Source organism: Saccostrea echinata, unplaced genomic scaffold (genome assembly GCF_033153115.1).
Source record: "Saccostrea echinata isolate AGI-Se365-2 ecotype Australia unplaced genomic scaffold, CSIRO_AGI_Sech_v1 ptg000028l, whole genome shotgun sequence".
Classification (NCBI taxonomy): Eukaryota; Metazoa; Mollusca; class Bivalvia; order Ostreida; family Ostreidae; genus Saccostrea; species Saccostrea echinata.
The window spans coordinates 13914181-13986269 of record NW_026889777.1 but is presented as its reverse complement, the minus strand read 5'-3'; the positions used below and the strand labels follow the sequence as shown (position 1 = coordinate 13986269).

General features: G+C 33.5%; 3 protein-coding genes and 1 pseudogene across 3 annotated transcripts in view; 3 read left to right on the top strand and 1 right to left on the bottom strand.

Moving 5' to 3' along the window:
* Positions 1-25421: 25421 nt before the first annotated feature.
* LOC133194147 (uncharacterized) lies at positions 25422-30205 on the top strand (annotated as a pseudogene).
* Positions 30206-38598: 8393 nt separating this feature from the next.
* LOC133193538 (mucin-2-like) lies at positions 38599-52791 on the bottom strand. Its single transcript, XM_061329501.1, has 5 exons — positions 52749-52791; positions 51109-51169; positions 50727-50788; positions 44541-44576; positions 38599-40802 (listed from the first exon to the last, which is right to left on the bottom strand). The coding sequence occupies exons 1-5, from the start codon at positions 52789-52791 to the stop codon at positions 38599-38601; spliced, it is 2406 nt and encodes an 801-aa protein (XP_061185485.1).
* Positions 52792-53074: 283 nt separating this feature from the next.
* On the top strand, positions 53075-59941 carry LOC133194146 (pyridoxine-5'-phosphate oxidase-like). Its single transcript, XM_061330128.1, has 7 exons — positions 53075-53207; positions 54005-54161; positions 54612-54711; positions 56296-56349; positions 56823-56951; positions 57309-57385; positions 57750-59941. Exons 1-7 carry the CDS (start codon positions 53126-53128, stop codon positions 57913-57915), a joined length of 765 nt encoding a protein of 254 aa, XP_061186112.1. The 5' UTR covers positions 53075-53125; the 3' UTR covers positions 57916-59941.
* Positions 59942-68337: 8396 nt separating this feature from the next.
* The window catches only part of LOC133194145 (ATP synthase subunit beta, mitochondrial), a 9494-nt gene continuing 5742 nt past the window's right edge, over positions 68338-72089 (top strand). Inside the window, exons 1-4 of the mRNA XM_061330127.1 lie at positions 68338-68492; positions 69234-69413; positions 69713-69887; positions 70062-70183. Of these exons, the coding sequence (XP_061186111.1) occupies positions 68375-68492; positions 69234-69413; positions 69713-69887; positions 70062-70183 (595 nt within the window). The 5' untranslated portion in view covers positions 68338-68374. The remainder of the gene's footprint in view (positions 68493-69233; positions 69414-69712; positions 69888-70061; positions 70184-72089) is intronic.

Below are 72089 nucleotides of genomic sequence, written 5' to 3'. Positions count from 1 at the left end.
ATGTAATCCCGGTAATGTGTTTTAAAAATGCTTTAGTATTACTTATCATATGATTTCTGTTTTGAATCACATCTACAAAATAAGTTTTTCTTTGTTCAAATATTGGTGAAACTAATAGCACAGCCCCCTTATCAGGAAACAAACGTTTAGGTAAAAATTTTAAGAGTAAATAATGCATCATTGTTTTAAACGCACAACGTGCACTTAAAATAAAATGAAACGAGCTGTTTAGTATATTTCAATAAATATTTTCCTTTTCATGTCTTATAATTAATCCTGGACATTTAATTTTGATAGACTTTCAATTGACAAATACATGTAGGCTATATTCTAGACCTAGATTCTGTAACATTTTTCCTAATTTAACCAGAAAAAGGGAGACACATGTTTATGTTAAATTAATGTAAAACAAATTAGGAGAAAAATAGTAACCTTCAAATATCAACAAAGGGGTAGCTTGCACTTTAATAGTAAAACCTAAAATATGTGCCGTTGTAATTCAATTGTTGTCATCAGTTCCGCAGTGCAGTTGTTATCTTTGTCTGTTTGATATTATAAAGCTGTCAACACCTCTTAATAGATTTGTCTGTTATGGATAGGTGAGCAGGGTCATCTGAGATTAGTTTAGATCTTGTTAATGTATTACTTAGTGTTTGCTTTAAAAACATTTCTAGGTGATTCTCTGTTTGATATTTAGAGGTCAATAGATTTCTTTTGTTTCTTCCGAAATGACATTGCAGGGGCGAGATTGTATGCAAGAGAAATTGTTTTGTTTTCAAACTTTCTGTACTGTTATAATACAGACTCCACTCCATGACTCCACAAGACTCCACTCCACTCCACTCCACTCAGCTTTTTACCCCAAGCCTTACACAAAACAACCCCGCGCAGCCAAGTATAGATGGCTATCAGATTTTCAACCCATTAGTTCACGATTAGTAGTAATGTGTGCTCAGCATGTATGCTTTAGGTACTCAAAGGCAATGATATCGCATTGCCCATCCTGCAGAAGTCGCCATGCAATTCAGTCAATTAATTAGAAGAAAAGAAATTCTTTTACACTCAATTGCTTAGCATGGTATTACAAGACATAAAGAATGCATAGTTTTTTAATGTTAAAAAATGACGTACTCATAAATTTATCTTTTTTTAAAGTTCGGAATAAAGTTCTATCAATATTGCCTTCTTAATACCTATTTTTTTAATTTAATTTTTTATCTTTTTATAACTTAAAGGAGTAGCAGTATAGATAGACGAACTTTCATAGGAAAAGAATAACTGTTCATGATTTTTGAAACATCTTGAAAAAACAAACATTTTCAACATTGCATTAATTACCGCCACATGAATGAATTATGCATATGCGATTGCAGTTTAGTACATGCAAAACAAGTAACTAAGTAAAATGATATGAAATTCAATGACATTAAAAAAATCAACAAATTCAAAGAGGGCAGCTTGTGCTTCGCAAGAAATCTCGTCCGATTTAGCTGTGAGCTGAACTCAATAAAAGTGCTATTAACATTGGGAATGTGTAAAACACGAAATGAGAAACAAAAAACGCGAAATGAGCAACAATGGAATGTCAGATTCAGCATAAAAGACCTAATGACCTTAAAATGTCAACAAAGGGGGCAGCTTGTGCTTTTGATTTCGTTTTGTTAGATAACAGATGTAGAGTGAAATGAAATATCTAACTTAGGTCAGGTTTATCATCGACCCGCACAACTATCTCACACACACAGAAAAAAAATAATAAAATGTTGACAGATTTAATTAATACAGTACTATTACCTGAAAGAAATGCTTACTCGGTTTTTGTGTAAAATAATAATGTTTTCATCAAATGATACAATTTCATTGATAAACTAATTTGATGTATTTCCGTTAGGATACTATATGTAATGGTCCAAATTTCTACATCAGAACTCTAACTATACCTCTGTCAAAAAGAATCAACTGTTACTGATCATTAGCTTTTTACTACCACAATGATTTAGTAGTTCTGGTAATACATGTATTATTGGTGAAATTTATTGTCAATGTTTATATAATAGTTTTCTTTACTACATATATAACAAAAATATAAATATATTATTTAACATTTTGTTTAGCATTTAATTTTGTTCAGCTTTATGATAAACGTGATGACTTTAACTTTTCAATCGTCAACTTCCCTTACTTATGCAGCAATATACCTTCATCACCGGCATACGGGGTATATATCTCTCAGTTGATTCGATACGCAAGAGAATGCTCTACGTATGAACAATTTCTAAAACGAGGTAAATTATTGACAAACAAGTTGATGAAACAAGAATATCAGCTGTCTCGTTTAAAGTCATCATTACGTAAGTTCTATGGTCGATACAATGACCTTGTCAGCAAATACAATTTATCATTGAGTCAAATGCTGACTGACGTTTTTCATACTAATTGTTAGGTCATTTTTTACACACTGAATTGTCGACGGATTTTTCCGTTATTTCCCGATCATGACAAGGAGCACACGGCGGGTGTGACCGGTCGGCAGGGGATGCTCACTCCCCCATGGCACCTGATCCCACCTCTGATGTTTAGAGGTCCGTGTTTGCTCTGCTCCTATTTTGTATTGTTTAATGGACTTTTGAGCTTGAATACTGTTCGTTATGTCCATATATTTAATTTTGTTGATTATGTAAAATGCAGAAAATAATTTGAAGGAATCTGTCTCTTACCAATTTTGTACTTTTCAGCTGTTGATATTTAATTAAATCTGTCATGTCTTTATGGGCAATGATGGGTTAGCAGTGCTGGATCACTGATAAATCTGTCCTAAGTTACTCAGCACTTGTTTTCTAACGAAATGAAATCAAAGCAAAAGCTGCCCCTTGGTTGACATTTTTTGGTCACTGTTTTTTTTTATGCTATTATTTCTCGTTTCTCATTTCTCGTTTCTTGTTTCTCGTTTCGTGTTTTACACATACCCACTGATATTCCCCTAAGAGTGATTCGAGACAATTGATAGCAGAATCTTGGTGAGGTGGATCTAAGGGGGGGGGATACTTTAACACTTTTTTTTTCTTCGGATGTCATTGATAATTTTAGCATTTATTTCCTTTGATATGATAATTATTTTGCTACCACGCATTCTTCTAAATTTTTGCATGTGGAATTTATTTCAATTTTATTTTGAATTAATTAAATTTTTCTTGGAATATAGCGGGGTTTTTTCTTTATTATAGCCTTTAAATATTTCTGAATGTAAGGAGAATCCATAGTGTGCAAGTCCCTCTAGGACACAGCGAGTTACATGTACCCCATACAATGCATATTTCACTTACCCCATGCGAAGAAGGTAAACATGACCTTTTTACACCCTTCCTACTAAGCATTCAAAGGCAACATTTCTCAACATTTTAAATTTCAATATTAATTCTTTTCCCAACACACTCTCCTTCCGTTCTATGCCCTAAAATCAGCCCAATCCACCCCGTATACATCATTAGACATATTTAAGGGGGAAAAATGTGTTTTTAATTGGCACTACTTGCGTGGTCAATGAAATGGGATAAGATTAGTAACCTATGACATACTTATACCGTCTACCATCAAATTAAGGGTTACAGATTCGAACATTTATTTTAATTTCCTTTTTGTTTTACTTTGTTTATTGTTAACTCGTTTATTTCCTATAATTATATGTTTCATTTTAAATTCATTGTTGTTACTGAGCGCCTAGGATATTGAAATCATGCCCCCCCCCCCAAAAAAAAAAAGAATAGGACCTCAAATTGTTCTCTGAAAATTAAGTTTTAAAGCTTTAATTTTTAAAATCTGTAAAAGTTTTGGATCCTTCCCTCAACACTGCTGACATCATTTGTCTCTCATAGGTAATATAAAGATTAGCGTTCATTGCACTTTGATTAAATTCAGTCTAAAGCTACCCCGGAGAAAATCCACTGAATTTCTCTAAAATCCCATAGGTTTGATAGATAACAGATTTAGTTGCTGAGCAAATTTAGAAATAACAGCCTAACTAAGGTCAGATTTATGACACAGCCGCAATGCTATCCAATACAAGCCCAGGATGAATAAACAGGACTTCACGCAGCGGGAAAGTAAACAGTAAAATGATGAGGGACAGAACACCTTAATTCAATATGTTTAATAATTTTCTTTAAAGCAATGTGTTTATTTTAATTGTTGTGTTAGTATAGTTGATTTTGTACGTTTCCCTATAATATACCCTACATTCATACTTGATGGATTGTGCGTTTGGAATTTAAATATTATTGGCCTTATTGATATGCGCGGCGTCCGTTTTCCTTGTTCCTTGACTCATCGACGCCAAGGTCACAGAGAACACAAAGCAAATTAAGAAAAACAAACCAGGCTAGATGACCTCTCAGTTTTCTAAACACACGTATTTAAGGAGTGTTTCAAAAGTGCATTCTTATAACGATTCGATACAAAAGTGACTGTTTTGTGCTAAATGGAACAATTACAAATTCAAGACCAGATCTTCAACAATACAAAAGTTCTTGAAGCATTTTTTGTGTATTTCTTTATATCTTGTAATATCATGCTAAGCAATAGAGTGTAAAAGAATTTTTTTTTTCTTCTAATTAATTGACTGAATTGCATGGCGACTTCTGCAGGATGGGCAATGCGATATCATTGCCTTTGAGTACCTAAAGCATACATGCTGAGCACACATTGCTACTAATCGTGAACTAATGGGTTGTAAATCTGATAGCCATCTATACTTGGCTGCGCGGGGTTGTTTGTGTAACGTGGAATAGAGAAAGTCATTGTAAAGGATACGTTTTTTTAACTAAAATAGAATGACCTTGACTATGACAATCGCAATCATCTGGGACATTTCCGGCATAATTGATTGTCGAAAATGTCTGCTAACTAACAATTCTGTTCTTTGAAAATGTTTTAATATTCAATTATTAAAATTAATCACAAAAATGTTATCATAAGAAGTTAGATGAGATTAATACTCGAAAAACACTCGGGGAATTCCTTTTTTCTTCTTTCTACTTATCAAATGTACGATTGTCGATATGAGTCTGTTTGAAATAATGGTACACGGCCTCTACTATGTATACCTGTAGTTTTATTTTTTTTTTAATACATGTACATTTCTCTTAATCTGTACATACACATGTACAAATGTATACAAAATATAACGTGTTATAATTTCGGAAAAAAAGACATGTAAAAGATAAAAATATAAACAAAAGAAGTGGATAGATTTCGTCACTGTAATTATGGTACATGAAAAAAAAAATCTTATGCTTAAATTTTTTGTCTATCATTCTTTCATTAATTTTTGCACTTGACATTTAATACTCCGCAAAGAGTACAACTAGAAAAGGTAAACACCGGCATATAGAAAGTACATGTAATTAAAAGGTGGATATTTTTTTTCTTTAATTTTTAAAATAATGTAAAATATATTCGAGTTTTAAAGTCAATAATACGTTCTATCAATATTGCTTTTCAATAGCTATATTTTTTTTTCTCTCTTTTTCAACCTAAGGTTGTGTAGAAAGATCAACTGAAAAAGGAATAACTGTTTTCACATTTTTGAAACCACATATTTAGTAAAATAATAATATAATAATATATATAATATAATAATAATAATGCCACATGAAAAGATGATGTATATGCAACTGCAGTAGAGTATATGTAAAATGTCACCAAGTTTTAAGGAGGGCAACCTGTGCTTTTTTCTGGATCAAGATATGGATGCTTATAAAATGTAGAAATTATTTTAACTTAGGTCAGATTTATGACATGACCGCAATGCTATCCAATAAAAGGGTTGATTAACATCTGGAATTCACGCAGCGGAAGAGTAAACAGTAAAGTGATGAGAAACAAATCACCTAAATTTCTTTCTCGCAACCACCCATTGATAAATTCATTCATTTTCCTTGAAAGCAATGTGTCCGATTCCCTGTAATATACGCTACATGATGAATAGTGAGTTGGGAATTTAAATATTATTGGCCGTATTGATATGGCCGGCGTTCATTTACCTTGTTCCCTGGTTCATCCACGCCAAAGGTCACAGAGAACACTAAGCAAATTAGGGAAAGGAAACCAAGCTAGATGACCTCTCAGTTTTGTGGACGCAAGTACTTTAAGAATGTTTCAAAAGTGTACATTTATGGACGATTCGATACAAAAGAGACTGCTTTGTGCTGGAACTGAACTACAAATTCAAGTCCAAATCTTGAACAAACAAGGTAAATTTACAATTTTATATATGTCACGATATATGTATTTTTTAGGCAGTATCTGCATTTGAAATCGTTCCTGATCTACAATTCCATTGCGCAGCATAAGGATATCGGAACTTGGTTACTTTCTTTAATTATTACGTGAAATAACTGAAGCTGAAATGTTAAACTTTAATTAACATTTAGGTTGCATTAAAACTATCTGCATATGCTATCAATTACCTCTCTCACTTCCCCTTAAAAAAACGTCCATGATGATGGACCTAGAGGGCATCAGTAATACATGTACAATACAAATACAATACTATAGTAAGTGCATTTAACTTTTTTGATTATCTTACGATGTAGACCCATATCACGAATGAGCATTATTCTCAGAAACATGTATAAATGTATGTGTGTATATGAGTATGTGTTGGGGGGATCTTTAGATGAATGCAGTTTTTCAAAAATTCGGAGCAGGCAGGTGCTTCTTTACTCTAGTGCGCAATATTAAACCATCTGTCATGAAATCATATATAAATGCCTAAGGCTTTGGAAAATTGAAGTTTAATTATGAGACTTAAAATTTTCATCCATAGGTCGACTATGGATTGGTTCAGAATATGGTTGCCAGATTTCCTTTGGAAAATGCACTCTACAATCTGTCTATTATATCAGCCAAGAGAAAAGCATAGTAGTGGAACTTCGGTCAACGAGAGTAAAGGAGGACGCTGTTTAAATAAAGAAAGTGTAACGGGACACAAAGAAATCTTATACCTTTAACAGAGAAAGAAAGATGTCAGAGGTTTTGTTTTATGTTTTTGTATGTTTTTCTATGTTTAGACGGTTTAATATTATGTTAACTTTAATATTTAGCTTTTCCAGCTTGCATGATATTTAGATAAAAGTATCGTTTGTAATATAAAAATAATATATTATTAATATTCTTTATTATGAAATTTACCCCGATTCTTTTTGTCATCAAGATGTAATGTATGCGTTTTCTGTAAACAATATATACAGAATTAGTTTATTTTATGAGAGGAAATTTACCTTGAAAAGTCCTGCTTTTTTCAAAAAGTAATATTTGCTTTATTCTGTGAATTATATAAACTGCATCAGTGATATTCTGTGTGTGTGTGTGTGGGGGGGGGGGGGGGGGGTACCCCGTAAAGTCTTGCTATCATCGAGTTGCAGTGTTTGTTCATGCTTTGAATAATATAAACTGTATTATTGATACTCTTCGGGAGGGAGGGATTTACCCCGTACATACTTGCTATTTTCAAAGTTTAATGTTTGCTTTTTCTAAGTATGATGTAAACTGTATCAGTAATATTTTTTAGAGGAAATTTACCCCGTAAATTTTTACTACCTCCAAGATATTGCAAAGCATAAATTCCGTATCAGTGATTTTCTTTTGGGGAAATTTTACCCCGTAAAGTCTTGCTATCTTAAAGATGGGTGTTTTTGCTTTGAAATACTGTATATAAACTGTATCAATGTCATTTTTAGAGGAAAATTACCTTATAGATTGTTCCCATATTATAGATGTTTGCGAATCAAAAATACTGTATCAGTGATTTTCGTTGGGGGGAAATTTACCCCGTAAAGTCTTGCTATCATCAAGGTTGTTGCTTTTGCTTTTCAAACACTGTATATAAACTGAATCAATATCATTTTTGAGAGGAAATTTACCCTGTAGAGTTCTGCAATTTTCAAAGTGTAATGTTCGCTTTTATAAGAGTAGTGAATACTGCATCAGTGATATTCTTTGGGGGGAAATTTACCCCGTTACATCTTGCTATCTAAAATATAGGTGTTTTTTGCTTTGAAATACCGTGTATAAACTGTATCAGTATCATTTGTGAGAGAAAAATTACTCTGTAGATTGTTGCCTTCTTCACGATGTTTGCGAATAATAAATACTGTATTAGCGATTTTCTTTGGGGGAAATTTACCCCGTCAAGTCGTGCTATCATCAAGATGGTTGCATTTGCTTTCAAACACTGTATATAAATTAAATCAATGTTATTTTTGAGAGGATATTTACCCTGTAGAGTTCTGCGATTTTCAAAGTGTAATGTTCGCTTTTTATAAGAGTAGTGAATACTGTATCAGTGATATTCTTTTGGGGGAAATTTACCCCGTAAAGTCTTGCTATCTACAAGATTGGTGTTTTGCTTAGAAATATTGTGTATAAACTGTATCAAAATCATTTTTGAGAGAAAAATTACTCTGTAGATTGTTGCCATCTTCACAATATTTGCGAATCATAAATACTGTATTAGTGATTTTTTGGGGGGAGGAAATTTACCCCGTAAAGTCTTGCTATCATCAAGATGGTTGCTTTTGCTTTCAAACACTGTATATAAACTGAATCAATGTCATATTTTTGAGAGGAAATTTACCCTGTAGGGTTCTGCGATTTTCAAAGTGTAATGTTCGCTTTTTATAAGAGTAGTGAATACTGTATCAGTGATATTCTTTGGGGGGGGGGGGGGGGGAAATTTACCCCGTAAAGTCTTGCTATCTAAAAGATGGTTGCTTTTGCTTTGAATTACTGTAGGTTCACTGTTTCAATCTCATTTTTGAGAGGAAATTTACCCAGTAGGTTTTGCTATCTTTAAGATGTGAATCAGTGATTTTCTTTCGGGGGAAATTTACCCCGTAAAGTCTTGCTAAATTGTCAACAGTTCCTCCAAATATTTTCATTTCAGTTTATTTGTGACTCTAGATCGTGTTTCCATTAGAAAAACGCTGATTTTTCACAATCTTATGAATAAATATCTTATAAAACTGTGCTTTTTTTGTTAGATTTTGTCAATACCTGAGGGCAAAATGCCTAAAACAGAAAAAAAGATTTTCTGTTTTGATTTTGGAATGCGTTAGTAAATATTATCTTTGAAATCAAATACATTGGATACATCTATTCATTACGATTTTTTAAGATAATTTACGATTCAGAAATTCGTTGTCTAATGGTGATAGCGTAGATTATATATTTTACAAACAGTCTGTAAACAAATAGTAAAAATGACATGAAAAATTAATTAAAATTTCAACGAATATTCCACTATCGCTCGACTAAAGCCTCCGACTATTCGACTAAGCTGTCTGAGTAAACTTGACATCCCTAGTAATAAGAGAGAAGAATAGTTCAATCTTCTTAGTTTTACCTGAATCATTAATGAGACAAAATTATATTCATTGAAATAGTCAGATCATATAATGCTCAAATAACAGTCGGAACTATTCTAATCAGGTTCGCTTATATCACACATTAATGAAGTGTTACAAGAAGATAATAAAACATTTATTCAATAACCTCTATTTTCAAAGTTCATTTGTAGGCCATGATCTCTGTTTACAAATAAATGAAGTAATCTTTCTAAGAGTGACTAATGATTTTTTTTTAATTTTGATTTATATACCAATGGAAAAAGTGATTGCACAAAGTTTACCATAGACACACAGATCATTTTACACTTAAATGTTTTAAATTCCTGTATGTTAAAAAACTCTGCATGTTTTATTTTTAGGTTTTATTGGTGGAGCTTTTAAAATGGCTTTTTGAATGATGTTCAAAATCTTAATAAGTTGGTAACATAGTTCTGTTGACGTCATTAGTGGTTTGGGTGGTTAAATTCATTTCATTCAGAAAATAAATATCAAGCCAGGAAAATAAAAGGCCATAACAAAGAAATTATATGTTCAGTCGTCTGAGAAACTTAGAAACAACATTCCATCTTGTAATGTCTTGTTGCAGTGTTATATGTTGTCTTCAATGCGTTGATGTTTAAGTTGAACAATTTCGACCCTGTGCTAAATTCCTGATAATCACTTTAGCTGTTCTTCCTTGTCCAAATATGTCTCCTTGGTGCTCATTTTTTCTCAAACTTTTCAAAGCACAGTCATTTTTTGCTCTGTTTAGATTTTGTCCTAATATTTGTGTCACAGGGTGAATGAACATAGTAAATTTCATAGTGACAACGGAATTCGCTAGTTACTATAAGATATGATGCCTTAGGAAAGTATATTAAAATGATGTGAAAAATAATTAGTAAAATTAATTAAATAATTAATTAATTAATTTTACTAATTATTTTTCACATCATTTTAATATACTTTCCTAAGGCATCATATCTTATAGTAACTAGCGAATTCCGTTGTCACTATGAAATTTACTATGTTCATTCATTGCCTTATTCATACAGGTGAGTGGTCAGTAAAAGTACGAGTGTGTGAGTGGTCAAACTGGTTTTTTTCTGCCCCTTGCGCATTCGCGTCAATACTAATTCTTGCGCATTTGGGAAGAGAACAAGTTGTCTCTCGCCAGCACAAATTCATCTCATGATAATTTGGGGTATTATAGTCTAGGATTTACGATACGAAAATATATGTTAAACAAACTATTTCTTAGCATTCAATATTTGACCATTTTATTTAAATTAAGTATTTTCTAAATTATCAAAAGAAGATGGGCGAACAAGGCAAGCAAAATGCCTATATTGCGACAAACATGAAGGTGAAAAATTAAATTTCAATTATTACACAATTTTCTTTGATATTTCATCTAACATGAAAGTATACGTTAGGCAAAATCTCCAAAATTTGCAAAGATCTCACAAAGATTAAAAATATTTGCATATGAAAAAGATATACACACTAACGAGGGCAAAAAGGATCATTTTCTCATAATATAACACAAATTTTCGATATAAGTGGGTCTTTGCTCCATTTTTTTTGAAAGTTTATCTTCAAAGTTTGCGTAAAAATATACTTTTTTTGGTTAACAAAAAAATGAAGCAAAGACCCACTATGCTTTAAAAATACACTTTTATGACACAACATTCGCATATTCTGAGAAATACTTGAAGTCCATTTAGTCAATGGTCATATCACAAACATGATTTAAATACCACTTTTTATCAGGAGCTGTATAGCGCAGTGGTTAGCGCGTTAGTCTCAAAGAGAAATTATATTCAGGATTTTTATTGCTAGGGGTTCGAACCCCACAAATACCATATTATTTTTAATAACAGAATAATATTTGTCAAGAAAATTTTTCTCAAAAAACTTATTTTCTTCATAACTTCGTAAATTTCAATAAAGATGGCTATACTCTATTTACTAAATTCACAAAATGAATATGATTTTTACATATCTGAAGCTATAGGCATTCTCCACGCCTTGTTCACCTATCTCCTTTTTAAATTTGAATTATGATCCGCGTTAAAGAGTGAGCGAGGTGAGAATTATTAAATACATGTTATTATATTTCAGGTCACCCCTTTTCTGTATATTTTCCATAAACTAGAATACATTATTTATACATCGAACCCAGCAGCCGTGTTGAGTCTTTTTTTCAACAATATACATGTATTTTATTACTTATAAGGGGCTGTGACATTTGGCTGAAAATGATTTTAACTTCGTTTGCTTTAATTTAAATGAGTTCTTTCTTCAGCAATGAGATAGAACTTAGATATACATGTTTTTTTGACAAGGGACTGCACAACTCTTACAAGTGACAAGAGACTGTACTACACTCTAACACTGTGACAAAGGACTGCACTACACTCTTTCACTGTGACAAGGGACTACACGACACCTAAACACCATGACAAAGGACTGCACTACACTCTAACACCGTGACAAAGGACTGCACTTCACCCTAACACCATGACAAAGGACTGCACTACACTCTAACACCGTGACAAAGGACTGCACTACACTCTAACACCATGACAAAGGACTGCACTTCACTCTATCACCGTAACAAAGAATTGCACTACACTCTAACACCATAACAAAGGACTGCACTACACTCTAACACCGTGACAAAGGACTGCACTACACTCTAACACCATGACAAAGGACTGCACTACACTCTAACACCGTGACAAAGGACTGCACTACACTCTAACACTGTGACAAAGGACTGCACTTCACTCTATCACCGTGACAAGGGACTACACGACACCCAAACACCGTGACAAAGGACTGCACTACACTCTAACACCGTGACAAAGGACTGCACTTCACTCTATCACCAAGACAAAGGACTGCACTTCACTCTTTCACTGTGAAAAGGGACTTCACGACACACAAACACCGTGACAAAGGAATGCACTACACTCTAACACCGTGACAAAGGATTGCACTACACTCTAACACCGTTACAAAGGATTGCACTACACTCTAACACCGTGACAAAGGACTGCACTACACTCTAACACCGTGACAAAGGATTGCACTACACTCTAACACCGTTACAAAGGATTGCACTACACTCTAACACCGTTACAAAGGACTGCACTTCACTCTATCACCGTGACAAGGGACTACTCGACACGCAAACACTGTGACTATTAATATATTTATCAATTTCATAATTTGATTTTCTTATAGCATAATAATAAGATCGGACTGAAATAGTTTTTTAAATACACCTTATATCTTATTTCATTGTTGTCTTTGACATAAATTATTAAAGATAAACTAGTGTTGTACTAGAATGACCATCTAAAGGTCCATTTTATGCCCCCCCCCCCCTTTCAGGTGTCTTTTATGATATACAACCCATTATTAATTACCGCCTAGGATAAAAATTCTTTAGTTTATTTATTTTCCAAATTTGGGACAAGATGTGGTAGAAGTTTTTTTTTTTCTGTATCGATTATACAGCTATATATACTGTTGTAAATTTTGAATTTACCGATGGCAGTAAATACAAAATTGTAACATGACGTAGTTGTCATGTTGGAAATTTTGTGTATTTACTGCCACCCGGTAGATTCAAAATTTACAACATGACACTATCGACAATAGAATAGCAAAATTGTACCAAAAAGCAGTTTTACAATATTTACCTGTATGTATTTGATACCTAAATTTTAATAATTTGATTGCGATATAGATCTGTAAAATCCTTATCCATGCACAACTTTGATTTACCTACATATTTCAAGGACACCTAATTAGCGATCTATCTGCTAGAAGAACTTGTATTTATTTTTTTCTTCCGGAAATCTAACTTAAAGGTTTACTCTCTAAGGTTGGAATTCCTCAAAATCACCTTTCAGTCTTTATAAACGGTCTTTACATACTACTACATGAGAACAAGAAAAATCCTGTTGTGGTCTTTCACACTGACAGTGATATAGCGACGACGTTTTATCAATTTACAATAATTACTTTCATTCATATGTTGACTCGACATATTCCAGTGAACTCGAAATAAAAGACACAACAGAGTCCCCAACATTATATATATATATATATATATATATATATATATATATATATATATATATATATATATATATATATATATATATTTATTTATTTATTTATTTATTTATATGTTTCATATTTAGCTATTTTACCAAGACGATAATGGCCAACTTACAACTAAACTGCATGGCAAACGAGATGACTTCAACTTTTCCATGAAAATTGAAGGCAACGAATACAAAACATGTTGAAGGGTTTAATTAAACAATACAAATTGTGAGCAGAGCAAACTTTTACAACATCAGAGGAGGAATCAGATGCCATGGAGGACTTAGCTTTCCCTGTCGAGAGGTCACACCCGCCACGTGTCCTTTGTCATGACGTGTAAATGGAGAAAACGCAGTCAATTCGGTATGAAAAAAATGGCTCATCAATTAGTATGAAAGACGTTAGTCAACCAACCTAACGACAGATTGGTCTTGTAAACAAAGTCATTTTATCGACCATAGAATATACATAATGTTGACTGTGCATGAGATCATTGATACCCTAATATCATAAGCTTGTATGTTCGTACATATAACATGCTATTGTGTATCGAATCACCAGGGAGACACAAACCCGATAAATGTAAGTTTGTAGATGACAATGAGAAGTAAGGAAAATTTGCCCGCTTCATTCTTATTTTTAAAAAAAGCAGTTGTCTATGTCAAATAGTCTGGGGTTTTTTGGTTTTTTTTTTTTTTTTTTTTTTTTTTTTTTTTTTTTTTTGTTTATCACGGGGATTTGTATAAACTGCTGAAAAATCAACTTTTCTTACTTATTTACTATCATTCCACTATCACCTGCTTATAGCGTTTATGTATCCAAACGTTTTCGATACGCAAAAGCATGCTCTGACAGGAATGGTACTTGCAAATAAGTTGATGTTACAGGAATTTCAACAACCTCGTTTAAAGTCAGCATTTCGAAAATTTTACATGGGCGTTATAATATCATAGCTTGTAAATACAATCTATCATTGAGTTATATTTTTGCTTACATTTTTTCATACCCATTGTTAGGCCATTGTTTAGTACTAAAATACTCCCTCTGCCTAATCAATACATAGAGCTCATGGCGGGTTTGACCGAACGACAGGGAATGCTTTCTGCTCTTAGGCATCTGATTCAATCTCTGGAGTTTCCAAGGGTGCGTGTTTAATGTCTTATTCAGAAATTTGTATTGTTTTTGAGAATTTTGAGATCATTCACTGTTTGTTATTTCCACCTTTTTCATTTTGGTTGAAAGTTACGTATACAAGTATATTTTGTAAAGAAAATTCAGTCAGTTGATCTAACCCGTTTCAACATATAAACTATCGTGGAAAGGGCTACTTCTTTTTCAAATATTTCATTTCATACAGAAAGATTACCAAATTTCAGATCTATAGTATTTTAATTAGACCATATGCCCTTGTCATTTCCCATTTCATTTCATATGTTTTGGCAGTTGTAGGAAGTTAAAATTTTTTGCATAATGTATTAATGAAAAATAAACGAGAAAGGATTGTAATTATTGAATAACGATACCAAAAAATGAAGTGTCATGTTGTTTTAATTCTGGGGTGCATTAGGTATGCAGGGATTTATCATTACCTTCTCAGAGGCCGAAATTCGGCCCCATTCCCAATTGAAAATGAGTTCATTTTTCCCAATTTGGCAGTATTTTTTCCCAATTGGTGAACAAAGCTTTTATATCTAATTATCTTGGAAAAATACAAAGTAAAATTCTCAGATTGTCTGTAATTTTCATCTATTTAACTCATTTAGCAAAACTACAGTCATAACACATGTTAAAAAACACTGTAAAAAATGCTAATATTGCTTATGGCGAATATACATGTAAGCGAAAGGTTCACTATATATAAGTGAAAATTAGTACAATATTGATTGCATATTAAAGCCTTCTTTGTGCAGATTAGAAATGAAATGAAATAATGTGATTTTTGCCATAGATCTTTAGAAAATTTGAGACCTTCCTTTCCAAAAAGCTACATGTTTAGTATAAATTGACCATTTCGAATTGAACATGTATCAGTATTCATGTTAATCTAAAGAATGAAAATACAATGTATATTCAGTGAACAGCTCAAAGAAAAAAAAATACTTTTAGTTTTTTGTTTTTGTTTTAATTGGGGTGGGGTTGGGGTAGGGGCAATTGAACGAAAGTTCATTGCCAAGCAAAAAGACAAAAGATTAAGGTCAACAGAGTGAAGATTTTTAGCTCACCTGAGCCGAAGGCTCAAGTGAGCTTTTCTGATCAAAATTTGTCCGTTGTCTGTCGTTGTCGTCGGCGTCGTTGTAAACTTTTCACAATTTCTTCTTCTTCTCAAGAACTACTGGACCAATTTTAACCTAATTTGCCACAAAGTATCCTTGGGTAAAGGGGATTCAAATTTGTTCAAATGAAGGGCCATGCCCTCTTTCAAGGGGAGATAATAAAGAATTAGTGAAAAATTAATATCATCTTTTAAAAATCTTCTTCTCAAGAACCACAGGGCCAGGAAAGATGAAACTCATGTGGAAGCATCTTCAGATAGTGTAAATGCAAATTTGTTCAAATCATGACCCCCAGGGGTAGGGCCGCGCCACAATGGAGGATCAAATTTTTACATAGAAATATATAGGAAAAATCTTTAAAAATCTTCTCAAGAACAGCAAAGCCATGATGAGTCATATTCATATGGAAACATCCTCAGGTAGTGTAAATTCAAGTTTGTTCAAATCATGACCCCTGGGGGTAGGGCCGGGCCACAATGGAGGATCAAAGTTTTACATAGAAATATATAGAAAATACCTTTAAAAATCTTCGTCTCAGGAACAGCAAAGCCATTGAGTCATATTTATATGGAAGCATACTCAGGTAGTGTAGATTCAAATTTGTTCAAATCATGACCCCAAGGGGTAGGGAAGGGCCACAATGGAGGATCAAAGTTTTACATAGAAATATATAGGCAAAATCTTTAAAAATCTTCTTCTCAAGAACAGTAAAGCCATGATGAGTCATATTTATATGGAAGCATCCTCAGGTAGTGTAGATTCAAATTTATTCAAATCATGACCCCTGGGGGTAGGGTGGGGCCACAATGGAGAATCAAAGTTTTACATTGATATATATGAGAAAAATTTTAAAAATCTTCTTCTCAGAAACAGCAAAGCCCTGATTTATCATATTTATATGGAAGCATCCTCAGGTAGTGTAGATTCTATTTTGCTCAAATCATGACCCCCGGGGGTAGGGTGGGGCCACAATAGAGGATCAAAAATATCTTCTTCTGAAGAACTGCAAAGCCATGATTGATCATTTTGATATGGAAGCATCCTCAGGTAGTGTAGATTCAAGTTTGTTAAAATGATGACCCCCGGGGATAGGGTCGGGCCACAATGAGGGATCAAAAATTTTACATAAGAACATATAAGAAAAAATATTTCTTCTCAAGAACAGAAAAGCTATGTTTAGTTATATTGACATGGAAGCATCCTCAGGTAGTGTAGATTCAAGTTTTTCAAATGATGACCCCTGGGATAGGGAGGAGCCACAATGGGGGATCAAATTTTTACAAAGGAATATATGGGAATTTTTTTTAAAATCTACTCAAGTACAACAAAGCCATTTGTTATATTGACATTGAAGCATCATCCAATGTGAAATGTGAATATATACAAATAGTTTAATGGTCCATCTCTTTGAATGATTTTCATTCCTAATTCTAGGAGGGTACATGGATGTCCCAAATTCATGAATGAAATGTCAAGTAATCTTATCATTGATGCACTTTTATTTAATTTGATGTAGTCATATTATGAACATTTCCAGTTCATTAAGAGAGTGGGGATGACCTCCAGGGGTTCATAACCTTAAACCATTAGATGTACATAACATAATAACACAAGAAACAAAATTATGTATAGTCAAATGGAAAAGTTTTCTACTATTTAGGAGTCACATGATCATTTGTCATTTCAGGGACAGGGAGCGGCTAGGGAGATTGGAACCCCCCCCAACCCCCCAACCCCCCGGAATTTGCAGAGTTATTTAAATAGGACTATATACTGATTTACAGAAGCAAATAAAAAATGACTTTAAATGCCCTCCCCCTTTAAAAACATGGACCCCACCATCATTGTTTTTATTTTGTTTGTTTGTTTGGTTTTTTTTTTTTTTTTTTTGCTCCTCAGGAAATTCTGGGCTGGAATTTTTTTTGACTGAGGTGTGGACACCCCCCCCCCCCGGAAAAAAATTCCCGGATCTGTGCCTGTAACTGAATGTAATGTCGACAACGGGAGATAACTCTTCAGAATGTGAAATTCGTCTATTGTGGCAATTGATGATCCACTCTCTACCATCGACTCATACATTCAGTGTCTGAGAGAGAAACGAACGACAACTCTGCATAGGAGATTGCCGATGATCTTTGATCCTTTTTAAACTTTAACCTAACCATTTGCATTTCGGTTTATTTTACCCCAATCTATACTTAAACTTGTACTTACCGACTGTCATAGGTCCTGTCAACTTCATGAAATATAATCCAATTAAAACACAAAATGAATTAATTTCCACTGATATACATGTAACACTGCACCACACCATGTCACATGGCATGTGCAATCTAAAAATGATAATGGTAAAACTAGTACTAGTACTGGTAGGGTGACTCAAGCCCAATGTGATGTAGAAATTTTCAAAAAGGTGTTCACATACATGTACAGTACAAGAACAAATTTTAAATTATCATAACAAACGATGTTTTAACATAACTTTGCCATCTAGGCCTATTTCCAAAAACAGGCAAATTGTGTGTGTGTGTTGGGGGGTGGGGGGGGGGGGGAGAGAAAATTGATTGGGTATGGCTTTTCAAGGAGGTTTTTGCCTAATGAAATACTAAAAATAGTTTGCACATTTTGATAAATTCATCAAAAACGCTTTGTACTAAAATAATATTTGTTGTTGAGAAAATAAATTTGAAAAGTTCTAATTATGGGCCAAAAATTTATATTCCCCCCCCCCCCTTTTATCAAAACCTAATTTACATCATTAATTAAATTCTGTTATTTCAGACTGGTAATGAATTAAGTATATGAAATGTGTATAAGAGGTTCATGGGTCACATGGTCACCTGAGCATTTTATGCTCGATTTGACGAATACATGTACTATGTAAATTATAGAATTGTTTGGACTTTTTCCTTGGTAAGCCCAATATGAAGGAGTGTGCATTTAGAGGCAAACACCTTAGTGCGGGTATTACTGTCTCATGACAGCATCTAGTTAAAAATGCAAGGAGAATGGATGTTTTCAGATTGATCTGTAGGTTCTCTTAGTTCTTGATTGTAAAACTACGATAAAGCTGTAATCGTAAGGTTAGAAAAGTGGTACATAAAGAGACAACAGCAAAAAAAAAGTTTATCTTGGTAATCTTCAATTTTTTTCATTTGGTCTGTACGATGTCCAGAAAAGACACTAGTTTTTTAATTAGTGCGATCTAAAGATGACAATTAAGTTGTCGACATATTATTATATTCAGGAAAGGGGAACATTAATTTTCCAAAGTTATTTTTCCTCTGTATAGACGAGGGTGAATACTCACAATTATTTCTCCAATGAACCTGTATTTATGCAATCCACGAACATTTGTCCCCTAGAATTTTAATGATACTACATTACTAGTAATAAAGAATTTACGTTCAACATGGATACTATATTCTTGTGCCCCTCAAATAAAAACGTCTGATGACCTTTTTTTTCTTGCTTGTCAGGAAATTTTGGTAGTGCCCCTCAACTGTCAACTGAAAATGTCTGGCTGTGCCCCTCCAAACTGAATTTGCTTCCTACGGGCCTGATTTCATCCACTGGCAAATCTAGCTAAAAGACGGTGAAACGGCTTCTAGAATCTTTTTGAGTATTTATCAAATACATGTAATTAACAATGAAACATAAACTGAAATTAAAATTTTACTATCAATTTTGCGAGCTACCGGTATTTCAAAATTATCTTTCAAAAATTGAAATCAACGTTGGCCGTTTGAATTTGGGGTATACACATACATACATTGCAGCTAATACGTAGTGAAAATAACAGAAAAATTTATAGCCGAAGATATGTTACCAAACGGCAAGAATATGAGTAGGAAGCGACGACGACATGTATGATCTTGTCTGATTCTAACTCTCCAGCGAAATTTCAAGTATGTGAGATGAACTCTGGAATAAGCTCATGATCTACGATTGGTCAGCAAAATACTTCAGGCGGAGAACTTCTCATATGTTTGAGAAAACTGTCTTGCAAAATAACTAGAAAACCAATAAATGTCCTTCAAGACACATAAATAAAGGAAGCACTTGTCTTACGAGTCGTGGATTGAGGACAAAGGCTATTCTATAAAATATTAAAGGTAAGATGTGAAATATATTTGTAAGTAGGGAGTTGATATTTGGAATGGTTTAATGAAATCTGAATGCTTTGTATTTGTGGTAATATGGAATACATTTAAAATATTTAATTTTTTCGTAATTCAATGAGATTCCCACCAAACCGTTGTGTAATTGTATAACTTGACATCGTAACTTAACATAACTTAACTTTACAAACTTTGATACTTTGAGTATTAAAAAGTTTGTCGTCCCTCTCATGTCATTATTTCCGCTTTTTTATTGCTTTTTTTTCTTCTATAAAACTAAACCTGTACAATCTCAGCTAGATCTTGTCTGATCAAATAACTCCCTTTTAAAAAAAAAAGGCATTGTTAACAATGATTTCGTTTTAATCAGTTTATTCAAGTAGATGACAAAATTTTGTCGTGAAAAACAATATGATCTGGTTTACTAACCAAGAAAAATGATTTAAACCTTAATAAATGACAAGTATATAATGCTTCAGGTACAACACCTTCTGTTAGATATTGTCAAAAGTAGCGAAGTCGGCGAGCTAAAACAACTATTCAGTAATGTTTTGCACAAGATATCAATCCTGTACAGATAAAAAAAAATAGAAACCACAGAATAGACAAACACGAGTCTCAGACACTGATTTAAGGTCTAACGACATGATCCATGACAGTCGTTTGTATTTCTTCGTAATAAATCAAAAATTTATTACCGTATAATGTGATTTCTATATAGCTATTTTAAAGAAATGAAACAAAATGGTGATAGCAGCAATTCAAAGTATTTCCTAATTGGAAATATCTTTCTTTGGAATCTCGCTCAAATGCCTTAAATTGAAAGGCAGTTTATTTTTCTGAAATGTAAAAGGTGAGGAAAACAAACAGTGATCGATCTCATAGATCAAGTAAAAAAAAAATGAATCATGAACATGACAAAAACACGAACCCCTGGAAACACCAGAGGTGGGATCAGGTGCCTAGGAGGAGTAAGCAACCCCTGTCGGTCAGTTGCTTCCATCATGAGCCCTATGTACTAATCAGGTATACAAGGAACTCCGTAATCAAATTTAGTATAAAAACAACACAGCACGGTTAAGGCGTGCTATGAAAATAGACGTGCACATTGACAAAATAGATTCCTTTTTAAACTGTGATTATTTTTGTAAAGCTATTCTATTATCGTGATAATCCACATCATGTTTCTCAAATCATTTAATCATTTTGTTTTACATTAAAAAAAATCGCGTTTATATAGCGTGTATATCTTTAAAAACACATTCCAATAAGAGCTGAAATACTTCTTGAAATATAGAATTTCAATAACCAGGAAGTTGCTCTGATTCTGTTTTATTTTCCTTGGCCACATATGTCCTGTTACATCCGAGTGCAAGACTACTGTCCCAAAAAAAAACTTGCTGACGGAAATCTAAGAAAATGAATTTAATTAAGCGTTTAATATTTTATAAATATACAGAAAATTAGACATTAACACGGAAAAATTTATTGAACTACCACTGAGCATAGATTTATTAAGCGTACAACTACTGGGCACTAGAGGGAACATACAATTATTTTAATACCCTATTTGATTTTTTATCATGTTTATTTTCTTCCTTTTTCAATCACCTTTTGTTGTCTTGCTAATATCTTTCTTTAAATCTTAGTAATGCAATATTTCTTAAATTAAACACAGTTATATATATATATATATTTTCAGATTTTTCCCCCTTTCTATTATCGATTAACAGAGAAGAAAACCATGAGAATCAGAAATGACACACATCCTAGTTTGACGTCTGTGCTAGACTTTTACAATGCTACGGCTGACACAAGAGATGAAATTTCTCTGGTCAACACTTTATTGCTTGTAGCTGTAGTGGTGGACATATTTACTAACATGGTTTTCCTCCTTATACAGACTAGACATGAAAGTCAGTCTTCGTATACTTTACTTATATGGCATTTGACAGTATCAAACATTTGCCAATGTACTTTGCACATACTCTGGTATAGTTTGTATTATTTTGGCTTTGTTTCAACTGTTAAGCACTCTATGGAGATTACGATGCAATATAATTTTTGGGAAAGAGTCCTTCACTGTTGTGAAATTTACATTAAAGCTGTTACATGGAATGTGATATTACTGATGTCCATAGAAAGGTCTTGTGCTATCTATTTTCCAGTAGAAGTTAAGATCTGGTTCACAAAATATCGAATGAGGGTGGCTATTTTGATTCTCTCTGTGCTCTACTTGTATCCATTTTGTATATTATTTAACAATAATCCATTAATTGTTATTCCTATGTATTTAGTTACTATGATTTTGCGATGTGTATACTTTGTACTTATTTTAGCATTAGATATTTCTATCATCAGAAAGTTGGTTCGTGTAAACAGGAAACGTGAAAATTTGTCTAACACTATTACAACACCAACTGCTAGAACTGCCAAAATCGTCATATTCTCCTCCTTATTTTACACCTTTTGTATGTTTCTTACTCATAGTCGAAGAATTTTTGCTTTGAATCTTGGAATGGTAGATTTTCGTATGTTAGGAAATACAAGTTTTACACTTATTATTGCATTCTTTTACATTTTTATGGAAAAGAAATATAGAGAAAGTTTTCACAAAATGTTTTGTTTCTTTCGTAATCGAACAACATCCAATGAGCTAAGAGGCAAAGGAGATGCTTAACAGAAGGCGTTTATTGTTTTTACATCTGCACAAATACATGTATAGTTACATGTAATATGCAGGGTCTATATGGGCCTCTTTTACTATTTCTTTAAGGCCATACGCAACGTAATTTTGAATTTTGATTCTTATTTACTCAATGATCACAGGACCTTTGTCTGCATTTTATGGCGCCTTAAGACGCTGTACACCTCTTCTTATATAAGTCTTATGGAAAATTCAAACTATATATAGAATAATTTTTATTTAAATAACGCTAGAATTTTCATAATTTGGTACCTATTTAAAAGCCCTGGTAATATATGCTGAATTTTGTCTAAGGACTCTGATGGTTCATGTACTATGATCTTAAAACAAGAATATCTTTAAATATTATCAATGGGTATTGAATGCTGTGCTGTTGTTGTAAGGTTGTTGTTGTTATAATTGTTTTGTCGTCATATTGTATTAAACATTATCTTTGTTAATCAACATAGTCGTAGAATTTTGTTATTTTTGGGATAAAAAATTCTTCACAGTGTCATTAACTTAATAAGAACAATTGAATATTGGTGCTCTATAAAGAATAGAAAAATATTTTTGTTTAATTCGATCCCACAGAATGAGCACGTTTAGGTTATATTCAATAATCAGTTCATGTTTAAAAATAAATTTCTCTCTATACATGTTATATATTGTGTGGTAATCATAGACCAGTTCCTCTTTGTTTTTCTTCATTTCTCATTTGAAATAAAACTATGAATATCCTTGCTTCCAGTTTTGTGTTTCATCGTCAACTTTATCAGCATACTGATTTAGGTTTGCTACCATGCAGAACGGAATGAAAATGTTGAAGATAGCATATGGTAATCGATCTCAAAATTCCGTCAAACAACTCTAACACATTTGTAAATAGGGCATAAATCACTTAAACTTTGTAGAGGTGTGATCCGATGACTAGAAGGAGTAAGCTTCTTCTTTTGACCAGTCATAAGCGCCGTGAACACTATGCATTGATAAGGTGGGCGGAATAATCCGTTGTAAGATTTAGTATAAAAACAAGGTATGAAACATGGCAGTTAAAATACCCTATGATTTTATTTACAAACAAGGACATTATAACGATATAGAATTCACAAAATTATGACTTTGAAGGGGGTTGTTAAAATTCCTGTAACATCAACTTATTTGTCATTTACAAGAAAAAAAAATTCAAAACATTTAAGGAAATGCAGACTTCGTGTTAGTTTATAATAATTATTATAACGTTTTATGGACAATGTAACGTTATACCCTCAGATATCCCCAACTCATTTATATTTTTTTTACTTTTCAAATCAGAAGTAGACTGTTCTTTTCTGAGTAAAATTTCTTTTTTTTTAATAATTTGGTTTAAAGGCCGGGTTGACAAAACTCCCAAATCATATCAAAAGATATATATTCAGATATTGCCCAAAATATGTAAAACATTCGGAGTTATAATTTAAGCTTGTTTAACATTTATTTTATTTTCAACAGTGAAATACTGTAACTAATACTTATTACATTGACGAAAGCCTTATTTTTGAAAGAATGTGCGAGATTTGTATTGACTTTATGAAGAGTAATATATTATGAGATAACGAAAGTAATTAAATCATCCTGACAAGGAGCATAACTTCCAAAGTTTTTCCAATTCATTGTTAAAATGCTTACAATTTTTAATCTGATATGACGTCTCTCAACTCTGGCGTTACAACTTACGACACGCACATGCTGCATTAGGACAAAAAGAAAACAAGAAAAAATGTATTTAACAGAAAATTTAATGTTTTGTAGTTGGATACTCACAATTTATTTGAATTTATTTCAATCATGAAACAGATTTTTTTTTTTTGAATTTTCACTCGTGTTTCGCACTTGTGAAAATATACTTATAAAAAAAAGAATCCTGTCCTACGGATGGAATAGATATTCCATATTCAACTACAAAACACTCAATATTCTCTCTTCTTTTTAAATGCTTTCATTTCGTTTAAGGACAATAATTGACGTACGTTGTATAAAAAGAAGTTTCTGTAATGGCTTTAAATTAATTATTCATGGATAGCCAAAGTTAATATCTCAAGGAAAAATTAGGAAACAATATTTATTCCTTGTTTGATTACAATGAAACCGACCCTGCATAGCTCCTGAATCTGTACTCTTTTAATGCGTTACCTGATATTTGAACCATAAATCCACCTCCAGTGTTGGTTTTACTTGGACTTTGAGAATTGTTATCATTTTTACCTGACTTCCTCATTTTCCTAATTGAATTCTTGAATGACTTACAAGCAAGAGTTCTGCATTTTCATTCTTGAAAAAATCTCATTATAACATGACTCTTTTGAGGTTAAAATGTAATCCTCGATATTACATTAATATCATCTATTTTATGCATATAAAATCGATGACTTTATTTTACGGGAAAAAGGTATTAATTTTGGTCAGGATCGGCCTGCGGCCCTGGGTATTATATAAGTCGGGAAGTTCGAGATCAACATTCTTTTCAACAACTTGCTGGGCACAGAGTAGGTTAAATATTTTTATGACAAGTTTTTTCATAATATTTGTAAGAATTTTTTGCATCAGTCTTAAATATATTTAAAATCTTATTAATGGATAATACAGTGGTATGTTCTTAACATTATTTTTATCCAACGTATGTATTTTCTCTGGATTGTGTTGGATTTAAAGGTCGGTTTTTAAGTGACGCGCCAGCCATATTTGTGTTTCTAATTTTACGCGTAACAAATTCATTAAAAGAAAAAAAAAAGTTTGTATTTTGTTAATTCAAAGTTAGTAATTTTATGTTTATTATTTACTCTAACGAGCGGATATGCCACCAAAAAATAAGAATAAGAGGAATTACAGAGACCACGTGGGGAAAGCACCAAGGTCAAAACGGTCAAGGCAAGAGCGACCAGCGGCACTCACTGACGATAGTCCTGCAGTACAGGAACGAGGTCTTTCAGGAAACATCGTCACCCAAGACAATATAGTTGTGGCCAGAAAGTCAAACTCTCCACCAGCACCTGTCCCTGCTTTGGCTATTGAATCTCAGTCAGGTACAAGCATTGGTTATGAGAATCAATATATAGATAGCATTCATTCACTATTGGCTAGCAATGTCTCTAACTCGTTTAAGTCAAAAGTCATTAGTTCAACATACATAGAGATTAGCTTATTGCTTGATAACACTTCCCTGACAGATTGAGAATCTTCAGAGAAAAAAATATTTTTTAATGAAAAAGGGGAGTTGGTAACAAGAGAGGTTGTTAAACCTAGCAGTAAGATTCAAAATATCAGTAGATGGACAGATGCATTCTTAGTATATGCTAGCATTTATGCTTCAGCCCACCCAGAATCATATAAGGGTCTGCTGAAATATTTACATGACGAAAGAAAGGGGCATCAAAATGTGGGGAGGGAGATTTGGGATGGAAGAAATATGACGAGCAGTTTCGACTTCGCCGCAGTATCGATCCCACCAAAGATTGGTCTAAAGTAGACTATGAGTTATGGTTGATGTTTATGACATCATCCCCACAATCTAAACTAACAATTAAACCAAACAGCCCAGCCTACAACAAGTGTCATAATTTCAACTTCAAGGGTCATTGTGACAGACCTTCTTGCCAGTACATGCACAAGTGTATTAGATGTTCTGGGGTTCATCCACAATATCTATGCCCCCTTTCTAATCATGTTGGCAAGTCCACAAGTCACCCTAGGGGACCACTGCAGGGGCAACCCCAGGTTAGACCCCCTATGTCAAACCCAACCCAAACCCCAAGACCACAAAGGTATCTGGGCCCTAGGAAATTCCCCTATTAATATTTTAAAACTAAATCAATATTTGCAATCATACTCAGACAAATATGCTGCTAATTATATAAAAAATGGTTTTCCAAAGGGTTTTGAAATAAATTATACAGGCCCAAGGTGTCATGTGTTTTCAAAAAATCTTAATCTGCAACTGAACACCCTGATGAGTTGATGGATAAGATAAATAAGGAAATAAAGCTTGGCCGAATCATGGGTCCTTTTGATCAACTTCCAATTTCTAACCTCCACATTTCGCCAGTTGTCCCTAAATCTGATGGAGGGTGGCGAATGATTACCCATTTATCCTAGCCTAGTTCCCTTGGGATCAACGACTTTATAGACCCAGATTTATGTAGAGTACAGTATGCGTCTTTTGATGGTGTAGTTGATATGATTGCCAGTTTGGGAAGGGGGGCCCTGATAGGTAAGATGGATATAAAAAGTGCTTTTCGTTTAGTTCCTATCAATCCAGGGGATTTTGACTTGTTAGGTTTCTCTGTAGATGGATTGTACTTCATAGATAAATGCCTTCCTATGGGTTGTTCCATTAGTTGCAAAATTTGGGAAACATTTGCAACTTTTCTACACTGGCTTACTCGGTTCAAGTCTGGGCTGAATACATTAGATCATTATTTAGATGATTTCCTTTTTGCAGGTACATGTAGGTCTGAAACTGAAGAATGTGAAATTCTAATGTCTACTTTTAGTAACTTAGCTTGGGAGTTAGGAGTACCACTAGCTCACGAGAAAACTTCAGGTCCAACGACTAAGTAAATATTTCTAGGTTTTGAAATAAATACACTGGAGATGATAATTAAGATCCCAGAAGCAAAGTTAGATATTCTTAAGAGTCTGATTGAAAATTTTTTAGATAGGGAAAAAGTTACACTGCAAGAAATGCAGTCACTGGTTGGGATGCTCAATTTTTTCTCAAAGGCAATCAGATCTAGTAGAGCTTTTATTCGACGAATGTATGATGCATTTAGTGGAGTTTTTAAGCTACATCATCATATAAGATTATCAGTTGGAATTAAGAGTGACCTAAAAATGTGGCTGGTGTTCTTGAACCATTTCAATGGGGTAGCATATTTTCCTGATACTGTATAGGAAGACTCTAGCATTTTACAGTTATTTACAGATAATGCAGGCTCTGGTCATTTAGGTTGTGGGGGTTACTTTAGTGGAAGCTGGTTTTTTCTACAATGGCCAAAACACTGGAACAACCAAGACATTTTGAGAGACATGACTTTTCTTGAGCTCATACCTGTAGTTTTAGCAATAGAGGTATGGGGACCTAGGTTGTTACATAAAAAAGTTCAGTTTCATGTCGATAACCTTTCACTAGTTAGTGTCATCAATACCCAATCTTCCAAATCCAAAAGAGTTATGGAATTGGTAAGACATTTGGTTCTTAGACTTATGATCAACAATGTTATATTTAGGGCAAAACACATTGGTAGCTTGGATAACAAAATTGCAGATTCTATTTCTCGCAAACAGTGGTACCGCTTCAAGACATTGGCACCAGAGGCAAACACCAGTCCAGACCCTCTTCCAGAAGAATTAGTCAACATGATTTACAAATTCAAATGAATAAATTGCTAGATGCTTCAATCTCTTACAACACTAAGACAGCTTACGAAACAGGGCAAAATACATTTTTATAATTTCCGGAAAGAATATGGGTACGAAATTTCATGGTCCCCACCTCTTAGGGATGTTGTTTAATTTGTTGCTTATCTGTCACTTCAGAAGTGTTCTTACGCTACGACTAGATCTTTCTTATCATCTATTAGTTTTCAATCCAAAAATCATAATTGGGTTGATGAAACAAAGAACTTTCTCGTTGTCAAGGTTCTTGAGGGTATGAGAAGAATGGGTAGATCCGCTGATGCAAGGCTACCTATAGCTATAACTTTGCAGTTGCTTACAAAAGTTGTTGAGATTTTACCGGGCATTTGTCGTGATAGTTATGAAACAAAATTGTTCAGAGCTGCCTATTTATTAGCTTTCTTTGGTTTTCTCAGGGTAGGGGAATTCTCATTGTCTACTGGTAATAGTGTTCATGCAATTATACAAGTGACTGACGTTCAATTTCAAGCAGATTACTCCAAAGTATTTGTACACATAAGAATGTCAAAATGCGATCAGGATAGGAAGGGGGCTTCTCTAGCCATTGATAAAAGTGAGGGAATTCTGTGTCCAGTAGCAAGTTTGATAGATTATCTTGCAGTTAGACCAAAAATTAAAGGGCCATTATTTATCCACTTTGAAAAAAAATCCCCTTACTAGGTATCAGTTCTCATCAGTTTTGAAAAAATCACTTCATGTTCTTGGGGTCCAGGGACATTATAGGGCCCATTCATCTCGTATTGGGGCAGCCACTGCAGCATTTGAAACTGGTTGCTCACAAAATGTCATAATGGAAGCAGGGTGTTGGAAGTCTAGGGCATATAAATCATACATAAGATGTCCTATTGGGCAAATGTTGGGGGCAAATAAGTTGTAATTTTGTAAATATAACAAGATCAATCCAAATTCTAGCATAAATTTTTAGAGGTCCCTGAAGTTACAGTGTGGTGTGTGGGCTCATCTATTATTAAGAATGCAATGGTGGCATCAGTATGCAGACCGGGGGGAACAAATCTTGGATTGGATAGATTGAATATGAATATCTGGTGGCAAGGATATTCAGGTTTGAAGTTTTTGGAGCTTAAAAGAAAGCTCTTTTTTTCTGACCGAATATGAAGAATCCCCAGATTTTTTGGTTATTCACTGTGGGGTGAAGGATATTGGGGCACTTGATCTGTATACTCTCACTGAGAAAATCAAATCCCATCTGAAGGTTATTAAGGCTCGCTTTCCACAATCCACACTTGTCTGGTCACAGATGCTTCCACGAAATAAATGGAGATACTCTCGGGACAACAAAGCGATGGAGCGATCCCGTCTCAAGGCCAATAGGGTAGCTGCTTCATCAGTTTTAAAGTTGGGGGGTTGTTACATAAAGTACCCTGATTTGTTGAAAAACATGTCGCAATTTTTGTTGTCAGATGGCGTACATCTCAACGAGCTAGGAAACAAGCTCTTTCTTAATAATATCCAAGGGAGGTTAGAATTCTTCCGGACAAAACAAGGGAATGTGTATCCTTAAGCAATTCTTAAAGAACATTGGTCTGTGGGGGCCTTTTTGTTAGTGCTTGGGTGCTCCCCCATGTGTGGGATGACTGCGAACTCTCCTTAGATTGTTCGCGGTCATGTGGCGTTTGCGCACACCAAAGCAACTGAGACCTACGTAAACTTTGTATTGTTGTGAAGTTGTCACCATTGAACTGTGAAGGGGGTTGAAGTGTTGAACCTTTTTGTATGTAAAATATTTGCTTATATGTTGATCTACTTTGTCTTGTGCTTAAATTGTGCATATAACTACTTACACTTAAATAAGTAACCACCCGCGGTTTACCCGGGGTGGTCATTTTTGAACATATGTTGCGTGTGTTGATGAATTTTGTTGAATTTGTGTGGGTTTGCCCAAAAGTTGTGTGTATTGGCATCCCAAAAAATACTATTCCACGACCAATGTTCACCAAATAAAAGTTAAAGCAAACATCTTGTTGTCATTTCCCTCTATAAATAATATCATCTATTTTATGCATATAAAATCGATGACTTTATTTTACGGGAAAAAGGTATTAATTTTGGTCGGGATCGGCCTGCGGCTCTGGGTATTATATAAGTCGGGAAGTTCGAGATCAACATTCTTTTCAACAACTTGCTGGGCACAGAGTAGGTTAAATATTTTCATAATATTTGTAAGAATTTTTTGCATCAGTCTTAAATATCCCACCCACCCATTCCCATAATTTTAAGTTAAAGTGATTGTATATATGGTTCTTGTTGCTGGCTTTTCCTTTGTATTTGCAGAATATAGCATTGGAAGTCCTATTAATGAAATGTCGTGGCATACACTGAACAGGAGTGGTGTTTGCGCACACCAAAGCAACTGAGGCCTACATAAACTTTGTATTGTTGTGAAGTTGTCACCATTGAACTGTGAAGGGGGTTGAAGTGTTGAACCTTTTTGTATGTAAAATATTTGCTTATATGTTGATCTACTTTGTTTTGTGCTTAAATTGTGCATATAACTACTTACACTTAAATAAGTAAACTTAAATAAGTAACCACCCGCGGTTTACCCGGGGTGGTCATTTTTGAACATATGTTGTGTGTGTTGATGAATTTTGTTGAATTTGTGTGGGTTTGCCCAAAAGTTGTGTGTATTGGCATCCCACAAAATACTATTCCACGACCAATGTTCGCCAAATAAAAGTTAAAGCAAACATCTTGTTGCCATTTCCCTGTATAAATAATCGCCTCTCAAGTTTCTGAAAAGAGGTATGTATCTCACTTATACTCGAGTCGTCGAGAGATAAGAGAGAATCCTTTGAATTAACAATTTCCATTAGCCGTTCCTGTAACCATCATATTCACATTTTAGTTCAACATCGACTGTTTAATTTTTGTCATTGTTGTTGATCCAAAAACTGCGTTCTTCCCTATACAAGTCTAGCCATTCTTAAACCCTCTCTACCAAGTTAATGTCTCGATGATTATTAATAATATTTCCGAATAATATGTGATTGAAGTATACTGCTACTTAAACAAATTTCCTCACAAGGTCAAGTAAGTGTACAACCAAGCCAATATCCTTTTTTCTCACCAAAATATTAACTGCTGTAAAGGAGAAACCTCAGACAATGTGCTACAACGTATTCAAAAATGGCGAAAATAAATGTGCATTCTAAAAATTCTCTTAAACACTTTTGGAAAATTTAAAAAAAAAAATCTCAATTTTTTCAAACATCAATAGCATCAAAGCAAAAGACCTTTCTATGCTTTATACAACCATTCCTAAGCAAAATTAAATAGCAGGCCTTTTCACATCATAGACAACTATGATATTTAATTCTCAATAAAAATGAAACTCCGGATTTTTCAGAACATTTAAGGGAGCCGACTGGGGTTTTATTGTGTGAAAACTACCATAGAGAAACTCTTTAATTTTATACAATATGTACTTTACATCGACTTCAGTATACATGCCAAGTTTATTGAAAATCTACCGTCTGGTTATTTTTTAGGGACCATCTCAAAATACAGGTATATTTACTAAAGGATTATATAGGAAAATACCATTTTTTCGCACTTCGGAACAAATTATACAAATGCTACTATAGACTTTTTGCTCAAATTATATTATTTGATGGGTAATACTATATTGTACATTTTGTGCAAGAAACACAAAATTCTACCGTCTGGTTTCCAGAGGGGGCATCTCAAAATATCAAAATTCATGATATTTTCCTGTTTTTGTGGAGTACAACAGAACATGACAGATACCACAGATTTACATAAAAAATAATAAAAATGATTGTTAGATTCTCAATTTCCTATGTTTAAAATTTCAAGAGCATGTATTTTATACTTTTTATTTTATGGCATAATCAATGACACCTCTTAAAGAACTTCGGTTATTCATAACGTCAAAAACACACTATTACGACGTCTATCTACCCATCGTATGAAAAATCTTTTAAAAAATCATTTATTTTAAAACGTAATTAGATTTTTTAACCTGAGATTTCCTAAATTTGCTAATTTTTGTAAATTATGTAAAAATAGTTGCTTTAAAAGAGAAAATACGCTTTATTTTACTATGCTGCGCGAAGTATTGCGCAATGAAAACCCCAGTCGATCCCCTTAATTCTCAATAAAAATGAAACTCGATTTTACAAGTTTAAACAAGTTAAAATTAGCTTGTGATTGGTCATCTTCAAACGTACTTTGTAAGTATCATTCTGGTTCTACATACAAGTTGATATGGAATGCTGGAGCTCTTTATTGACAATATCTATGAAGTCTTTAGAGATCGGTTCTTCCAACAATCTTTTGGAATTCCATTGGGTACTAGATGTGCTTCTATATTAAAGACCAGAGTCAAGCTACTGACAGATCAGTTTATTTTACAAGGATTTAATTTTGTCTGACATGTTTCGTAACATTTGCTAGGTCATTGTTTTTCTACTAAATTTGACTACGGAAAACTCCGTATACCTGATCAATATTAAACCTGATCAAACCTCTGGAATTTCCAGGGGCCCGGGTTTTATGCCATCTTCACATATTTATATTGCTTATGGATTTTTTTTTAAGATTGATCACTGTTCGTATCTTTACCTTTTACATTTATGAAGGCGTTAATCTTTTTTTTTTTTTTTTTTTTTTTTTTTTTTTGATGGATTAGAAAACCAGATCATATCCTTGGAATCAGTTTGAAATTTTGTCACGTAACGGTATAAAACGATAAACTGATGTTAACCAAATCATCGCTAACAATGCCATTTTAAATGGGGAATAGCTCTTCTAAATCTAATTGGATATTCAATCAGAAAGGATCTATTTAAGATAATATAGGCTTAGCTTTATAGAAAAAAAAGTTATAAAAGTTATAAAATTGCAGGACTGCAATAAAAGAGGCTTGATGCTTTTCAATCTGTGAATGTTTCTTGCTGTTGTATATTTCTTAGTAACCAATGAGCAAAACAGATTACCAGTGTGGGTCTTATCACAGGTATTATAGCCTTAAGTACAGACCTTCATTAAAACAGGTTTAGTGCTTCTTAGAAGGAGTTTAAACAATGGATGCATAATACCAAAATTATTATCCAATGTCGTCGAAGAGTCTTTAGCTAAAGAATAACTTCACTATGTTGTCAATATATGACATCTATATTAATAGTGAGCGCAGCTCGCACTGCGCCCTCCAACCACAACGCCTATGCGCGGAGAAAATTCGGACTTTTGCACATTGATCTAACGGTCGCACTGTCAACATATAAATTCTGATTCATCAATTTCAAAATTTTATACAAAAAGTGTAGATTTGCCGAACAATGATCTTGTTGTTGCCTCAGCATACCTGCTCATCTGTGTAAAAAACAATTGTGACTGTAGTGAAGAAAAGACAATGATATAAACATTAGTTGTCTGATAGGATAATACAGCATATGAACCAATTCCTTGCCCCGGGGCCATAAAACTTAGACGAGCCCACTTTTGATCTTAGTCTCACTTTTACCGAAGGAATCAATAGTGGAAAAGTGAGACTGAGATCAAAAGTGAGCTCGTCTAAGTTTTATGGCCCCGGGGCCTGATGTCTCTTAAATCATTTTGATCTGTTTCTGAGAATACTATACCAATATAAGTCTACAGATGCGCACGATATACGATTCATGTTCAATCATATCTCTTTACGTGAATTTTTCTATTTCGAGATCAATAAAACCCTTTGGAGCCACATATCTGTCAAAACATTGATATTTATCAGATTTGAAGAGGATACTAGAAATCAGTATCTAAAGTAAAATAACTGCATTGCTCTTGATTTCAAATATTATGTAATTCAGTAGTATGCACTAGTGCGATATTTATTATGGTTGTAAAACTTCCCATACATATGTATGTGGGAAACAACAGAATTAATAGAGGATATTCAATGTTTTGTAGATGAATATGGAATTTATTTCACGAGTGGGACAGGATTTTTTGATATTTTCACGAGTGCGAAGCACGAGTGAAAATATCAAAAAATCCTGTTTCACGAGTGAAATAAATTCCATATTCAAAAAAACATTGAATTTCTGTATATTACATTTTCTTAGATTTTCCCTTTGCCGCTGTCTTTTCGTAACACAGTGTCATAGGCTGTGACGTCATAGTTGAGAGGTTGAGACGCTTAGCTAAGCAATTGCGAGATTGAAAAACGTTGTAAACATGAATTTTTAACAACATATTTAGAAAAACTTTAGCAGTTTAATTATTAGTCTCTGTCGGGATTGCTCATTAACTCCATCTTAAAACAGGCCAAGGATTATTTTAAAAACGGGAAGGAAAATCGCAAGTTTTGCCGCACTTCTGATATTCTCACACTGTGAGAATACCATTTTTGATATCCTTTAACACTGTGTCAGAATTTCACTTTTATTCAGTAAATAAATTACAGTATTTCACTGTTGAAAATGTAATAAAAAGAAGATCTTTCATAGAAAATAATTAACTTGTGCAAAAATTTTAACTCACATTCTACTTATTTCTCAGTATCTCATAATTTGAATTCCAAGTGTAAAACAACAATAAATCTTTCTTTTTTAAACTGAAAATCTCAATTTAGAAGATTGGTAAAGAATTACATTGCAGCTACCAAAATAATAAATATCTACTGTCCAACTGTTTAACAAGTTTTCCCTGGCACTTTAGGCATCTGAAATTGTGTTCCTTTTGTTGAAATTATATGATTGAATAAAACAAAATTTAGTCTGTAGCATTTTGATAACACATGCAATGTCTGTTGAAGAATATTTTTCCTCAAATTTAATTACTTTATAAAAGAAAAATGTACGTCATTTGTGAGTACTTCATAATCCTATATGGAAATTTACTTGACTCCAAAACATATTGACACATCTGAAATTCTATCTCAGAATCTTTTTGAAAAATTGAAAGGAATGATCTAAAACCCATAGCTTGTCTAATTACATTTATCACCCTTTAAAACAATCAATATTTTCAATATTATTTACCGTTTTATTATGCTTCTCAAACAGTTCCTTAAAGTAGGCAAAATTCAAAATTACTGTAAAATTACAAGAAAAACTTTTGTTTCTCGTTATATATTCATTTGATATTCTAGCTTTCAATGATAGCCATCTATAATTTAATTAAAAATGTTACTGTAGGTGCTATTGATTTCAACTCATTCGAGTGTCTTAAGATAAATTGAGGTTTAATTCTGAAACTATAGATGATGAATTTCTCAAAACCGATAAAAAGATCAATAAACTTCTTAAACAAATGTATTTAATTTTCTACCCTTGTTACATACACAGTTGAATCATAAACAGCAATAATAATGACTGAAAAAAGAAGACTAATTTCTAATAAATAAAATTACTTGTGTATTTCTTAAAACAGATTAGAATTTATAAAACTTTTAGCATTTCATAAACAAATGCATCATTATTTTGCAATAACCATGCCTGAAGAAAGAAGACTAGTTTCTAATAAAATTTACCTGTCGATTTCTGAAAACATGTCAAATAACTTTATTTTTTTTCTACAGTAAAGTAAACATATTAATTCTTACAACAAGTATACAAGCAAATCGTTACTAGTATTAGAAAATTTGAATATGTTTATTGTAACATAAATTGTGGGATTTCAATCTTTTTTAATTTTTTTTAATTTTGTTCTTTACTTCTTCTATGCAATTATGTGTATTTTTTATTGAATTATTTATCAATTTTCTTCAATTGTTTGTCTCTGTAGTCAATAACGTGCCATGCACCTGCTAGAGGGGTGGCGTTCAGAGGGACATTTTTCTTGTGACACCATGTTATTGATTTTCTCTAGTAGAAAATCTAATTCAGGTATTGGTGCAGTAGAAAATCTTTTTCAAGTTTTTCCTGTATATCAAATTATCATTAACTTCATCTTTCAATATTGCTCACTTTATCAGTGAAGTAAATCACTTTTTTCATTAAAATTTCAGAATATCAGACTGAACTTTTTTCAAAGATATTTTATTTGTCGTATTTCTCTCACAAAATAAGTTAATTTTTATATTAATGATGAGAAACTTATGTGAATCACTGAATACAATTTATATTAAAAACTATTGAAAATATACATACCCATTTAGGTATTTTTATGTTTTAAAAATTTCAATTTCGTGTAGGGACAACATAATATTGAAATCATGAGGGATCAATGTTCAATATCAATACTCAAGGGATTAATATTTGTCTAGCATATCTTCCCATTATAATCTGATGAAAGGTCTGCATTAAGATAGGAATTATATACCATATCAATGATGAAAATACTAAAAATAGATAATAGCATTCCAACTAATCAATTAAAAGAAAATGAACTCTGTGTCTCTCAGTCGTAAAACAATGTTATCTGGAATGTATTCCTTTCATCTTAAACAGATCTTGGAAGTAGAAACTAGGTATCAGCGTGAAAAATGAAAACATTGCTTTCGTGACGGTTTTTCAAATTTAGTTTTTAAAACTTTTCATAAAATCAGTAAAAGTATATAAAGAGTATGTGTAAAGAGCTTTATTTCATTGACTTCTGGCAATAGCAAAGGTCTGTCCCCATGAAGGTAAACTGTCTTACTTCTCCCTTTCCTCTTTTTCTACTCCTTGAACATTTGAATTGTTCGTAACGAAATATATTAATAAGCAGGAACTAAAATATATCGTATAATTAAAATCATTTTATTCAACTATACTAGTTAAACATACCATTACTAGCTTTGACATTAATTTCTTTACTACTTATTTCAAATTCACAAAAGCAAATTTAATTTTTCATTAAGTTTGGATTTTAGTCTGGTTTCTGACTAAATGTGATATTAAAATATATTTGCTTATAAATTTAGATGCAAGGAATTTAAAAGATCAATTTTTTTCCTTATTTTAATTGTACAACTTTAAATAGGAATGGTAAACCGAGTTTGAAATCTAGCGTAAGCAATATTTTTGGCGTAAAGGCGGCGTTTAAAAATATCTTTTTATACTTCTCAAAATTACTTCAAAACAATGAATTATGTTGAATTTTATAACAATCAAAGACTTAAAGATATTTTCTGAAGTAACTAAATGGACTAAGGTTTTAATACATAACAATTAAGTATGATTTTCCAAACAAACTACAATCTTGTTGCCTTTGAAAGCTGCCAATCTTAAAACAGAATTGAGCAAAAAATTAGTAATCTCTCTCTCTCTCTCTCTCTCTCTCTCTCTCTTTAGGAAAGGTCAAAACTTTTTGGGTTTTTTTTTTTTTATAATTTAGTATCTTTATAAAACTACTTTACACTTTTTGAAAATAAGAAAATTTTAAATATAACTAATGTTCCCTAAGATATTTTTCTGTAAAAAGAAAAGACATAAATCTTTTGAAATATAAGTGATTGGAAACAGTAATTTTTTTATTCTTAATGCCAAGAAAAACGATATTGACCTGACTTTGCTTCTAAAATAAAAAAAAAAATTGTCAAGTTTAATCTTATTGTTACCATCGCTTGGTGCTCTTGTTTCCTTGAATTTAAAAAAATCATTTTACAGTAAAATAAATATGAGAAGAATCCATCTTAAAAATTATTTGAAGTTTGTATGGTTGTTTGCAACTTGTCTAAACTCCTTTTCAATGGACAAAAATATTTTTATAGATTATACAAGCATGCACTTTAGGGTAATATAATTTTGAAAAAAGACCCTCTCAGTAGACTAAAACTGCTGATTATCTCCAATATTCATTGGTTGATTACATTTGAGTAAACATACGACATTGAGAAACATTTACAAACTTTTATACTTTGGATAGTAAAATAATTTTGCTGTTTCTCTCATGTGGCATATTTCGCTTTTTAATTTTGTTTTTATATGTCTCAACTTATTCTTCCCTTAAAAGATACTTTGTAATTAAAAATTTCCAGATTTAAAATCGCAATTTCTTTTTATTTTGCATTATTAGCGATGTTTTGGTATTACCAGTTATGTTCTGTAACAAAATTTATATCGATAAAAACGATAGGATCTTCATTATGAATCCATGGAAAATTATTTAAGCCTTCATAAATGGTAAGTATATAACATCATAGGTACAGTCACCTTTGATTAGATTTTCTCAGAAGTAGCAATGCCGACCAGTAATACGGAGCACCGTCCAAATTATCATCCAGTAATATTATACATTTATTGTTTGAATTCGAGGACAATGTGCGTTTTTTGCGGACCCAAGAACCAAACTGTTTGCCTGAGGCCGTTGGGCCGAAGGTAAACATTTTTTTCCGAGGGGTCGACAAAACGCATTATGCCCAAGAATACACAGTCAATAAATGTTTTATAATACCTTTAACCAATGACATGAAAAATGTGTACATGCACTAGGTGACTTTCTTTGCTTAAAGGTTGATTTAAAAAATTTATTTGATGAGACATAATGTAATATGATTCAGGACTACTGAGGATCCCTTTAATCAGAATTGACTACTCTTTTGTACCAAGAAGAAAGTAGTAATGTCAAGGACACAGCTTTCATGTACAGTCATAATTAATATTATATCAGTTAGGATGTCTAGATGGAGTTCCAGTTGGAGGTGTACTAGGTGGAGTTCCCTTTGGAGTTGCTGGAGGACGTCCAGATGGAGTTTCAATTGGAGGTGTTCTCGGGGGAGTTCCTTTTGGAGTTGTTGGAGGAGATCCAGTTGTTCGAGTTGGAGGTGTTCTAGTTGAAGCTCTTTTTGGAGTTTTTGGAGTAATAGGTGGTCTTCCTATCGGAGTTGTTGGAGGAGATCCAGATGAAGTCCCAGTTGGAGGTTTACTAGATGGAGTACCTTTTGGAGTTGTTGGTGGAGGTCCAGATGGAGTTCCAGTTGGAGGTGTAGTAGGAGGAGTTCCTTTTGGAGTTGTTTGAGGAAGACCAGATGGAGTTCCAGTTGAAGGCGTACTCCGAGATGTTGCTTTTGGAGTTGTTGAAGGAAGTCCTGATGGAGTTCCAGTTGGAGGTGTACTTGTTGGAGTTCCTTTCGGAGTTGTGGGAGTTGGTTTAGATGGAGTTCCAGTTAGAGGTGTTCTAGGTGGAGTTCCCTTTGGAGTTGATAGAGAAGGTCCAGATGTAGATCTAGTTGAAGGCATACTCAGACGAGTACCTTTTGGAAATGTTAAAGGAAAGCCATCTGGAGTTCCAGTTGTAGTTGTACTCGGAAAATTTCTTTTTGGAGTTGTGGAAGGAGATTGCGAAGGAGTTCCACTTGGTAGTGTTCTAGTTGAAGTTCCTTTTGGAGTTTTTGGAGTACTAGTTGGAATTCCTTTTAGAGTTGTTGAAGGAGATCCAGATGGAGTTCCAGTTGAAGGTGTACTCGGAGGAGTTCCCTTTGGAGTAATGGGAGTTGGTACATATGGAGTTCCAGTTGGTGGTATACTAGATGGACTTCCTTTTGGATTTGTAGGACGAGGTCCTGATGGAGTTCCAGTTGAAGATTTACTAGTTGAAGTTCCTTTGGGAGTTATTGGAGTACTAGGTGGAGTTCCTTTCGGAGTTGCTGGAGGAGGCCGAGACGAAGTTCCAGATGGAGATGTGCCAGGTTGAGTTCCTTTTTGAGTTGTTAGTCGAGGACCAGATGAAGTTCCAGTTTGAGGTGTTCTAGTTGAAGCTCCTTTTGGAATTGTTGAAGGAGGTCCAGATGGGGTTCTAGTTCGAGGTGTTCTAGTTGAAGTTCCTTTTGGAGTTTGTGGAGAACTCGGTGGAGTTCTTTTTAGAGTTGTTTGAGGAGGTCCAAATGGAGTTCCAGTTGAAGGTGTACTCGGAGGAGTTCCTTTTAGAGTTGTTGAAGGAGGTCCTGATGGAGTTCCTTTTGGAAGTGTACTTGGTAGAGTTCCTTTCGGATTTGTGGGAGTTGGTCCAGTTGGAGTTCCAGTTGGAGGTGAACTAGTTTGAGTTCCTTTTGGAGTTGGTGGAGGTCCTGATGGAGTCCCAGTTGGAGGTGTACTAGGTCGAGTTACTTTCAGAGTTGTGGGAGTTGGTCCAGATGGAGTTCCAGTTGCAGATGTACTAGCTGGAGTTCCTTTTATAGTTGTTGAAGGAGGTCCAGATGGAGTTCCAGTTGTAGGTGTACTAAGTGGAGTTCCATTTGGAGTTGTTGAAGGAGATTCTGAAGGAGTCCCAGTTGGAGGTGTACTAGGTGGAGTTCCTTTTGGAGTTGTTTGAGGAGGTCCAGATGGAGTTCCAGTTGAAGGTGTATTCGGAGGAGTTTCTTTTAGTGTTGTTGAATGAGGTCCTGATGGAGTTCCTTTTGGAGGTGTACTAGTTGGAGTTCCTTTCGGAGTTGTGGGAGTTGGTTTAGATGGAGTTCCAGTTGGAGGTGAACTAGTTTGAGTTCCTTTTGGGGTTGGTGGAGGTCCTGATGGAGTCCCAGTTGGAGGTGTACTAGGTCGAGTTCCTCTTGGAGTTGTTGGTGGAGGTCCAGATGGAGTTCCAGTTGGAGGTGTACTAGGTGGAATTCCTGTTGGAGTTATTGAAGGAGGTTCAGATGGAGCCCCAGTTGCAGGTGTAATAGGCAGAGTTCCTTTCGGAGTTGTGGGAGTTGGTCCAGATGGAGTTCCAGTGTGAGGTGTACTAGGTGGGGTTCCTTTTGGAGTTGTTAGTTGAGGTCGAGATGAAGTTCCAGTTGGAGGTGTACTATGTGGAGTTCCTTTTGGAGTTGTTTGAGGAGGTCCTGATGGAGTTGTTTTTAGAGTTGTACTAGGTGGAATTCCTGTTGTAGTTGCTGGAAGAGGATCAGATTAAGTTCCAGGTGAAGATGTACCAAGTGGAGTACCTGTTTGAGTTGTTGGACGAGTTGTTGCAGGTTTAGTTGTTCGGGGACTTTCTTGTGTAGTTGTTCCAGACGGATTGCAAAGCTTGTACTCTCTGCAAGTGCAGCACTGAGGGAGATGCAATCGTACCCGTTGAAAGCGTTCGTCATTTAGACAGAAAATCCAGGCCTCAAAGGTGCGGTATCGATCCGGCAAGCAAGCACTTTTTTCATCTAAGCCATTTGTCCAGCCAGAACAGTCTCTATTGTGTATCTATACTACTTTATTAAAATAATAGACTCGAATTTTTGGCCTTTAATACCGATAAATCGGAAGAGTACCGTCTTTTATTTGATATATTTTAAACATCATTGGTACTTGAAGATTACCAATTTGTTTTTATTTTTTCTCAATTAAGCTTCGCTAATTAATAATCAACGAAAATTCCTCAAAAAATTCCGGAAATCATCTGGATTTTTGGATTTTACAATCTTGCGCTTGCGCATTACATTCACGCTAAATCACGGTGTTCAAATCAAGTTGTCGTTCGTTTCCCTCTTGAGCCGTTGGTCGAGAGTGTGTTCAAATCAGAGAAGACAAAAGTATATACTACATGTAAGTAGATATATATTTGTTATTGTATAATTTCTCTAATAAGAAATTATTAATGTATATGAACAGAATATATAGCAAATTTCCAATGAAAATTTACACGTATTTGTCATAGGCGTCGGAACCGGGGGGGGGGGGGGGGGGGCTTAGACCTCCCCCTCACTTTTTTTGCAAAGATAGGCATAATATAGGCATTGAAAACTGGGGCTTACCTTTTTTCTTTGGTTTGGTCCCCCCCCCCCACACTTTCAAATAGCCACCCCACTTTCAATTTGCTTCTGACGTCTATATGTTTGTATTATCGTAATCGTTTCTGAGTTTATATCCATACAAATGTGATATTGTGGCCACGTGGGTAATCATTCGCCATCTCGGAGACACATTTATTATATGTTATTTATATCTCTGGTCATCTCAACGGAGGCAAAAAGCTCATGATCGTAGGAGCAACATTAATGTAACTACCCGATTTATTTTATCCCTCCTTTCTTTTATGCTTTTTTGAGGGGAACTGAAGGGGGGGTTACAACTCCAGTTAGAATCACATCTTAGTGAAGTAGGCATTCTTTTTCCGCCAAAAATTACAATAACTACTATATAAAAATTATAGACTCGAATTTTTGGCCTTTAATACCGATAAATCGGAAGAATACTGTCTTTTGTTTTATGTATTTTAAACATCATTGGTACTTGAAGATTACCAATTTGTTTTTATTTTTTCTCAATTAAGCTTCTATTTTTATTACTTTTTCTATGTACCAATTCAAGGATATTACATTAATTTTTATCAAAACAGACAGTCTTTTACAGATTATATACCTGTCTATTACCTGTGTATATATAAAGTATACGTATTAGCAGTGCTTAACTCTTTTATTGTTGAGGTCATATTTTGAAAAAGTTGAGACCTGCAGTGTTAAAATTGTTACAAAAATTTTTACACCTTTACTTAAATAACTGATTGTGTAAAAATACCAGCTTAGCACAATTCTTCATTTTCATTACTTTGCTTGATATGTATCAGCAGTGTGCTCAACTCTTTGCTGTTGTCATATTTTCAACGAACATCGATCCATAATTTCTTTTATTAAATTTGTTTGGAAAGGTGAAATTTATGTAAGCTCCGGCGTGATTCGAACTCAGGACTTGATTTATAGCTAACTGGTGGTCAAACCCATTCTGCGCTACGCCGTTACGCAACAATTTTAAAAAAACAAAAACAAAACAAAACAAACACACAAAAAAAAAACAGAATTATATTAACATTCATTGTATATTTCAAAAATACCTTACAATATGAATGTGTCGATGTATCTATTTTGTAAATGTCCGATATGCACATGGATGCATTCATAACAATGTCAACCCGTGCACGCACGGGTCAAAATCTAGTATATTTAATTATAAAGAATTATAACAAAAATCAATCTCATACAATGGTCAAGTTAAATGGTAGCCTTATTAATAAGATCATTTTATTATGTTCTAACAATGCGAAGTATATCTAACCTACTTACTTCTTTATCTCACAGTTTGCATAAGTAATACATTGCCATTCTGGTTTCACAATCCAACACTGTTTATTTCTTATCCTTTTCGCATATAAGAACGTATTTGGACACGTGTTTTCTAGTCCAATGTTTGATGTTTTGCTGAAAGATATTTTTCTTCTCAGATTAACATAGAATAAGGTTGAAGAGAAGCACTACATACAATGAATAAATCTACAGACATTTTTCGAGACATAATTATAACAGTTTGTGATTAGAAAATAATACACTACCTTTGGTCACAGTTATTGGATCTTCTTATCAATCCCTCTATTTTCGGGTACCATTTTAAAGCATGATTAATTTTCTTCCTAAAATTATACTATTCCAAATAGTAGTTTTGACTATGATGTGATCAAACAGAGACATATATAGCACAGATTTGCAACTCTGTTAAATAACAGGTTTATTTTTGAAAATTTGTGACTGTCAGCATTATTTTTAAACGTACTCCTTACTGGTTTTATATCTTGATGTAAAGCTTAATTAATATTAATATTATTATACATGAGCGTACAATTTTGAAAGTATTAAAAGAATACATTGAGTTAAAAACGTCAATTATGCAAATTAAAGAGGTCAATAATCGAAAGGTGGGGAAATCTCGGAGATATGACCACCGACCACAGGTCATCTTCAGCTTTTTTTTCAAATTCTTGCTTCGTTATTGTATTATAATGAATAAAACTGTAAATGTAACATTCTAATTAATTTGTATTAAAAGGTTTTACTTCGTTATACGGTACGTGATGATCATTTTTTTTTTTTTTTAGATTTTGGTAATTTAAACAGTGCGATATTTGAAAAAAAAAAAATAAACAATAGGGCACCCTAGATTTTGCGTAGGTTTCAACTTCTTGCTGTACCAAATTTTGTTCATACACTACTACAAAACCCTTATTTTGTCGCCCGCGTGGCGCAGTGGTTAGAGCGTCTACTCTAGAGTCGCGAAGTAAGGAGTTGATCCTTACGTCGCGGGTTCAATCCCACTGTGGGACGTGGAGATCGGTCCTTCGGATGAGACCGTATAAACCGAGGTCCCGTGTCGCAGTACGTGCTGGCACGAAAAAGATCCCTCACTGCTCAGTGGCCGTAAGTGCCGAATATAGGACAAAATTTGATTCTAGAGCAGACGCAGGCGACTAATAAAGATTTAAAATGCAATAAAGGTTTAAAATGCAATGACACCACAGTACTACCTGACGTATTGAGGTGGACACTGGTTAGTGACAGAGAGGTGTGGAGCAGTTATTTCTTTGTCCCAGCATTTCTTTGTTTTGTCATATTTGGCACTACCGTATCTTATGTCATCCTTTTTGCTAATTTTAGAGGCAATGATGCCCAGAAATAATGTTGTAATGAAGAAACACACGTACTGGAATAGACGTTAAATCTTGTGAAAACAAATAACATGTACATATTATAAAATATTGTAGACAAGTTGATAAGTCTTACCTGCATTATTTTTTCTCGTCCCCCGATGGTATACGCCTCTGAATTTTAACATAGTTTAAGCTGGGTATATATAGGTTTGAAATTGTCACGTGCCGGAGTAAAAGTTATATTTTAATTTTGAAATGTTTTAATCAATATTGCACATCGTTCGATTGAGAAGCAGTGAGACATGCTCCAAGATTTTATTTTATCTGTTAAGTGGAGTGACACTTGAGAAACATTCACCGTAGTTTATCTGACCATCTTGTTTTATTCAAGTTCGCCATTTCGAACCCTGTATTATTCAAAATACAAGTGTGTGATGGATGTCCTGGAGTCTTTAAAACGTACACGGTATATTCACTGACTCTTTAATGAACCTTCAAACGATTGCAAAACATTGTTCATCTGATATATACAGTTTTCGATTTTTAAACTTTGGTTTAAAACTCTAACTATAGTTAATGAATGTTAATTATAATTTACGGTTGTAAACTATAGTTTACAGGTATTTTAGGTGCCAAATCCACAATTTTTATAACTGTAGTTTTACATTGAAGAAACACAGTTTAACATTAGAATCTCTGATTTTGTATCGGAGGTACACAATTTTCTGTGAAACTATATTGCACGACTCTAAGCTATAGTTTACGATCAGAACTTAAGTTAAAAATCGTTTTTGTTCGTTAATCATAGATACGGTTAATCCTAGTTTCAACATCATAAGATTTTGCTATACAACGATTATTGTCATTCGTTGTTATAAATATAGTATTGTTGGCATTAAAAGTAAATTATCTATCATATTTTAGCAAATCTAATTGGAAAATTTAAAAATGCCGATCAATTATTGATTAAAATTTATTTCTATTTTAAAGAGATAGAAAAAGATAGAAGAAATTTAATCAGATTTGGGGTAAATCACCGACATTTATCCTGCCACCTTTCCAACCCAGACAAAGCTGGTATCAAACGATTCACTGAAAGCTGGACTTATCAAAGATCATCAAGAAGAGAAACTCATTCTGATTATGAAATATGGAGATAACGAACAGTATTCCAGCTCAAAGTCCATTAAAACAATTAAAATTGGGAGCAGAGCAAACACGGACCTCCAATAACATCAGAGGTGGGATCAGGTGTCATTAAGGAGTGCATCTGAAGATGATTGGCAAGCAAAATGCCTATTGTGCAACATTTGACAAAGTGAAAAAAAAAATCTCAATTATTTCAAAATTTTCTATATTCCATTTAACATTATTAAGGTTTACATTATATTAAATCTCTACAAATGGCAAAAATCTCACAAAGATTGAAATTATTCGTCAATGAAAAAGCTTACATGATGCAGGATTTTTTAATACAGTATAGAACTTACGGCAAAGACACGCATTTTGTATTGCTTCTTGCGATTGGTTCCGCAAGATTTTGAATTGAAAACTGATAACAGATAACCTGTGTTTCGATTCATCAACGATATTTGACTACTCTTGACAATATTTACGAGTTTATATCATAGTTTATGGTGATAAACTATGATTGACAAATGTGAATCATAGTTTATGATGATAAACTATGATTGACAAATGTCAATTATAGTTTATCTCTTAATAATATAGTTTACGATCATGAATTATAGTCTACGGCTGTTAAATATAGTTTATGAGTATACATGACAATTTACTATAGTTTACGATCGAAAAAATTTGACGAATGTGAAACATACATATATAGTTTATCTGATAAATGCAGTTTCGTGAAACTATGATTAGCATCTCTTAACTATGATTAACGAAATAAATTAAAGATTAATTAGAATCTACATTTATCAGCATATTAATCTATTGTTAACGTTTATTTAAAGACAGATAAACGTAGATTAGAATTCGTACACTATAGCTTACAACCGATAAATATAGTTTTACAAAACTAAAGTTAATGAATCGCTACTTATAATTTAAGGTTCGTAAACTATAGTTTACAATCGACAGACCTAGTTTATCAACTGTTAAACTATGTTTTTTTTTTCTCCAATTTTTGTAAATTGGGCGTGTCAAAGTGATCTAGACCTTCAGGAAAATAAAATATTGGGGAAAAACTAAATTAAAAGACATCAGGATACATACTTCTGTAAAATAAAGAAACAAAAATAAATGAAATAATGATAAAAAGGGTTTTTATAAATGCATATACACGGAAAGGCTGGTTGTGAAGTATAAACATGACGATCTTAAATTCTTGTTCAAAAAAAGGTTTTTCTGACTTTATTATCCGAATCAGAGCATAAGTTCACGAGCAAATCTTAAAAGTATATATTTAGTTCCGCATATTCATTTCATTAAGTTGGTTTCTTTACACAAAATTGATGATTTTCAAATTTTGACCAATCCTAATTGAAATTAAGCTGATCCCAACCACAATTATATGAAATGCAAATACATGTATATACAATAACAATTTCACAATAATAGAAAGTTGACTGTTATATGGTTTACAGATTATTTGAAATTTTCAATAAAATGGATTTCTCAGTGGCAACTGCACGAGATGGGCAGTCATTTCACTTTTGTGTTGGTCTTGATTGGGATCGGTTTTATTTCAATCGCGATTGAAATTTGAAAATTGGCCAGTTTTCCTAGACTGCAAAATTTCATTTCATTTCATTTTTTTTTTTTTTTTTTTTTTTTTTTTTTTGAAAATATGATTGTTTTAAAAAAATAATCTAGCTATTCTGGGTGTGACTTGTTTTATATTTTTAAGATTTTATCAATGAAATATATGGAGATAACGAACAGTATTCAAGCTCAAAAGTCCATTATACAATACAAAATAGGAGCAGAGCAAACACGGACCTCCAAACATCAGAGGTGGGATCAGGTGCCATGGAGGAGTGAGCATCCCCCGCCGACCGGTCACACCCGTCGTGTGCTCCTTGTCATGATCGGGAAATAACGGAAAAATCCGTCGACAATTCAGTGTGTAAACAAATATTAACAAATTATGTGCTTTATTTTATAAATATTTTTTATTGAAGAAAAAAATCAAATTGCCTATCCGACTTTCTTGTTGGGACCATGCATTTAAAAGATGTCTTAAAATTCATGAAATAAAATTTTGGTGTAGTATTCCTCCTCAAAATGAGGATGGCCACTGAGGAATAGGTTGATGTTGATGAAGAGATATAATTAATAGTTTGGTCTAAAGTAAGCATTTTGCAAATTTTATCAAATTTTGAAACTGCACAACAAATGGAATTTCTACATGGCCAAGTCGATCTTAAAAAATTTTAAGATCCCAATCTAGTGTCAAACTGTCGAAGTACTGGTAAAGTTTAGTTATCAAAACAGTCAAATCTAAAAGAGAAATATAAGTTTAATGGTGATATAAATGAAATTATGTTAATGTAACCTTCTTCTTTAAGTACATGTACTTTTCTTCCCATTGCAAATTGCACTGAATAACGTCGTCTGTCATGAATGGTTTCAAGATTTATCTTAATTGTTTTATAACATTAAGGGGGATTATTTTGAATTAATAAGTATCTATTATCGCTGTATTTAAAAGTGTGTACTAAGTTCTGTCTGAAGATCATGGGTCAATGTTATTTCAAAAAAGTAGAAAAATTTTTTTTTTTTGTTTGAACAACATTTCCGCTACATATTTATCTGAAACAGTGTAAAAAATGTTTGTAGTTTTAGGCTTTACATTGACCTTGACTGGTCGGCAGGAAATGCTCACTCATCCATGTCACCTGATCCCACCTCTGATGTTTTAGAGGTCCATGTTTGTTCGATCTGTTCCTGATTCGTATTGTTGAAATAGACTTTTGAGCTTGAATACTGTTCGTTATCTCCATATATTTCATTGATGTAAAAATACTGCTGTGCTTGCATAACTGAAAATCTGGTAATTGGCAGGTAACTATCAGAGTATTTTAAATGAGTAAATATATATTTAAAAAACGTAAAGTTAAATCTGCCCAAAGAAAAATACTGTCCTTAACTTTTCAAAAATTTTATGTGCAAAAAAGTAAACTTTGTATGGAATTACATATACGACAGCCAACTGCTCACTTCTTACTGCTCACTGCTTAATGCCAACTGCCACTGCTTATAGATGATATTGCCTGTTTTGTTACCTTTACTATCTTTAATACGCATGCTTGAATAAACCCTATGCAAGAATATTACAATAATAACAAAAATTGGATTCAGGAATTCTTAAACTGCGAGGGCGAGGAAGGAATAACTAGGGGGAAGGAGTATTTTTTTTTTCTTATACCAAAACATCTAACTCCCACATTTCCGTGCAGACAAATGATTCAATAGTTTTTTTTTTTTTTGACGGGGGAAAGATTAAAGACTTATATAACGTCAGAAAAGGGGGGAACTTTTAGTAGGATCCTAGGCAACATTTGTTAGTATATGCATTTATACCAGAAATACCAATGAAAAATCCTAATACAAGGATTAATCTTACTATATGTAAAACAGTTGATCTTAGACAAGGAAGCAGTTTCCGTGCGTTGAAAGGGGGGGGGGCATTCTATCAGAAATCCCCTGGCAAGTAATAATAAAGGTCACTAGGCGTCATTATTGAGGGAGAACTACTGTATAGTAAATATGTTGGCAAATTTTTGGGGACCCCCCCCCCCCCCCAACCACCACTACCAATGTTTATACTCTAACTTTAGACATTTAATTTAAACTATTTAAATAGGACACATAAAAAAATTTGCAAATACGTGTACCATCAATGGGTAAAAATAAACACTAAAAGATTTACCCCATATAGGCAAATGTTATGTTATCATCTATCTAATTTTTTGCCTGCAAGGAAATGTGGAAATTAAATGTATTGTTTTTAAGAGGAAATGCTCTCTTTCTCAGATTTAATCCTTCCTCGCCTTCACAGTTTAAATATTCCTAAATCCGCCAATTGTTGTTATTGTAAGATTTACGCACGCTAACTCTCGATTCCCACTTACATTTTACATCCATTTAATTCAATATAAATGGCAATTTGTTCCTTAAAACTCGTTTGATTGCAAAGAAATATTCATAAGTAATGGATTAATGATTTTAAAAACCAATGTCAAAAAGTTAATTGTTCTTATTTACAACCCTTTCATAAGGGGGTAGAAAATTTTATCAATTGAAATCAGGCTTTAAAACATCACCAGATTTTCAAATACACATGGAAATGGATTCGTGACTCATAAATATCTCCATATGTTTAACTTATGTAAAATTCAAAATATCAGAAAGATAAATTGCATTTCTTAAATTTATTTTCTCATTTGAAATTGGTAATAAAATGACTATTTTCCTGTTTTTAGTCTGTAAACATATCCCCCCCCCCCCCGTGAAACAACAAAACCTTCGGTATGAAATTGTGAAATAATAATTCATAATATCCGTAAAAAGAAATTATTGTTTCACGGTGGAGGGGAGGAGATGTTTTGAAAATAATTTTCCGTTGATTTCTGTAGTGAAAAACACAAGTTTTACCAAAGTGTTAACATATGAAAATTGACTGGGAGGTATATGTAGTTGGCAGAACAATACTGTCGTTCGCCATTCATCTCTTTGCTATCATAGGATTTATAAGATTTATTCAAGCATGCGAATTTAAGATATTAAGATAAAAAAAAAAATAGGCAATAGATATCATGTATAAACAGTTGGAATTGGCAGTAAGCAGTGAGCAGTTGGATGTAAGCAGTGAGCAGTTGGCAGTAAGCAGTGTGCAGTGAGCAGTTGGCAGTAAGCAGTTGGCTGTCGTATATGGAATTCCATAACTTTGTCTATCAAAGTGGGTTTTTTTTTCTTGTACATGTGAGATTTATTTTAGGTCTAATTTTTGTATATATGCGTATTGCACATTGTACTAATATCGCAAATTTTTATCATCTCTAGAGGCGAGGATACATCGAATATGACTTATGAGGGGCACTTAACGATATATTTAGCTAGATCAATACATTCCTGCTATTCAAAATATGGTGAAATATTATAGACGTGAAACTTGGAAAATATTTACACAATTGTAAACAAACAATTTCTTCAAACTTTACATATTTCAAATTCATTTTATTCTTTAGTTATAAATTCAATGAATTGATGCATTTCTGTCTTCATCCTTTCATATCTTCCACTTTTTGACCTTATTTTTTATACGAAAAAGTGTAACCAAGCTTAAATAGAATAAATGAATAGACAAAATCTATAAACTGAAAATGTAACTTAATTCATTTCTAAGATGCTCTTAAAAACCGTCGTCATTGAATGGTTACATGATGCTGTTGTAGATATGACTTACTTTCAAAAGGTAATTGCGTTGAATCAATAAGACTTAGTATCCTTTATTACAATCACACAGATATGTACGTAATTCTACCTAAAGTTTGTTTGTCACTGATATATAAAGACATCATGCATTTAGAAAAAAAAATTAAAATTTTACGCCTGTATGAAAATATGCCCTCTACATATTCATCTGAAATGTACACAGATAAAAAAAAAAGGAACTCAGCCTCTCGGTAATTTGAAATCCTATCTATAACATAGAAAAATTGAGTGGTTTCTTGATATCATTTATATAACAACAAGAAATAATGAAGTACTAGCTGTGAACATTTCGACATGTGGCGACTAAAGGAACTATGAATTTTCATATTTACTCTAGGGGCCAATTGGTGGTTGAAAATGATGCACAAAATCCTGTGCTCAGTGCATTTTGTTCTGTGCAACATGAATATACTAGTATTATGGAATCTCAACCATTTTTATTCCCGCACTTTCTAAAGAAATTTCGAGTATATTGTTTTCCTGGTTCGTCCGTCCGTCTGTCGGGACTTACTTTGTCCTCAAACTAGTCTTGCATTTTTAGCAATATTTATTCATAATCATCTTTTAAAGTATGATTGGTGGTGCTCCTAGCATGTGCAAAAGCATTTTGAAAATTTCAATTTCATTCTGGGGGGAGAAATGGGGGTCAAAATCGACACTTTTCTACAAAAACCTGCTTCCATGAACTCTTCGTACATTTTTTGCAGTAGCCCATTCATATTTTAATATCATTAGGAGTGTCAGGTAGATGTGCAATAAGAGATTTTAAATTTTGATTTTCACCTTGGGGGCAATTAGGGGTCAAAAAAGACTCTTTTTTTCCTAAATAAACCTGGTTCCCTGAACTACCCTTACATTTTATACAGTAGCCAAATCATCAATTGAAATATGATTGTGGTGTCTTGAAGATGTGCAATAACGTTTCGGAATTTTCTTTTTCACCCTGGAGACCAAATGGGAGTCAAAAAATGACTTTAAAAACAAACAAAAGAACTGTTCCCTGAACCCCTTCGCAGTAGCCCATTCATATTTTGAAATTAGTATTGATGACAGAATTTGGTATAAATATTTACTGTAAATTTTATTCTTATTGTGGCTTTTTCCCTGATTACCCAGATATGTAAGAGAGTATAGTTAGAGTATGTTGGTCAATAGATTTACCTATCTATCTACATATATATCTAAAAGTCGGTCTAAAAAATTCGGCTAAATGATTCAATTGGATAAAATTGTTTAACTTTAAAATATTTTGCTCGCATAGTTTTCAGTAAAAAATCATCATTATGTTTTTAAGAGCTATCATAAAATTTTTGATACATTAAGGTATTCTATCTCTGATTAATAGTCTCAGATTCAATGAAGTTAAATACAGGCACATAACATGCAGATATAAACTTGTTGAATACTCGGTACATTTAGACAATGTTCCCAATTATCACTTTGCCTTAGTATGTATATAAGAGTTGGATGTGTCCTAATTTGTGACCATGGCCTGTCCTTGAAGATATATCTCGCTCTGTTTTCAATTTAATATTTTTTTTTAATCTACCTGGTAGAATAATTTCTTTTTCAATTGTAATTCTATTCCTAATGTTTTCCGCCACAGCATTTATCGAGATACTTATAGTATTTGAATGCTCGTTTGTTTTTAAATCGCATTTTCCCATAGACCTCAAGGAATACTCTTTTTGCTGTAGATTCAGAATAATTCATACGTCGCAACGATGCCCCCCCCCCCCTTTGTGTAGGGTCTACTGGTTCTTGGGAAGAAGATTTTTATGACCTTGAGCACAAAATTTTCACTTCATGTTTATCTTTAAATTCTCCCCTTGAAAGAGACTTTTACCGTCGCCCAGGCCTGAATGCCTTATTGCAAGTCTGGTTGAATATTTGACATCAGAAGTTATTATTGAGGGGGCACAAGCATATATAGCCCTGTTTTCTATAGTATTCTATACATCGGCAAAATTACTATCCACTCCCACCCCCAGCCCGCGGTTCCTACGTCGATCCATGTTTGACATGCTTTTTTTTTCATTACGTTGTATAAATTAATTTTTCACAAGAATCTTAGAACATGTAGAGATATTTTAAGCAGTGTGATCTAAAAGAAGTGATACAGACTTAATGATGCATTCGATATAATATATATTTGCCGTCAGTCTGATTAAAACCAGCCCCCTTCTCCTTTCACTCGTCCTCACGAGTGAAAGGAGAAGGGGGGCTGGTTTTAATCAGACTGATTTGCCGTGAAAAAAATGTCAACAAACACACGTGGGAATCATTACTCGGAACACCTCGAGTCACAGGTCGACTGATAACCGAAGGGAAAAAAGGATTGTCCAGTAAATGTTGAGATTTGCTGTACGCTGTGTAGTTTTACGGTGTCCATCAGTCGTGATGTCGTCAGCAAAATACTCCGATGTTGCAGGTAAGCCACCAGCTGACCAATATGGTAAACAAACCATTTCGAATTTCCTCTGTTGAGAGAAATTAATTACGTAAACATGTCCATCTTGACATTTGTTTGACAGGGAAGCTTGAACATGTCTTGAATTTTGAATTTTGATTATACATCCTCACTGAAATTTCGTTATATTGAATTTATATAAAAACTTAAACATTAAATGGAAGTTTGATAAAGGGTCGTTATCATAACTTAATGCTTTCAAATTGCGCATTACAATATTGCTTGCTCTCGATGTTAAGAGAGAGAGAGAGATGAAAATAATTATAGACAAACTGAAACCCAAATCCTTAGATTTATTTTCAAAGTGAAGAAGGTGGGTCTATCTTACCAAAATAAAAATTGTATGAATTTGCATTACCAGATGTAGAACATATATTGTGAGACTTTATAAATTTATAACATTCGCCCAGGTGAGCTTTGTATTCTTTGGTTACCTATGCCTGGAACTGGGAAAGGGGCCTTTTAGCAATCCCCAACTACAGACAATCAGGAACAATGCAATTTATCTCTTTATGTCATATGGTATACAGTGAAATTTTTGTCCCGTTTTATTTTCACCCCTTTTGCCCTACACACAAGTGGGCAAATTTAAAACAGGGCAAATTCAAAAATCACAGTAGGCCCTATAATTTGTTAAACAGAATTGTGACTGGGCACATTAAAACAGAGCAAAATTGTTTGCAAGTATGAAAGGACGAAAATAGCACGGGGCGTAAATAACCCTGTATACAGTATATAATATTCATTTGATTTTCTAGAAATGAGGACACCGTACAGGAGCAGCAATGATATTTTTGATGTCAACAATCTCGTATCCAAAAACCCAATTAAGCAATTTGAAGCCTGGTTCAACGAAGCCAAAGATGTTCCACATGTAGGAGAGGCTAATGCAATGGCACTTGCAACAGCCACCAAGTAGGTTAAAGTTTATTATCCAACCCTAAACATTCAGGTCATTTCGTTAATGCTGTAAATAAATTTATGTCAAACCTCGTTATCTCGAACTCGATGGTACTGAGAAAAAACTTCAAGATGTCCGAGGATTCGAGATATCAGGGGTAAAATACCTAAAAATAAGTGGTTGGTACTTCCAAATCAATTCAACATATCCATGGTATTTGAGATATCAGTGTTCGAAATACCAAAGTTCAACTGTAATTATAAACATATAACTGTGGAATCAAAATTATAGCTTTTATTATTCATGAAAAAAATTACCTTGATCTTTGTAATGTTCATTGAGATGCATACAATAGGGAATTGGCTAACTGATGCAGCATTTTGTTGAACCTTTCATATGGTGCCATTGATTTAAACATTAATTATGTTTAATTGATGTACTTTAAATCTTTATATATTCTACAGAAGTGGGATCCCATCGGTAAGGATGGTATTGATGAAAGGCTACAGTGAAGAAGGTTTTACATTCTACACAAACTATGAAAGTCGTAAAGCTGGAGAACTGGTGAGTCTCCTTTCAATAAAATCCTAATTTCTGTTTTTGATGGACCTTAGTCTCACTGCTTTCCTGATCCACTGTATTATACATACTATATATATATATTATTATACACCTGCTCCAAAGGAGAGGGGGGTATACTTCTTTTACCATTGTGTGTCTGTCAGTTGGTCTGTCTGTCCATAACTGTACAAATTTTCTTCAGTTTTCTCAGCAACTACTCTTTGTAGATGCTTGAAATTTTAGCACACTGTTTGTTTTCGCATGCCATATAGTGGGATTCATTTTTGTACGAATCCCATATTGACTTCCTGTTTATCCCTGTGTCTCTCCATACCAAATTTTCATCACAGATTTCTCAGAAACTACTCACCACAGATGCTTGAAATTTTAGCACACTCTTTGTTTTGGCATGTCATATGGTGGGCTTCAACTTTCTGTTTATCCATCTGTCTCTCCAGAGCTGCCTGTCTGTAACAAATTTTTGTTGCAGTTTATATCTCAGCAACTACTCATCACAGATGCTTGAAATTTTAGCGCACTCTTTGTTTTAGCATTTCATATGGTGGGCTTCATTTTTGTACAAATCCAATGTCAACTTCCTGTTTATCAGTGCATCTGTCTGTAACAAATTTTTCTGGCAGTTTTCTCAGTAACTACTTATCACAGACGCTTGAAATTTTAGCACACTCCTTGTTTTAGCATGTCATATAGTTGGATTCATTTTTGTATGAATTTGATGTCAACTTCCTGTTTATCCATGCTTTATCTGTCCATACCAAAGAGCAAGAGCCACTTAAGGCCTTTTTTGGCCCTGAGAATTTCTGAAAAATCGAAACTGCTCAGTTTTAGTTGAAAATGCAGTATTTATCACTTGGACCCTTGGTGACCGTGTATCTATTCAACATGATGTAATTTTCTCTCTAATAAATGCATTATGACGTCATAAAATGCACCATTTTTCCCATATCCTGTAAATTCCTTTAAAAATGGCTAAAACGAGAAGTATTTTTTCAATATTTCATATAGAGCACAACCTCAGAGGGTGATAGTCAATTAATTGATATAAGGGCCATTTTATGCGTAAAGTGAACCTAGCTCTTTATGTCACAGTTTTTTCAGCAACTCCTCATCGCAGATGCTTGAAATTTTAGCACAGTTTTTGTTTTGGCATGCCATACGGTGGGATTCATTTTGTACAAATCCAATGTCATATTTCTGTTTATCTGTGTGTCTATCTGTACCAAATTTCCATCCCAGTTTTCTTAATAACTACTCATTGATGTTCACATGAGAGTGTATATTCACATCAGAGCGGGGGGTATTACTAGTGAGAATTGGCTCACAGACTCTTGTACCACATACATGGTTTCGAGTAAATAAACTGAACTGACCTGATCATTTGTTGAAGAATAACATGCATAATAAGTCAATGATTTTGTTTTTGAATATTATGTAAAAAAAATTATCTGATTGCTTTAATTTATAAAAGTTAAATTTTCTTTAAAAAATACAGACACTCTTTCTTGTAATCAATCTATAATATGTAATTGTGCAATGCCATATTGATGGACTTTTTAAAATTTTTAGGAAGAAAATCCAGTTTGCTCTCTCATGTTCTACTGGGATCCATTGAAAAGATCAGTAAGTTTATGTTGAAAGATTTAACTAGTAAACCAATTTCCCATGTACAGAAAAATGCAGTTTAAAGAAATACAAAAGGATAGCCAGAATTTCTTCATTACATGTTATATCCTATACTAATATTGATTACTCGGGTAGTTTTATTCAAAATAGTAAATGTCAGTGAGTTTGGTTGTATCATGATTACAAATTCCTTCTTCTTTAAAAAAGGTTAGAGGCAGTCTTTTGAATTGATTACACTATGTGAAATTGTCTATACAAATATTATTAAACTATAGTTTCAGGTTTTTAGTTCATGTATTCCTTTAATTGTTTTAATCAAGAGAACTAGATAAACTCCTAAATTGTTATTGTAGATCTTTGATATAATATAGTTTAGAAATGATTTGACAAAGACAACAATTTTGATTTTGAAAAAAGAAAAAAAAAATGTGTAGCATCAGTTTATATGTTACAATTTTATTTCAACTTAGGTGCGGGTCGAGGGAACAGTAGAAAAAGTATCGGAAGAAGAATCGTTAAATTATTTTGAACAGCGACCAAGACAAAGTCGACTTGGTGCCATAGTTAGTCACCAGGGCACAATACTGGAGAATAGAGAAGTAATTAATAGTTAGTTACTCTTTATTAGTGTAAACATAGCTGAAAAAATGTAGCCCTCTCCCACCCCTTCCTTTTTTTGGGGGGTGGGGGGGGAGGCTCTCAAGAAAATATCAGATTAAAAAAAAAAATCAGAGAGGGCTACATTATTGTAGCTAGTTTAAACAGTGTACAGTACAATGGAGAGATTATAATAGTTAGTTATCAGTGCATGGTACTGGACAATAGAGAGATTATGATATAGTTACTCATGAATTGTAATTTTTGTAAATTTCAAGGCTTAACTTATCAAAATGTTTTGTGTAGATAGAATATAACTCTCCTGTAGTACATCCTATTCTATCATTTTTTATTGTCAGGTTATCAACAAAAAGTATGAGGAACTTCTGGAAGAATATAAAGATCAAGAGAAAAACATTCCAAAACCAAGTTACTGGTAGGTGTTTTATTATTATACAGAAATCATATGATGAGTTATAGAAAGCAACCATCAGACAAGATGTGAATATAACTTCATTTCTTATTGGTACAGAACAAAAAATATGGTCTATAATTATGATTGGGTACCAGGTTTTCACGTGAAAGAGCACCTGCTAAGTATTACTTGCGGCATCAGACTTTTAGACCACATCCTTGGTGGTCTAAAGTCCACATCTTCAGTCTCAAAATGTTGTTTGAAATATATAAGCCTTGGCTAATGCCTCTGCTTTTATTTTTCAAACATTTCTCGACCTCAGAGGTTATCCTGCAACATTCACAAAAATGTGGACTTTATTTCTTTAAAAAATTTATCATTGTAGGGGAGGGTATATAGTTCGACCAACTATCATGGAGTTCTGGCAGGGACAGACAAACCGTCTCCACGACAGGATCCGATTCCGAAAGCTCAAAAACAATGAGACAATAGACTCTAAGTATACTCATCAGGGCGAAGACGATTGGGTCTTCGAAAGGCTGGCACCTTAATGGGTTCAAGTTTTATAGCCATAGTGCCATGTCTATTTTATGTACCAAGCTTCTGTACAAAACCCCATTTTGCATTAATTTAGTTGGCTGTGGAAAAAATACATTGTACTCTTATTTGAGATATTATTGCTTAATTACCATAAACTGATTTTAAATGCTAGATGACTCAGTAATTTACTGCTAGGGATCATGTATGGAATAGTAGAGATTGCTTAATGGTTAGTATGTGAGGAGTCACTCTTGATTCAGTAGGTCAGAAGTCACTCAATGGTCAGGATGCCATAGGGATTACTCAGTAATCTAATGTGGGGGATTTTTTAATCATCACACATTGGACATTAATTCTGCCTATATTATAGATGAAATTTAACAATATTCCCAATGGCAAGTCATGCCCCCCCCCCCCCCCCCCCCAATTTTTATTTTTAAATCCCATCTTAAACAAGTTATGTATGAGTAACATGAATGTTCCTTTAAAGCATGCCCCCAATCATAAGCTATCTTTGTATCAAGGTTTCCTTATTGAATAGTTTAGCTGCAGATCTGTAGCTGGCATGTATGAAAAAACTGGGAGGGATGACCAGAGAGCTACAGTGCCACTCATAGAAAAAACTGTATATTTATTGCACACAGAAAGTTGCGCTCTGTTCTGGATTAATTTCTCCAAATTCTTACCTCAACTACACAAAAGTTCGATTTCAAGAAATTCCTTAGACATCTATCAGATACTCTTGTTGTTGACATCTGCACAAATGCGTTCGACCGAATTATCTTGCCATCCAAAATGGCAGTATAAATAGGCAAAATCTTTGATGATCTCAATTTCAGCCCCAGGAGGGCTATTAACGATTGTTATAGGAAATGTTTTGTTGTTGAAATAGTAAAACATATGTTAGAAATACACAGTAATATTTTTAGATGATCATGACAGTTTGAAAACATGGAGAATTAAATAAACAAACAGCACACTTTTCTGTGCGCTATTAATATACACTTTTTTTCAATGGATGGCACTGTAGATCTCTAGTCTGTCAATATAATTTTTTTGGAGGGCTACAGTTCTGCAGCTATACAAAGTTATGAACTAAACTTCAATTTATTCTCCATATCCCTATGCCTTGAAGTAATTAAATCCCAAATAGCAAGAAAATGTCATAAAATTTCCCAGTGTCATGGTCATTGGCTATCTTTCCAAAACAGTTTTTTAAATGTCATATTAATACCCTGTTTAGGGATCTCTTAGGCATGGTTAGGATGTAAGGGATCAGTAAGTGACCGGTATGTTTGGGATCACTCGGTGGTCAGTTTGTAGGATCACTCTGTGGACAGTGTTATTGATATCACTCAGTAGTCAGTTTGTTTTGGGAACACTAAGTGTTCAGTGTGTTTGAGATCACTCTGTGGTCATTGTGAATGATGTCACTCAGAGTTCATTATGTTTGGGATCATTTACTGATCTGTGTGTGTTTTAGATCACTCTGTGGTTAGTATGATTGGGATCCCTCTGTAGTCAGTGTGTTTGGGATCACTCAGTGGTCAGTTTGTTTGAGATCACTTAGTGGCCAGTCTTTTTGGGATCACCCTTAGGTCAGTGTGTTAGGGGTCACTTTGTGGTCATTGCATTAAAGATTACTCTAAAGTTACTGGTATTTTGTTAAGTTTATGGAAAATGTTCACTCAAAACTGGAATGTCCAGAGTCACTTATTGTGAAGATGGTTGAACCAAGTGTTTGGAATCATTTGATGATTTGGTCAGTGTAGTAGGAGTTGATGATAAGATTTTGTTTAATTACAAATGATCACACAATGTTCAGACATGTCTTTTATCCAAGTTATAATAGTGCTCATGTATATTTTTTTATTTTAGGAATGATACTGTAAATGCTGTATTGCTTTGTATATCATTATCATATACTCAGTAAATCTGAAAATTCTCCAAACTAAATGCACAGTCTTTATGTTTAAGTATTTGCATATTGCAGTGCAATGGAATGTAAAAATAAATGTGTGTTGATTTTAAAAGCTATGATCTTGTTTTGAGTTTTGTTTATTAAGTTTTAAGAGAAGTGTTCTTAAAAAATTACTATTTCAAGTTTTTTTTCCTAATTTAAATAATCAGAAGTGGACGGCAGTATACATGTAAAAGATTTTTTTTTTCAAACAACAATAATGATAGTAATTGAATTAGATATTAGGATGGGGCTCTATTGATTATTTAGTGAAAATACATTTCTTCTTTGAAAATCTTCTCAGCATTTGGGCATTTAGCAGATAAACTAAGTGTATGTTTATGAGGGGCAAGGGTGCATAATCCAAAGTTATGAGTTTCTTGGCCCCAGGTTAAGGGGTTCTGGTGTTAGGGTGTGACTCTATTATGGATCAGATGATGAAATGCATTAATTCTTTATATATCTTCTTCTCTGCCCTTAGATATTTAGCAGACAAATAATTACAGACAAACTAATTGCATGGGTATGATGAGCAAGGATGCTTCTTCCAAGATCATGAAATCCATAGCCCCTGGGTTGGGGATTTCGGTGTTAGGGCGGGGATCTGTTTTGTCTATTGTAAAAATGCATTATTTCTTTGAAAATCTTCTCTGCCCCTGGGTATTTAGCAAACATATTAAATGCATAGTTTTCATGTGGAAGGGTGCCTCTTCCAAAATTGTGAGTATATCAGCCCCTGGGTCAGAGGCTCTGGTGTAAGGGTGGGGCTCTGTTCGTTATATATTGAAAAGCATTTATTCTTTGATTGATTGTGTGCTGTTTTACGTCCCATTTGAGAATTTTTCACTCATATAAAGATGTCACCATATACTGGTGAAGGGCTTCAAATTTAGACCTTTACTTGACACTCAGGGCCATTAAGCAGTGAGGGTTCTTTATCATGCCAACTCCTACCATGACACGGGACCTCAGTTTTTCAGGTCTCATCTGAAGGACCTGCAACTTTCACTTCAAAGTGCCGAGCGCTTTGCGAAGGAACAGTTGCTACCTATTTTTTTTATCAACTTAGGTCAGTCACGGCTGTGATTATAATGAGCAAGTGTGTCATTTCCAAAATTGAGAATGTCATGGCCCCTGGGTCAGGGATTTTGGTGTTAGGGTAAGACTGTGTTGAGTCTATAGTGAAAATGCATTATTTTTTTCCAAAATCTTCTGCTCTGCTCCTTGGCAAACAGAGTACAAAGTTAATATATAATAAACAAACAAGGGTATTTTACTATATTCTGGACCACTTGGTCATTTGTTCTGCTGCTGGGCAGGGTTCAGCTAATTTATATTCTTGAGAGAAGTTATTCCCTTTTGTTTTTCACCTATGACAACTAATTACTATAAATAATATCTTTGAAAGGTCAATTGAATAAGAGTATTGTACAAGATTTTTTTTTATAATATTTAATACAAAAAGTACTTTCTTTGTTTTTGAATGGTTATGTAGATTTGTAAATACATGTATAGATAAATAAAATGAGACAAAAATACCTTATCTTGGTGTATATTAAAATTTACATTTAATGTTCTTTAAAGACCAAGAGAATCCATTGTGCGAGGGGATGAGATGGGTTCAATAATTAAGTTTGCATAGTGATATTGACAAACGGGGGCAAGTACACACAAGTAGAAAGATCATCTTAAATTAAGATTTGTTACTGAGTACTAGACTTATTTTCTTGATCTCTGATCATCCTCTTTCTCTTAAGCAACATAGCTTCATCTATTAGTTTTTTTTTTAATTTTTTAGTTATACTTCTATGGATCTTTTATAGTTTTCTATCATACTCAGGTGACCGTTAAGGCCCTTGGGCCTCTTGTTTGCTTTTATGATGTGATCAATCTTTTTTTCGTGTGATAATTTGCACAAACGCCGTTAAGGCGTTCATGTTTAAAATTATCACGCTAGCAAACTGATTGATGATCATCATAAAATATATATATATTCTTTATATATAATAACATTTTTACCTGATCCACGATTCAAAAAACTATTCCATAATAAAAAAAAAAGAAAAGAAATATACATTAAAGTTTATAAATATCCGTGTCATTGTATTTGAAAAATACTTTCAACATTGCTTGGTAATATGGCCGACGTTCAGTTTATCTTATTAACCTATGTCACGTGATGTCACTTCACTCCTTTACAAATTTCAAGAGGAACTTTTCGGTTGCATAAGCGTTTCGCATTAATTTCTGCCCATTGTTAGCAGACCTATTTTTGTATTCATGTGAAGCAGAATTTATACAAAATCTTATACAATAGAAAAATAAATCTCTTGCTGTGACCTTCAACTCACATTTTGATATATCGACGACGTATTATCAATTAACAATAGTTATTTCCATTCATATGTCGACTCGATATATCCCAGTGAGCTTGAAATAAAAGATACAACAGAGTCAGACACATCTGCTTCAAGTTTGGCTATTTTACTAGAAAAAGACGTTAATGGTAATCTAAGAACAATACAAAGCTTTCTGATAAACGTGATGACTTTAACTTTTCAATCGTCAATTTCCCTTACTTATGCAGCAATTAATATATCGTTATCACCTGCATATGGGGTGTATATCTCTCAGTTGATTTGATGCACAAGAACATGTTCTACGTATGAACAATTTCTAAACGAGGTAAGTTATTGACAAACAAGCAAGTTGATGAAACAAGAATATCAACAGTCTCGTTTAAAGACATCATTTCGTAAGTTCTATGGTCGATACAATGACCTTGTCAGCAAATACAATCTACCATTATTTATACACACTGAATTGTCGACGGATTTTTCTGTTCCCGATCATGACAGGGAACGCACGGCGGGTGTGACCGGTCGGCAAGGGATGCTCACTCCTCCATGGCACCTGATCCCACCTAGCTCTGATGCTTTTGGAGGTCCGTGTTTGCTCTGCTCCCGATTTGTATTGTTTTAATGGGCTTTGAGCTTGAATACTTTTCGTTATCTCCATATTTCTTTGCATAGAATTTTAAAGATTTTTTTCCCTATATACATGTATAAAGAAAACAAACCTCTTTTTTATGGAAATACATGAACCTTGTTTATAATACGAAATCATAGGATTTGGAAATAAATTCTTTTCCACAACCTTTTTTTTTTTTTTTTTTTTTTTTTTTTTTTTTTTTTTTTTTTTTTTTAAATTGCACACAAACTTGGCAGATCTGAAAATGAACTGAAATTTACCTGAAATGACCATGGAACCTTATATTACCGATTCTAGTTTCTAGTCGGATAATTAGGACCATTATATTTTCAACCTACACATAAGAAAGTTTATTGGACAAAAATAGTTGACGATGTCTAGATTTTGTATTAACTTCCATAACGCCGGTGATCCAGGAATGCTTTTACATTTAGAATCAAAATACTTAAAATTTTTGATTAACAGGTGAAAACAAACATTAATAGTGATTCTCTGTAACCACTTAAACTTCTTTGCCACGCATGGTCACCGATTTTGATGAAACTTTGCCCATTATTACAACTTGACACCAGAAACATATATCAAATAAAATTTCGTTGCTATGTGTCTTGGTTGCCGTGGTAACAGCCATAAAAGTTGAAAAAATTGAGATTTTCAGCTACTTTAAATCATTATTAAGCCTTAATAAAGACTAAGAAAAACAAACACACTATTCTCCCAAAAACATGACACCTTGTTGCCACTTATGCTATAAAGAAACTATTTAGAATTTATCTCTAAGTAAGTGGTATTCATGGGTACATTTGGAATACATTTTAGATGCTGAAAAATGCTGAAAAACGCTCAATATTCACAAATGAGATGTTACATGATCAAACTCAATCAAAAACCTAAGAAAAGCAATGAAAAATATTTACCTTATGTAATTAGGTATTGCCAGTATTATTCTAAAAATAACTTTCATGGTTGCCATGGTAACACAGTGTCACCATGCAAAATCTGTTGCTATGATTGGATTAATGCTACTATCTTGAAGAAAAACAATAAAATTCATGACTGGCACATATACATCCTTAGGACCTTGCAACACCGACAACATAAAAAAATTTGAGATTAATTGTTACTTTGCAGTGTAACCATGGAAACAAAGTACCAGTTGTTTAAAGTGATATTTTTTTGCTGCCTTAGGAATTTACTAACCTTTTAATCAAGCAACATATTATTTGAATCACCTTGAATAGTACTTATCTCATAGAACTAAAGTTGAATATCATATATTGATGAAGGTTGTTGAAAAATACAATGCTGTTGCTATGGTTACCAAGAAGAGAAAATGTTCGATTTTGTTAATTTTATGTCAATATTCGACCCTACGTGCCAGCTTTTTGCATCCAGTTAGAGATTGGGTGGTAGTCAAAATTGAAAGTCAGGTTAGTTGTTCACATATATCAATCATAAAAGTTTTGGGAATCTACATACAAGGGTACGTATCCAAGGAAACAGAGTATTTTTCAGATTTTTATGCACATTTTTTTGCCTTATTTCCATAGCAACGCACTATTTAAAGAATTGAAATTGAATTTTTTGAAATGTGAAAATTAGGGTCACACTAAGGCCTTTAAAAATTGATTATCAGTTATATAGAAATATGCTTTTTAAAAAGATAGGATAAGATTAAAACACTAAGAGAGTAAATTTAAAATCCCTTCATGGTATTAAAACCATGGCAACCATTGCCAACCTATAAGAAATATCATATTTTGTCCTTGGTATATGTTACAAGGATCTCTTGTCTATTATTTGCTTGCATTTCAACCTATAATTGTTTTTATTCTTAAGTGTATGACTTTATAAAATTAAATGAACAAAATTATTACTTTTGAATACTTTGTTTCCATAGTAACGTATGTTATAGTTGATTTACCAAACATGTTTATCATGCATTTAAGACATCAGACCTTCAACTTTCAGAAACAGTCATTGCCACTTGTTTGCTTTGCTGCAAACGTTAACTGTGGGACTCTGAACATGTTGAAAAATGCCATTTTTCAAACTTTACAACATGTTGCTATGGTAACGATGACACGTAGCAACCAATTTTTGCCTGATTTGAATTTACGGTATCAAAGACTTTTATCATAGAGAGTTTGGAGAAATTCTGAGACTATGCGTGCCACTGCTCCTATATAAAAGTTCAAGTCATTACAGAGAATGGCTCTTAATACATGTACATGTAAAATCTATTTTCGAAAATTTCAATTTGTAAACCTAAAGGGTTCAGAACGGACATTTTATTTGAACATTTTAAACTTGGATTATATTCATATCATAATCATTTTAGTTATTAATAGTGAACTTAGTAGTGACAGTAAAATAAAATAAAAGTTTATTAAACAAGGATGTGCATTATTAGTGTACCACATACAGTGGCTTTATAATTGGAAAAGGGACTTTATGTTCATGGACTATAATTATCTTGTTAGAACAAATTGGATTTTGTTGTTGGTACAATGAGCTATAATTTTGTAAATCATTTTGTAATGGAATTGATCAGAATAGACAAATCAAGCCCATCGATACTAAGTAATAAAATTTGAACGGAAATTTAAGTAACTATTAAGATTCTTGATTAAGAGTAATAAAATTGGGAACTTTGAAGCAGATAAGTAAAAGAGCCTAGGGCTAGAACTCCTGTGGTGCAGAAATGGAGACTGAGTCCATAAATATTATTAATGAAGGTATACCTGGATGGAGAGTGGTGCCATGTTGGGGTTCATAGGTCAACGGAGAGACCTACGGACTAGGCGTAGGTGGTGTGGCAGTGTTAAGACAGCCAATGAAAAATCTTATATATCCGGGACCATGAATATTACCCTCTGAGCACAATATACCTTATTTTGAAGGAAAACGTCTCTCTCTATTCTTTGACTCTTTTGTAATACTTTTTGGACTCTAATTTTTTGGACTCACCTTAATTATTACTTTTGGAGTTTTAGTTCTTCTGAAATATTTGGGAAGGATCTTTGAAACTTTTGCTACAACCAGCGTATTGGTCTATTCTGGTGAAATTTGAGAATCTAGCATTGAAAACTCTATACGATAACGGTTGTTCAATAAACTTTTCAAAAAACTTACAAATTTGGTTATTGGCTTACAAATTTTAAATTGCTGACTTAATTAAAAATGTAGTCGCTGTTAAAAATTTTTACATGGGCTTTTCTGTGATATTTCAAGGATCTGCGCTCTTTTTTCACACAGAAACGCCACGCTTTCATGAAGAACGAAAGATTTCCTGGGATCACTTACTGTGTGGGACTTAATTTCTAGAAAATGTGTTGGATAAAACATCTATTTAGCCAATACTTAACTATATAAAGATCAGTAACAATGATACTAATTAATATACTTGTACAAATCTTAGGTGTGCTTGGTATTTTTAATGTATACTTGATGTATAGTTAATCTGATATGTCAGTTTGGAAGAAATCTGATCTCGGTACCGCGCAAATCATGAAGTTTTAAATTTTGAATGCACAAAATGTACCGAATATTTAGATGAGTAGTACGATGTAGATTTCAATTTACTTTATTTTATATCTAAGGGCAGATCACTCACTATATCTGTATAAAAATACCACGAGAATTAAAACTGCAGTTAGCGGTGCATAGAGGAAGCTTAAACTCTGCACACTGAATTAAGAGTTCTGTGTTTATTTTATGCACTTAAGGTGACCTGCCCTTAGAAGTACTATATAGATTAAATAGAAATCTAGAATGAATGACACAATGTCTAACAGAATGAAGTATATCCATTTGAATTAGACCAAACTGAGTGTGCACAAGTAACTGAAATTATTTATTTAAATAAAAATAAACATGTTTTAATTTTATGGTACGATTTAACTACACCCTGTATAACTATAACAGACATTTTTTTTAAGTCTTCATCTAGACTTTTTTAAAATCGAAGATTCGGAGCACATGTAGTTTTTGCTCTGTCCGTCCGTCTGTCTGTCGATTCTGTCCAAAAAAAAAAAAAAAAAAAAAAAACTTGCCCATAACTTTTGATTGGTTGGAACTTATAATGGCTTTCATATTTCACATGTGTATTCCTTGTGACAAAACCTTTCTTTTGGGTACCAACGTATTTGACCTCTTGACCTTAACCTTGGAGTTTGGCCCGTTTTTTACAAAATTTTACCAAACTTTAACCTTGATCATATCTTCTAAATGGTTGGTGCTAGTGCTTTCATACTTCACATGTATGTGTATACATGTATATTCTTTGTGATAAGACCTTCTTTTGGATCAAATATTTTTTACCTTAAATTGAGCTTGGAGTTTGACGAGTTTAAAAAAGATGCCTTGGCCATGTACGTTTTGAATGATTTGAGCTAGGACTTTCATATTATACAGGTGTATTCCTTTCCTTGAGTATCAACAATTTTTACCCTTTGACCTTGGAGTTTGACCCACTTTTGAAAAACTTTAAACTTAATTGCCAATAATTGGCTTTTATTTTTGAACGACTTCTTGTGACGAGACCTTCCATCGGATACCAACAATTTTGACCCTTTGAAAAACTTTAACTTTGGCTCGTAACTTTTGAACAGTTCGTGCTAGTGCTTTCATTTTTCACATGTATATTCCTAATGACATTTCTTTAGGTACCAATAATTTTGACACTTTGATTTGACTCTGCATGGAGTTTGGCCTAATTTTGAAAACCTTTAACTTTGGTCATAGGCTTTTGAACGGACGGTGCCAGGGCTTTCATATTTCACTTGTGTATTTCTTGTGATAAGTCCTTCCCTCGGGGTTTGGCCTACTTTAAAAAAAAAATTGCCAACACTTTTGAAACTGAGGTTGGTGCTATATAGTGCATTCATATTTCACAGGTGTATTCCTTGTTATAAGACTATTCTTTGGGTACCAATATACTTGATATCTTGACCCTGGAGTTTGATTTGCATTTGAGAAACGTTAACCTTTATTTCCATTTTTAAATGGAGTTCTCCTTCCTGAATGATTTCCAAGAAGAAAAAAATTGACGATCAGTCATTTACATGCCAGTGCATTTTCTCAATTGTCCTGTTCCCGTCTTTAGGGGACGATCATTTGATTCGGGGGGGGGGGGGGCAAAATTTTCCGAGTCAGATTATCAGATTATTTATTTTTATGTCGGTGAAGGATAGATTATTTATTTCCAAGATGATCAAGGGGGCAGGTTATTTATTTTATTCACTCAAAAAAAAGTCTGACAAGGAAAAAAAACTTTACTTTTGCCATTTTCGAGGACAGCTAGATTATTTTATTTCCAAAATCTGCCAGCCCCCTCCCTCTCCCCGAATCAAATGGTCGTCCCATTATATATATTTCCTTGCATGTACCCTATGTTGAAAATAAATTAAAGTAACACGTCTCTACCTTACCATACTTTCAGTACTTTGATTTTAAATTTCCCATCGTGCACTTATGTTCACGTGACAAGTCTCCTCCGGTCTCCTTGTACTGTCGCCATGATGCATGCAGCGAGAAGAGCGTGGACCGGGGTGTTTAATGCCTCGAAAAGCGCCGTTTCAGTGTCATCTTCATTAAACCAGGCAAACAAAGCTGTTCCATCATGTTTCATTAATCGTATGTATGTTTTATTTTAGGAGGCGATTTATATTGCGTAAGTTACAGCACAATAACAAAGCCGGTATAGTAGGGTATTTGACCCCCGGGCTCCAACAGTTGCTCCCCCAGTCTGAATACATTGATATCTCTTCACACTCTAATTCATTATAAAGATGTTTTTAGACGTTCTAATTCCATACTTCTCATTTTCTGTCGATGATATGATATACGTTTGGAACAAATACTTCTGAACTCGATCGACCTGCAGAGGTCACCGGTAAAAATGTCTCATTTTGTATATTTTTTGGTTTATAAATTAAAAAGTCTTTATTTAGCAAGAAGTAGTGAATTGACATAGCCTATTTTTGCAATTGGAATGAATGTTTTAAGTGTTGTATTTCATTTAACTTTCTCGTCTGTTAGTGACAGTAAATCGAGGAAATTCGAACTGTTATTGAAATTGTTCTTGCCCTTGAACACTTTTAGACCATAAGTTTTAAAAAGAAATAACTTCGGAATCGTAATTGCAAAGATCAAATAAAAATACTGTAATAATAATTTGAGTTTTATTGTCAAATGTTATCTGAATAATCTGAAGGTCATTCAAAGTATGAATAGCGGATCTTGGACTTAAGAGTTTATTCATTATTGATTTTTGTCAGTTTGATTTATCATGGTTATGAGTTATAATTCTGTGCAATTAATTTTTTAATTGGTAGGTGGTCATCAGAATATTATTAACAAATTTATGTATTGCAGGTCGACGCTATGCAGCCACAGCAGAAGCAGCAGCTGCATCAACATCCAAAGGCCGCGTTGTGGCTGTCATTGGTGCTGTGGTAGACGTACAGTTTGATGATACCTTACCTCAAATTCTGAATGCTTTAGAGGTCAAAGACAGACAGCCCAGACTAGTATTAGAAGTTGCACAACATTTAGGTATACTTTTTTTAATGAGAAAAAGTAAACATAATATATGCCACTTCAAGGCTTTCTAAAAGATCAGGAGGTACCTGTACAAAAAATAGGAGGTACCTTGTGGAAGTGATTTTATTAAAATATGTTAAGTGATTTTATTAAGATGTGTTAAAACATTTTTCTCCATAAAATATTTTAGCCTGTGCAGTCATGATTTCAGCCGGGTAAAGGTACTGGGTACTGGCAGATTTTAAAAGGCTTGCCACTTAACACTGATTTGGAAAAAATGTAAAGGTGCTAATTTCTTTGAATTTTGATAGGTGAAAATGTTGTACGAACTATTGCTATGGACGGTACAGAGGGTTTGGTGCGTGGAGCACAGTGTATTGACACAGGGTTCCCCATCAGAATCCCAGTGGGCAGAGGAACTCTGGGAAGAATTATCAACGTCATTGGAGAACCCATTGATGAGAGGGGCCCAGTAAAAACTGACACGTAGGTTTATTTAATCTCTTGCATCGTATTTTGTGTGGTTTATTCATACAACAAATTTATTATGTGAAGTTGTAAATTTTTTATTTATGTTAAATTTTAGTGTACAATTCCTTTGTTTAGACTGTAAATTTGACAAATTTAGTTTAATATAGCCCTGCGGTGTCTTTCTTCCAGTGTTTTGCCCATCCACGCAGAAGCTCCTGCCTTCACTGAAATGAGCGTCGAACAAGAAGTGTTGGAAACAGGAATCAAGGTCGTAGATCTGCTCGCTCCCTACTCCAAAGGAGGAAAGATTGGTAAGGGATATAAAACATTTGTCTTATAATCAGGTGTGATAATAGGGCTGTGTATTGAGCAAAAAAATTGATGCGATACGATACAATATTTTATAATGCCATATCTGATAAATTGGATTCTTTAACATATCTATCAAAAAAGGTCTTATAAATCATTCAATGTATGAATTTTATAAAAACTTATTGTTTTATTACCCATTTCGAAGGTCTTGTCTCACTATCTCTACAAATAACATTTCAAATTCAAACTTTTAATGACTGTAAAAACAGCATGTTAAAATAAAGTTGTCTATGTAATTTATAATATTTATCTAAGATGTGGTATATTCTTAATGATTGTATCATTATTGATCAATTTTAATTTAAAACAGTGAAAATATAACCTTTGGTGATTGAAATTCCCAACTTTTTCACAGAATTATGAGAAAATCTGCCTGTCCGATATGTATTGGAAGTTATTTTTTCAATACAGTGGTTCCCGTTTTATCGAATAGTCAAGTTGTCAGCATAGTTTTATCCGAATAGCCGAAAATTAGAATAGCCGATTGCTCCATACCGAGTCCAAAGATAGATGTATAGAGCTACATGTATTGATAATACATCGTAGCTAGCAAATTTCAAGCTTGCACTTTTGTTTTCTTTTGACATGTTTGCTTAATGACTTTACTAAAAATAATTTATTTCACTTACTTATGAATTTAAGATGAACTTTTTTTTTCAAATAAATTGACGTATAGAATATATTCTTTGATAGTTATTGCCATCTTTCTTCAGCACATGTTGACATTCCTTCTTCGACGGTCGCCATTTTGGAAACGGATGTAGACTAAATGCTTGACTAATAACCGTAAACTATTTTTCCCTGGATAGATTGTAAATTAAAAATAAACAAAAATATTAAATATATGTAATTGTTTCCTTTTGATTTGTTTCTTTAATACGGTTACGTATTTTATACTGTGTGTGAGTTTACCAGTCTCGTTCTTGTCTGCTGAAGAGAGATTTTGAGAGCCATGTGGAGAAAGATGGTATGAATTTTGAGACGATTTTTATAGAACGAGCCATTTGTGATTTTTACCATAAATTTTGCACTGAAAAAGTGAATAAATATTAAGCCAATTGACCAAGTTAAATGATTGAATAGGTTTATTTCATTATCCAAGCAAATTGTCATACACAAGCTTAAGCTAATCAGTTCAATAATTAAAATTTCACGCCGAAAAAATTGCAAATAATGGTCATAATTGACAAGTGCATCATTGAACCCAAGCTGATCACCACAACTGTAATCAAAACATATCTATTTACTATGCCCACTATTGACACAGGTAAGGTGCCTGTGTGCGTCCAGGCGTAACTAATCCCCTCATTGTCGTACTCAAGCCAGTCAAGGTAATTGGTGTCAAACTGTGTAAACAACGGCTTCACATACGAAGTTGGAGGTGTGAACAAGGTGCTGATTATCAAAAAAACATTATGATAGTCCAAATTTTTGTATCGGATAAAACGAAATTCCAGTATTTTTTCATCAGAATATCAGGTGAAATTATTAATAGATATATAAGAAATGGTTTTGTGCTCTGATATTATATTGAAATAGCCGAAATATTCGTTAAACCGCTATCCGATAAAATGGAAGCCACTGTATGATAATTCTTAAATATTGATACGTATCGATATATTGATACAGCCCTATGTGATAATACAGAAAACCAGAAAGCAAATCGTGTACAGAGATTAAAAAAAAAAAAAATATGTGTATGTCCTCTTTTAACCAAAATGAAAACAGACACAAGTGTATATATATATATATATATATATATGTGGGCTATTCGTGTATATATATGTGGGCTATTCCTCTTTATCAACATACAGTTTAGCATATTGGAGTGCTTTGTCAATGTGC

Bases quoted from the DNA above. Each gene is read 5' to 3' on its own strand.
- LOC133193538 (XM_061329501.1), bottom strand. From the start codon at position 52,791: ATGGATCGACGTAGGAACCGCGGGCTGGGGGTGGGAGTGGATA. The intron at 51,170-52,748 runs GTAATTTTGCCG...CATGTTGCACAG, and splicing joins GCTGGGGGTGGGAGTGGATA to AACAAAATGCACTGAGCACA. The intron at 40,803-44,540 runs GCACGTGACAAT...ATCCTCTTCCAG, and splicing joins AAAATATAACTTTTACTCCG to CAACTACAACAGGAATTCCA.
- LOC133194146 (XM_061330128.1), top strand. From the start codon at position 53,126: ATGTTGAGATTTGCTGTACGCTGTGTAGTTTTACGGTGTCCATCAGTC. The intron at 54,162-54,611 runs GTAGGTTAAAGT...TATATTCTACAG, and splicing joins GCACTTGCAACAGCCACCAA to AAGTGGGATCCCATCGGTAA. The intron at 56,952-57,308 runs GTAATTAATAGT...TTTTATTGTCAG, and splicing joins CAATACTGGAGAATAGAGAA to GTTATCAACAAAAAGTATGA.